This window comes from Pyxicephalus adspersus, chromosome 11, assembly GCF_032062135.1.
Source record: "Pyxicephalus adspersus chromosome 11, UCB_Pads_2.0, whole genome shotgun sequence".
Lineage (NCBI taxonomy): Eukaryota > Metazoa > Chordata > Amphibia > Anura > Pyxicephalidae > Pyxicephalus > Pyxicephalus adspersus.
In genome coordinates this window covers 33,326,962-33,399,050 of record NC_092868.1, presented here as the reverse complement: position 1 = coordinate 33,399,050, position 72,089 = coordinate 33,326,962, and the positions used below count along the sequence as shown (strand labels likewise).

General features: G+C 36.9%; 1 protein-coding gene across 2 annotated transcripts; it reads right to left on the bottom strand.

The window, feature by feature from the left end:
- Nucleotides 1-23,825: 23,825 nt before the first annotated feature.
- POU2AF1 (POU class 2 homeobox associating factor 1) lies at nucleotides 23,826-57,802 on the bottom strand. 2 transcript variants are annotated; one of them, XM_072425810.1, is made up of 5 exons: nucleotides 57,433-57,802; nucleotides 29,489-29,613; nucleotides 28,327-28,369; nucleotides 27,040-27,320; nucleotides 23,826-26,247 (listed from the first exon to the last, which is right to left on the bottom strand). In XM_072425810.1, the coding sequence occupies exons 1-5, from the start codon at nucleotides 57,458-57,460 to the stop codon at nucleotides 25,939-25,941; spliced, it is 786 nt and encodes a 261-aa protein (XP_072281911.1). In that variant the 5' UTR covers nucleotides 57,461-57,802; the 3' UTR covers nucleotides 23,826-25,938. The 2 variants fall into 2 exon arrangements, with proteins under 2 accessions (XP_072281911.1, XP_072281910.1); XM_072425809.1 differs by having other exon boundaries at nucleotides 27,040-27,323; nucleotides 57,433-57,800.
- Between the last annotated feature and the right edge of the window lie 14,287 nt (nucleotides 57,803-72,089).

The following is a 72,089-nucleotide window of genomic DNA, read 5'->3' as shown; positions in this document are numbered from 1 at the left end:
GTGATGAAGAGCATTACTTTCTCCTACCCTGTCTAGTAAGATTGTAATTGCTAGAGGCGAAGATCATGTTCATGTTCAGAGTCAATTTGAACTGATTTTTTACTTAGCTTAAACAATAATGAAAACAAAGTGAAAATGAGCCTGAGAAGTAATGTGAATTCTTTAAAAAATCCAACATCTGCAGTTTCCCTAATCTATATCTGAGATCCATTTCACCAGACATCTGCTTTTCTGATTAATTTATTCCTTGCTTATCTGCTAATCTGTCTGTTGTTTAATCTTCAAACTCATTAAATCATTTTATTACTTTGTACTATAAAAATACGTCAGCCAGCAATGCAAAAATATTTATCACAGTGCTAAAATGTGGTAAGTGTGCTAAATTGGATCTGCCACTTCCTCTCTCAGTCTGCTGTACAGGGACTAGGAGGAGGCTAGTTTAGGACTAAAGCTGCGTACACACTTCCAATTTTTATCGTTCAAAATGAACGACGAACGAACGACGAACGATCGATTGGGCAAAAATCGTTCGTAAAAAAGTAACCAACGACGCCGACGAACGAGGAAAGTCGTTGGAAATGAACGACCGGACCGGCGGATCGGATTGGACGACGATCGTTGACCATCGTTCGTGTGTACGATCGTTCATTGATCGTCCATGGTCTGAGCATGCGTGATGAACGAACGTTCCTGCGGTGCACGTAACTTCCTGTATCGTTCAAACGATCGCATCTATTGTGTGTACAATATCTACGAACGATCGTGTCGTTATCTGTATGTACAGGATCGGTGCTATACGATCGTTCGCAGATATCGTGCAGGATCGTTCGTCGTTCGTTTACCAACGATAATAATTGGAAGTGTGTACGTAGCTTAATTCAGATACATAACAAGTTCCTCTTAGGTACTTACTGATACAGCTTTACTATAAGCATTATTATCGTCTTACACTTTAAAGAGAAGATACATTCTTAAGAAGACTCTAAGCTGGAGGGAGAGGTCAAATGTTTCCCATTGGTATGAAAGATGCCATCTATTCAAGCTGGAACAAGCACCATTAAATAGATTTGGGACCTTTGACACCACCACCTGTCACATACACATTCAATAGTGTTTTATTAGTTTTTTTTACAACAGTTTACACCTTTATCTGTGTAACACCAGTTAACACCTGTCTGAAACTTCATGGTATGGGTATTTTCTATAATTTACAAACCTTCCATCATCTCCAACATCTGCCTCTGTACATTTATTAGTTTAATGCTGTTTGAATTCATGTAACTGAGTGACCCTTGCATATATAATCATTAGACTATGTTCCAAAAAAAATTTAGACTAAAAGATAGAAATCAATTATTATTACATCTCTCGCCCCTAATGTTGCTGTGTTAAAAAATGTTTGCTGAGGAATCATTGGGATTTGGCATGGGTGTCTCCAATGCCAGGCATTCTGGGCACATATCTTGCATCACCTGTTGGGTGTCCCCGGTACCAATGTAGTGACTGTCTACCATTGCAGAAACCAGCAAGCCAGGAGATGTAAACCAAGGGCCAAAGATTTGTGTAAGAAGGGGGGAATGTGCTTGTACAGAGTGGAGAATGTAAGTTATGTTCCCTGACCCCTGCACTCTCACATTACATTCCTTAACCCTACATACTGTGTGTTACACATAAACCTCACTATTCTATTCGACAGCTATTCGACTGAATAGTGGGATATTGTTCAGGTGATCGAATGCCAAATTCGAAAACCATTAAAGTCAATAGTGGGAAAATTCGGGTTATTTTTAGGGACTGTGAAGAACTGCAAGAGCTTTTTACTAGTTGTATGTGTTTTTGGATAGAGTTTCTCCTGTATAATAATTATAATAATAGATCTATTCCAGGTTTGCTTTAATAAATGAGTAATGAGTTACATCATCAATGAATGCCCAATGTCCATAGAGAATCCTGGTGGGCCCAGAAGAGTCTACAGCAAATATGGTGGCTTCTAAGGATTCAGCAAAGACAGATACCTGGAATGGAAAAAGAAAAAGGTAGCTGTGTCCCATAATGGGCAAGTATGTTGTGCAATATTGGTTAATGGCAAATTCCCACCCACAACAATAAGTTTAAAAGTAAACTATTGACTGGTATGAAGAGTGGGCATGTAGATGAGCTTGGAAGCTAGGAAGTTCTCATAGGGAAAAACTTCAACATTTCTTGGTAGTGTTGGGCCTTTCCTACCCCCTGCCCCCCTTCATACATGCCTGTTGGCTGAATATGAAGATGAGATGTCTCAATAGCCAATAAGAATATTAAGTAGTTTGGGAGGGATTGACAACCTGTAGCACAACCAGGTAAAAGAGACGCTTTACCTGACCAGAACAACCCAGCATTTGGGTAGACAAGGAATAATTTATATTGGCTATTTTTTTTTAAACTTTTTTTTAAACTTTTTTATGGCAGGCCACCAGTTTTCCTAAACATCTTCCAATATTAAAAAGGATCACTTTTATGGCAGAAAAAACTTATGGTGGGGGATGACTCAGGATTACAGGTAAATAATGCAGCAACTTGTTATATTTACTTGCAATGCCAAACTGGAGCTCTGCTTTAATGCTATTTGAATTTCAAGCTTTCCTACATTGTAAAAGATTGGGGTAATCAAGCTGCCGTTTTATCCTGTACAGATATGGACTGACCGTGTTCATGGAACTCGATAGATATAGAATTATATATTAGTAGAGTCTGCAGAGAGAGCAACGACTAATCTTGTCTCTGGATTATTTCTAGCCATACCCTGCCTAAGGTGAAGTTCTCTAAAGAATTTCCACCTTTTCAAGGTTTATTCTACAGATATTAATGTACAAGAATAACAGACTTTTTTTTGTTTAAAAAAAAAAAAAGATGTGTTCCCAGATAATCAGAGCTCACTCCCGGGTAAATGTTCCTGTTGCTGATGGAAAAAGCAGAACATGTCATTTTTATCAATTATGCTTAAAAACTTGAAAGCAAAGGTGATTAGGTTAAATGAGAGCATGGTCATGTTACAAGAGTTTTATAGCCTTATAGTGCTTCAAGATACCAGAGTGTTGTGCAATTTACCAGAGGCATTCCCTATGGCTCAGTCATGTCAGCTATGATGGAACAGCTATGTTTCGTTTGTAGTCTGGCAAATGGCCTGCTACAACACTGTGCTGTCCATCAATACATTTTTATATCCAGAATATATTCTAAAACATTTGTTTTATATATTGGTTTAGATCAGCAGTATCTCAGAATACAGAACACAAAGTATCTGTACATGTGTCTGTTATACAGCAACATGATATGAAAATAAAACAAGTATGTGTTGTCAGGGAAAGCTTTTGTCTTACGCGAGGTTAATATTAGGTGACTGTCCATCATCATTAACACTTCATATTTGTTTAAACAAATCGAGATGACGACAATTCGGCACCTTTTACCCTAAAAATACAGCTTTTACCTTATGAATAAAACATTACCTTGAATAACTTCAGTTATCCAATTTTTCCATAGTTTGAAAAGAAACCATCCATTAACACTTAGTATATTGTTGATGAATTTTATTATTACATTATTCTTCAATTCCCATACCAGTTGCATACGTATTGTTCCGAGATTTCAGTAAGGCCTAATTTCGGGTGGAACATATAAACAAAGACCTAAATATAATACTATTATTTGTTGAGATTTATGTTCTCTAAGATGATGTGTAAAGCTTACAATCTTTTGATAAACTACACTCTGATAGATAAAATATTAAAAAATTTGTAAATGCAAGCAGTGTAAGTACCTGGATATGACCTCACATTAACCTTGTACAGCTGGAATAAGAAAAAGAAAATGAGGGAAAGGATACAGAATAAATATTATCAGTTCATATACTGAGAAGAGGCATGCTGATAGGAGGAGAAAATGGAGATTAGCTCATCACTGTGCTGCTTCCCTTTCACTGTCCAGTTACAGGCTGCAGAGGGTCCAGGATAGGCTTAGAGGATATATGTTGAATGGTTCTGATGATCAGAATGAGAAGATCCAGTGGCAGAAAAAAGTAATGTATAGTGATCTCTGTATTGAAGTTAAATTTTGCATTAACATCTTTTTTTTCATACTTTTTTGTCTTGATATTGTGCTTTAAGGTAAAGTGTGTCTTGTGAGAATGTAAAAAGTACCCCATGCAAAGAAATACATTAATATTTAATACTTTATACTCAGTATCACATATAAAGCAATGTGGAGACCTCTGCAAAGCATTTGCACTTTATGTTGAAGTGATAACATGGGTCTGTAAAGGAGGTTTTCAGAAATACAAAATGTCTTCAGATCAGATTTTGTTGATTCTGGGAAAATTGGAACATAAAATCAACCTACAGCAACAAGGTTTATAGTAACTGATAACTGATTGAGAACAGAGCTACAAAAGTATAGGAGGAGAAGTTTTGCACATTATATTATAGGAATTAGGAATCCCTAGTAAACTGAAAATGGTAATTGAGATTACAAAAAAGTACAATAAAATTTTAAGGACAAAGATGTAAGAAACATTGCAGTCAAAGATAGACCAAGGCAGAGAGATGTCAAGTTATGCATACTATATAATATACAGCAGAACAAAACTTGTGATACTCAGTCTTCTTCTTTCCTCACTTAGATGATCTTCAGCCATCTGGATTGGCTGGTCTGGAATTATGTAACTCCGGTGCAGGCGTGTGGGAGTTCATTCATTCCCGACACACGTGGGAAAAATCGAGATTGATGGATATCCTGAATGCTGACACTGCACATGTGCAGCTCAGTTTTTTTCCAGAAACCTGGAGTGATCAGACAGATAACAGGGATTATTGCAGAAGAGACATTGACTATCCCTTTCTGCAATAATGACCTGCCTGATCATGGATTCTTAAAAGTGAAACTTTAGTTCCACTTTAAGGATGAAATTAGGTAAAAAAACACTCAAGATAATGGAAGACAACACAATAGACCTATTTTATTAAAGCTTAACAAATATGGAGAGATATACTATAATTGGATAACCATGGGATAACCAGTAATGTGAATATTTAGAGTTTGTTTATTACAGAACTTAAAGCTAAAGCAAACAGTGAAATTACTTCCAGAATAAAACGATAAACTGTTACATTACAATACCATTTTAAAATCCAATTTGATGCCTAAAATCTGAAATAAAATAATAATATATAAAACCAAAATTAAATCAGCATCAAATGTCCTTCTGAAACATGATGTTAACAAAAGTTGATGGAAAATGGAAACAAGGAGTTGAGAAACGGTTATCATGCCAGGGATTCAGTGCTGTGCACCACCGCAGTATCCCACACAGCCTGTTTTGTCCAGCAATGTCACTTGAAACAGCAAAAAAAATAAAGACATAGCAGCAGCCCCTGCTTCCCTTTAGCTGTGCAGCCTGATTTTTATCGGCATCCCCAGCACACACTCTGAGGCTGTGCACAGCTGAAGGGAATTTTAGAGGCTGATTGGTTCCTGACTTTATCCTGCGCTGCCATTGGCTGCTGGGACTTTATAGCCTCCCTGCTCCCAGTCACCAGTGCCTTTTGTAGTGTTAAGCAAGGCTGACTTGCTGCTGGTGTGTATTTGGTTGATTTACTGTTGCTGGATTGTGTCTGATCCTGTGAATTTGTGCTGCCTGGGCCAATCTTTTGGGTGTTACCCAAACTCTGCTTGTGTTTTGCCCTTGTGTACCTGGTCTGGTGGACAGATTACCTGTGAATGGCCTGGCTCTGTATTCTGGACTTGGCTGTGTTGGAATCTTGGTACTCCATATCTGAGGGCTCCTGGTCCTCTGCCAGCCCTTCCCCAGGCACCATCCCTCGTGCAGTAAGTCCTGGGGGCAACCGTGTGCTGGGAAATGCAACTAGTTGCCCGAGGCTGAGCAGGGGCTTACTATAGGTGAAGAGTTTGGTGTTAGATTGGGGGACTGGTGTGTGGTGAGTACTGTTGCTGGACCAGTGCCTTAGACAAGGGGTGGTAAATAAAAATATATTATCATATATTATTAATATTTTGTATGTATAAAACATTGACATATTATGCAGCTTTTTACAAAGTCCATTGTTATATCACTAACTGTCCCAGAAATGGACAATCTAAGGTCCCTACTATAGTCACATGTCTTTAACACATTAACATACAAGCACCTTGCAGATAATGTCCTGGCCAGGATTCCAACCTGAACCCTAGTGCTGCAAAGGCCAGAGAGCTAACTGTGCCATTCGTCCTATAGAACAATAAGTGAGAATGGGTTATAAGGAACAGCAAATGAATAAAGAAAGGCCAAAATGCTATAAAAAGTACAATACAATGGACAGATCATGTAAAGAGAATGGAAAGATTTTTAGGTGACGACTCTTTTTGGGGATTGTTCCTTCAGTTTATTGTAGATTACCTCTTTCAAACAATTTATGTTCTTGTCAAAAATGTGCACACCACTGCCCTCTAAATAATCACCCTGTTCATCACCCCCTACCTATATGTATTGCCATTCTAACATCCTTAACCAAAATTTTAACAATAATTCAAGCCTTCAACCATGTCACAAAAACACCTGCCTCCTATATGATATAATTGTGGTTTGATTATGCAAACTAGAATATTGTGGTTTCACAAACTTTCACACTTTCCATTTTGTTTATGGGCAATCAGCATCTGCTTTGACACATTTGATGACACCATGATAATTGGAATTGATGACACCATGGTGATTAGTCACTGAGTGATTCATGTGGCTATAAGTACCAAGATATGTTCCTAACACGCATTCAGAATGAGTAAGCCACTTGGATGAGTCAGGTAACACTTTAGGCATTACAGGACAAGTTTAGCTAAATGTAGTAGCTACAGAATTTACACAGCCTGAAAACATATCATGTATTGGGAGGGAAATGTATACAGAATATGCTGAGTAAGATTTGAAATTTCTCAGACTTAGAAGCTGGGAAAGAAATCAGAGAGATGGGGAAGAATGAGATGTAGAAATAGAGGCCCCACATTCTGCAGAAGGCCAATGGACTGCATAGACGTTGCTTTTTAACACAACTTGTTCTGAAAATAATGCTATGTCTATCCCAGGTGTTGCATGATAAGTTCAATATTCACTTCCTCTGCCAGCCATTGTGGTCCTCCAGCCAGCTTGTATAACCTGTAGTGCTGTAAAAAGGAACTAATAATGCAAGTCTTCTGCACACCCACAAGTGTAAACAATTAAACTTGCATTCATTGTTTCACATCCTGTGAAAGCTAGAGCAGGATATCTTCATGAGTTGTGTCTACTTCCAATGTCTACATCCACCAAAGCCAATCACCTAAGAGTTCATAGTGGTTACGTCAAGTGGCAACTATAGAAAGAAAATTTTGAGAAGGTTGCAGGCTGTGTTCAAAAAATGTTCTTAAATCCAATGGTTGCCTATACCCTTAACCCTGTTTTTTTCCATATTCATACTTCTATCCTGTTAATAAATGATTCTACTATTACATTATTATTTTTGGAAATACTTTTCCATTTCTTCTTTTGACCCCAACCCTGTTACATAGCATAATGACCCATATTTAATAAGCAAAATATCTTGTGTCTGATTAGGAATTGATAAATGTCCAATAACATCTCGATATCAACAGAAAACTGACGTCAAATGGTATGATATGGGCCCCTGGTAAAATGTTCTCATTCAGCTTTGCTGGCAAGGAATAGATATGACGTGTTTTAGCATGTTAGATCTAAGACACATTCATTCCACAGACCTGCAACACACAAGGATTAACACACAGTCATTCTAATACATTATAAATTTTAATACATATGACAAGTAGAAAGAGAAGAAAGGATGGGCTTTACGGCAAGCGTTTTTTATAAATCAAATAAACATAATTTTAATGAATAAAATGTTGTCCTAAATCTAACATAGATCAACTGAACTATGTCACTATACTAAACAGAGGTCTCCTATACACTCTTAGTACATGTTTTTCCCATGTTAGAGAATGCACGTGGAATTAAAGGAGTACATAACAAAGATGATCTCATATGGTAACGTGTGGTAACGATCTGTTGAGGCCATATTTGTGACCTATAAGTAAATAAAATGAACAGTTCTCCCAATCCTTATTCCCATACTTTATTGAAACAAAAGACATAAAATATCTTATAAGTAAAACTGATGGTAAAGGCATCAGATTGTACCAGTCATAATGTTTGTGGATTATATTGTTCCTAATTTTATTCTGGGACTGAGATGTAAAATCTGGTACTGGGATCTCTGCTGACATATGAGTTTCTTAACCACCTGGTGATTAGCCCGAACCTGGTTTGGGGTAAGAAAACTTGCTACAATCGTTTACCCCGAACCAGGTGCGGGATAGTTAAAAATAAGAACAAGCGTTACAGTGCAATCTGATTGTCATACAATTTTATAATTTTATATCTACTGTACAGTTACATTACTGTACACACTATTTTTTTTTTTTTGGAATGTTTTATAAATTTTTTTTTTTAAAGTTTATTATTAAATTTATTCAATTTTGGACATATTTCGGTGAGTTATGCCTAAGAATTATAGCCTACAATCTAAAATAAATTTCCATGCAAAAAATGTAACACTTTTTTCACAGAAGTATGGAAATAATTAGAATATTCAGGGTTCACATACGCGTCCTTCAACGATTCCTGATGATGTCAGTGCATACGCCTGTCAACGGGGGTCGTAGCGGGAAATTCAAATATTTTGTATTGGATTCAATACAAAGTCCTGTATCCAATCCAATACAAAGTAATACAAAATATATTTATGTGGTTTTGTCTATAGGTATGTGGCGTTGGACTCTGTTTTAAAATTTACCACACTAGGGAGGTGTTTTAGAAAAATATATTACTATACAGTATACCGAATTATCGCATTTTCAGTATTTTTATTTATTTATGCATTCTTGTTTAAGCTGATTTTTGTGTTTTTTATTTAATTTTATTATGATGGTGATTGTGATGTTTCAAACTTTATTATATTCATGATATCTACTAGACCCTTGTTCGGACATATTTCTGTAAGTTACAGGTCTACAATTTAAAAAATTTACTTTATGAAAAACAGTGTACCGCTTTTGGTACAGAAATCCAGACATCAGTGAAATGCCCAGGAGGTTAATGAATTACATATGCCATATATCTTACCCAACGCAATGAGTGTTCCATATTGTGAGGTTAAAGTGACATGGTGAATTTATATATCAGAGGAGAACATAGGCGGTGCTTTAAACACATTGTAGTGTGATACTTATTTCAAAAAAAAAATTTGCTGCCTGGACCAGGAGATATACCTTATATGGACTGAAATTTGAGCCACTTGATTAGAATAATTCTAGGCACTGTAGGAATTCTTCACTTATTCTGAATTATACAAATATTCTTTTTTTCCCATGTATTGAATATTGATATTTATATTTATTATATATTTGATTATTGTATTCATATATGGGGATAATAGTTGGGAAAATTGTTTAATTTACTTGAATATAAACCTACTTTTCGAGTTGACTCGAAAATAAACCTGGGGCACAAAATGTATCAATCACTGTTAACATTCAAAAGAGTAATCAATACAAATGACAAAAAATGAATATGAATAATTACATCTATGGTATTTAATTTTTAAAACATTTTTTTAAAAGGGAAAAAAATAATACGAGCTCAGTTTGTTTATCTTTTTCCTCTTTATACAGGTTAAAGTACTTTGTAATTTTGGGTATAAGTGGTCACTCGGAGTTAGTTATGATGGGTCACTTCCTCCTAAATGATCTTTGTTTGCTCCTAAATTATCTCCATTGTTAATTGCTAGAAGATGGGGCTGTGTCCTCATGTAAAAGGTTAGAAATTCTAATAATGTCTCAGGTGGTAGGTGTTTGGTATACACGTTACAATATACATGAGGACACACCACTATTTAGTGGCCTGAGTAAAAAATTAGATTGATTGTCTAATGGCATTTGCAGGTGAAAAAGAATCTTGGTTTATACTCAGATATCCCGTAAGTTTACTTAAAGGGCACAGATATACGTAGGAAATATCTGCACGTGCTGAGCACTATTTATTAATTAATTTTAGATTTATAATAATTCTTTATTTGGGTACTAGTACTAGTTAGTACTAGTACTAATTTTTCTTCCACTGTGAATGTTGATATATCTAGTCATATGCCAGTACTATTTGAAACTGAAATAAGAACATGTACTGTGTGTTTCAAATATTTCAGCATTTGTAAGTACTAAAGATCACCTTTCATCTGTTCTGCCAGTTGTGAGACTGATCTGAATATGACTAATCTGTGTTTAGTGATTAAGAATATTATATTATCTGCTGGCCCTGCTTCACTCCGTTTTAAATGTCTCTTTATTTGTTTTTTTAAATCATCATTAAAATGTTTTACACACAATATACAGATCTCTGCAGTCCAACACACCAGGTTTACCAGACTAGGCAGGAGCAATGCCATGTAAAATGGTTGCCCCAACTTTGTTGACACCAGCCCCATATACTTTACAGTTTTTCTAAATGAATCCAACTCACGTTTTTTCACATGGATTGTCAAAAGGCAATTTGTCACATTCTAGGGATAAAAGAAGTACTAAAACCAGGGAGGAGATAATACAGAACTGACATGATGGAATACAATAATGCCTATCCGGTTCATGAAGGCTAGAAATTCAGGTGTCATGGACATGTATGATACATATAGACAAACACTCTTGCCCACCTTCTCATAATATTTATAGAATTTGACCTAAATACTGACTAGCCACAGTTTTCACAAAATACCATGTGTTAAAAAAACTACATTAAAGCAGAATCAGAGATTTTAAAGAATAAGGATGAAAACCATGGCTGAAATAGAGAGTTGGCTCAGTGACAAGCACTTTTACTTTGGGGCACTAAGTTCCAGGATTGAATTTCATCCAGGACATCATTACAATATAGTTTGTACTTTCTCCCCATGTTGTTTTTCCCTGGGCATTTCAGTTTTCCCCCACAATCCAAAAATAGATTAATTTGCTTCCCTTTTAAAAATAGTCCCTACACTTCATTGAAGACATATGACTATGGTAGGGACATTAGATTGTGAGTCATCTTGAGGGACAGCTAGTGACTCTGGACTTTGTAAAGTAAAATTACATGTCAGTGCTGTATAAATGCTAGCTAATAATAATAATATTCAAAATATTTAAAAAAAATTCTAACAATAAAGGGCTTGATTTCAGACAATCCAATATAGGCCAACACTATGAGAATGGCAGGACTACCAGGGGTGTCACGGCTATCCACTGTCTGTCGCAGCCTGTAAAACATTCCTCTGTGTACTAAAAGACTCCAGACTGGTAGCACAATTTTATTTGTGATTTATTATTTCACCAATTCTGTTTTACAGATGGCACTCCAAGGCACTGTGTACAATACAATATTTAATTAATATCTACATTAACCTATCAAGCAGATAAGATACCTGTTCCCTTCAGGCAAGCTAACTATGTATCCTGACATTTGTAGTGTTGCCAAATAAAACTGTAATTGGAATACATATGTACAACATTCATTTGTAAAGCAGTTAATACCTTGCAAATATTTTGCTTGAAAGAATTGTATAATGGTTTTATAAATGGATATGCTTTTTGGCCCTGCATTACTTTGATTTTTGGAAGCTTGTTTTATATGAGTTTGGACAGTCCCGTCTATTATAGAAGAGTCATGGAGCTGTGCAATCTCATACATTGCTTTGGAGTAGAGATGTTTTTAAAAAAATGGTGTTATGAACGAGGTGTGGACCCACTGTGCCGCTGGCCAGGTAAACTCTAGAGGGGCGTAACTAAGCAGCCACCCGGTCTTCACTAGAGCCTCTGATGGTGAGGATAGGCTTGGGCTGCGGGGTAGCTACCAGGTGCCACTCCAGAACAATCCCCAGGCCAGAATCACTAAACACAGGGTAATGCAGGTAAGCCAGAGATTGCTCAGGCAACTTCCTGTGGTAGGAAGTGCCTTTAAATACCTGCAGGGCATCAGCCATAGGCTGAAGGGAACAGAGGGCGTGTGTGTGTTACCTCAGAGACACACCCACACCAGAGCAAGTCTCAGCATGAAAGAAATACTGACATGGAAGACAGGTAGTGGATTACCTGAGAGATAGGACCCTGTGCCCGTGCCTGCGATTAGGAGCAGCGGCGCCGCCACGGCCTGCAGTGCTAACAAATGGTTTTCTTGGTCTCTTATCTAATCTGATTTTTAATGCCAACTACAACTGCAGTTGAATGTAAACTATTGGCCCCCTTTTCATCCCCCATCCAGTCAATAGGGAAAAAATTCTGGTTTATATTCTGGTCTCTGGAATGTTGGTTGATTAGCCAAATGTAACCTGAAAGAAGAAATACACATTTGTGCAGAAATAAAAGCAGGGAAACTTTGTGGTCATGGCGAGGAGCATATCATGCAGAATCCAGGGCAACAGGAGTGACACCAATTTTGCAACTTAGGGTTCAGTGGAAATTACCTAATTTTTACATTTAAAAATAGAATTATGGTAAAAGTAGGCAAGTACACACGTTACAGTAATATACAACTAAACAGAGTAAACTTAGTCTGCAGAATTTGACCGCTTTCATGTAGAGCAGGGGTGTCAAACTCTGGCTCGGGGGTCCTTTTTTTTGGCCTCCAAAGGAATCCTAAATATGAACTACAGCTGTCCCACCACTGCATTGAAATAGCGCCACTACAATTCCTGGCATCACTCACCTCTATAGACCAGCGGGCTCTCTGCATTGGATTGTTTTAAAGACGCAAATAATGCCAGGAATTTTAGTAGCGGCGCTATTTCAATGAAGAGGAAGTTTCAGTAGAGGGCCACTCATAAGATTTAGCTCCACATTGGCCGCGTCTGGCATTTCCAGCACTCCCCCCTTAGCTGTACTTTTCCTTGCTACTCCAAGGCATGGACTTGAATAGTTGAATTTTCATAGAAGAATGTTGGTATTATTATTGTTAGCCTGTGCAAAAAGGTTATCATTGAAATTTAACTCAGAAGGCTACAAATAGAGAAAGAGGCATAAGAGTTTTTCTTAAATTTGAAGCAAAACCTTTTTGTTTCCATATGAAAAGGGTTTATATCTAATGGGAAGGAAAAATTTCTTCAATTTTTTTCAATAAATTTCAAGGTTGGCCCGCAACTGTGTCTAAGTTTTTAAGTTTGCCCTCTGTGTATTTGAGTTTGACACCCCTGATGGAGATTTTTGGTAAAAATTGTTCTTCTGGAAAAAATTCTACTAATAGGATAATTGTAATGCTGGTAGAATATTCTACAAGTAGAATACATTTACCAGCAGTAAAATTCTTCTTGATTCTTCTTGAATGTTTTCAGCATCAGATCAGATTAAAACTCTGAACACCAGGCACTTTAACCCTAACCCTTAACCTTACCCCAGGCACAGATCACTATACCTATCAATGACAGGTAAAGTGTAAAGGTCACCTAATCCAGCAAGCAAAACATTCTTTCAATTGCTCTAAGTGTTGAATCCAACCTTTGAACCTTGTAGATGTTAAGCTTTATTCATTTTGGGTCAAATGACCCAATGTTTGAGTCATATTTGTCACAGACTAAAAGCCAAACACAAAACCCATACAGAGTTAATGATCACAAGTAGAGATGAGCGAATCAAAGCTGACGAAGGGGAATTCGATCCGAATTTCAGGAAAAATTAGATTCGCAACAAATGCGAATTTCCTTGCGATTCGTGGTAACGAATTGCAATTTTTCCTAAAATGGCAGCTACACGTGTGTAGACATGGGGCAAGGAACTCTGGGAAGTCGGGATGACCCATAATGCCATGCATGCAACCAATCAGCAGCCAGCCCTGTGATGTCACAGCCCTATAAATAGCCTCAACCATCTTGGACATTTTACAGCGTTCTGAGTGCAGGGAGAGACGTCTGAAGGCGCTAGGGAGAGTGATAGCAAAAACCTCATTGTGAGAAAAAAAACCCACAAAAACGATTTATAAGTGCAGGGAAAGGATAGAGAGGAATCATTTCACAGCATCTTAATGCAGGGAGAGACGTCAGAAGGCGCTAGGGACCGTGCTAGAAAAGTGATTTATAAGTGCAGGGAAAGATTATTTGGGGATCCAAATAGCCAATATACAGCTCTGTCATTCCAGCAATTTGTTCTTGTTATTGGGGTGCAAGTGCTATGTTGAAAAGCCTTTAGTGGCTTATATCTGTGGAAAAAGAAAAATATATACTCATTTCACTTCTGCAGTTATATGTGGTGAAAGCATTTAGTGGCCTATTTCAGTACAAAAAGAAAAATATATTCACTTCTGCAGTTCAATGTGCTAAAAGCATTTTGTGAGGTATTTGAGTACAAAAAGAAAAATATATACGCAGTTCACTGTTGCAGTTATTTTTGGTGAAAGCGTTTAGTGGCCTATTTCAGTACAAAAAGAAAATATATTCTTAGTTCACTTCTGCAGTTATATGTGGTGAAAGCGTTCAGTGACGTATTTGAGTACAAAAAGAAAAATATATACGTAGTTCACTGTTGCAGTTATTTGTGGTAAAAGCGTTTAGTGGCCTTTTTCTGTACAAAAAGAAAAATGTATTCGTCGCTTTTAGGGGTGTTTTAATTTGCTTTTAATTTATTTAGTTCAGCTAAAAGTATGTCAGACAGAGAAGTGCCAGGCCATGCACAGAGGAGTGGCAGAGGCCTAAATGTTTCTGGCGCAGGCAGAGGTCGCAGCAGAGTAAGGGGGCGTGTCGGCAGGAGTCGCAGGGAGAGTCCTGAGCTCCCCTTGTCATCTAGCGGTCGTGTCTTGACCAGCAACCCAACAGTTCTTGATTGGTTAACTTGGTCATCTACTTTATCCCAAGTGACATCAGACACCCCCAGCCAACAGTCGGTGGGTTCGTCAGACACAATCCTTAGTTGGCATAGCCTGGGAGCAGGCCCTGTCAGCCTGGGAGTCAGCAGGGTGGCAGCAGTGGGAGGTCAGGAGCCAAACGTGCCCGGGGTAGACCATCTGCTCATGCTGCCGCTACCTCTAGACTCTGTCGTTGTGCCACTCTGTGGCCTACTCATGCTGCTGCCACCTCCACACTCTGTCATTGTGCCACTCTGTGGCCTACTCATGCTGCTGCCACCTCCACACTCTGTCATTGTGCCACTCTGTGGCCTCCTGATGCTGCTGCCACCTCCACACTGTCGTTGTTTCATTCTGTGGCCTCCTGATGCTGCCGCCACCTGCAGAGTCTGTCATTGGGCCACTCTGTGGTCATCTCATGCTGCTTCTACCTCATCACTATGTCATTGTGCCACTCTGTGGCCTCCTGATGCTGTCGCCACCTCCACATTATGTCATTCTGCCACTCTGTGGCCTACTCATGCTGCCGCCACCTCCAGTCTCTGTCATTGTGCCACTCTGTGGCCTACTCATGCTGCTGCCACTGGCACACTCTGTCATTGTGCCACTCTGTAGCCTCCTGATGCTGTCGCCAACTCCAGACTCTGTCATTGTGCCACCCTGTGGCCTCCTCCTGCTGCTGCTGCCGCAACCTCCAGACTCTGTCATTGTGCCACTCTGTGGCCTCCTGATGCTGCTGCCAGCTCCACACCCTGTCATTGTGTCACTCTGTGGTCCCCTCATGCTGCTTCCACTTCACCACTATGTCATTGTGCCACTCTGTGGACTTCTCAAGCTGTTCTCCCACCCTCCCCACTTTTTTGCCTTTTGGCCTGAATGACATCACTATTTATTTGACCCTTCTTCTGATCTGTCAGACAGAAGCAAAAAAGAGACGCACAATGGATCCTGTCTGTGTAGTAGCTGTAAGGCCTGTATGGTCCCATCAGAATTGCCTTATAATTTGGTAGCCAAAAGCAGGAGTGAGTACAAAACACAGAAGACATGCAAATATTCTATTCACGTGTCATCTCTGTTTTGGATCCACTCCTGTTTTTTTTGGCATTAGCAATGCTGATGGATTATTGAGCAAATGCTGACCGAGTGAGGGCATATGCTCCACAGACAGGATCCGTTTTTTTGTGGGTTATTGTTCTGACGGATCAGAGAAAGGACAAAATAATCAATGACGTCAACACAAACTTACTGCTGACACCATCTCCACTCTGTTGGGGGGTTCTACTTGTATAAGCAGTTAATAGAACAGGTTCTGTAGACATCTTTGTGGAATCAGCTGACAAGGGTGTAAAAGGAGTGCGCTTCTTCTTGACGCTAACATGGACCTGTAAGGGTTAGTTCATACTTGAGTTATATGGTCAGTTTTGGCCCCATGACTGCCCAAATAAGTGAAGTGTGCAGTGATTCTAATAGCGACGCCTGTCATACTGACTCACAGTATTATTTCACTACCACAGCAGACTCCCTATGCGTGTTACTGCAAGGCACAGTGTTCTACACCACTATCAAGGCTCTCTGCAGGCTGGAAATAGATGTTTTTTAATGCGATTCACCGCAAATAAATTTGTATCGAAGCGAACCGGCCAAACAATTTTTTGAGAAATTCGCTCATCTCTAATCACAAGTATGACAAAGCATACAGATTTCAGTCGTCAGGAATATTTAAATTACAGTTTCAGAAAATGTATAATCTTATTTATACTCTGAAAGCAGGCCTGGAGCAATCTATGGGCGGAGGGCCTCATGACAGGGGGAGTATGGAAGACGGAGTATGAAGAAGGTTAAAAGGTCATGGAAAAGGGGGACAGGTGGATGTGGAAGTGAAAAGGACAATGAGGCAAAAAAAAAAAAATGGGTCAGAAGTTCAGAGGAATGGTTGGAGAGTGAGTAGGTGGAGGCACGTGTACAGGATGACTAAGAGGAGGTTAAAAGTTTAAAAATAAAAAAAAATAAAAAAAATGAATGAATGAAATGATGGAATAAATTATGCTAATGAAAGAAAATGCGGGAAAATCAGGGAGCAGGATTGGAGGGGAGTTTTTAAGGGGTGGAGAGATTAAGGGGTTAAAAGGAAGGTTTTCTGATGGGGAGAGCAGAAATTCTTTTAAAATCGATTGCTGTGGGACTGCATTCCCACCCTCCCTCCCTAGGTTTGGACGGTTGGGGGGTTATTGTCACAGCAGCTCAGTCTGGACAGGTTTATGTGGTTCGGGTCCATGGAAGGTAGAGGTGGGGTAATGGAAATGTAGAGGGGATGGGGACACGGTAAAATGGTGTTGGGACAGTAAGGGTGGCCTCGCATGACACTCGGTTGTTGTGGAGGCTAATTTGGAATATGGGAACCCGCTAACTGTCCCCGAGGCGGGGTATGAGCGCCTGGGGGCCTGGTGTGGATGCGGAGACAGCTGGAGTACTATAAGAAAATTGATACCTTTCATGGATCTGTTTAAAGAGTTGTTCCGGTTTTATGCTAAAATATTGTTGTTAATGTATTTGTGAACATGGTTAATAAAAGGGGGCTGCTGTGGCCAATTTTTCCACCAAAATAATTGTGTTATGTTTTGTGTTATTGGATGGGAGCAATTGGGGGTGGTGGATTAATTGGGTATGGCAGAGGGAGGCTTCTCATGCTGTACCCTGGTCATGCTGTATTGTGGGGTAAACACCATTTTACAGTGATATCTTACATACATACAGCCACTGCACTCTGTACAGACATGGGCATAGATACCCAAAAACATTCTGTACTTCAATAATTATATAAACATAAGTTAAATACTATACAATCAAAATACATAAAGACAGAATATCTCCTGGTTCAGTAAAGCTATAAATACAACACTGGTATTAAATAAATATAATATTGGACATGTTACTAGTGGGTATTCCTTGTTTCTTTTTCCCTTTTTTATTTTTACATAATATACATTGCTTAGCTTAGGAAACTTTTAGTTTGAATTTAAGTGAAGCCAAAGATCATAGAGTTCTCTATATAAAACAAGAAATCTGACATTCCCCAGTGGGAATCAGTTACTGCCATTGAAAACATGGACCTGGAATATTTGAGGGAATGTCTGATTTCCTGTTTTAAAATTAGAGACCATAGAGCCATAGCAGCTAAGTAAACGGCACAAATATTTATTAGTTTATCTGGCACACAGACAGGAGCAATATTTTATTCTATGCAAATGTTGTGGTTTCTGTAACAATCTTACAGTGTCCAGGTAGTTTTCCATGGAACAAATTGCAGGGGAGGGTGGGTGTTCTCATATTTATCCCAGACAATTCTAACTGCATAAAATGTAGCTTGGTCACCATATAGCATATGTGAATACAGACTGTTCAGTAATATTGTTTTCAATATAGGTAAATGAGAAAGGCATTCTAAGGCTATTCAGTACAATGTACTGGCCTAACTTATTTTATTTTTCTTTCTGTGATCAAAAAACATATTGTAATTTACCTAATTTGAGGATTCTGCCACTACAGTTTTCAACCTTAATAAATAATCCTGAACTGTTTTTTTTATAACCAATATACAGTATTAGGGAAAAAAATACAAAACTTGAAAGTTGTACTTTGTTTTTTTTTAAAAAAGTTCAGTGTCCTATTTTAGATAACTTTGAATCCCCTGTATCTCATGCCTCAAAAATAAAGACTCGATGTGTTGAGATTTCATAATGGGCTGTCACTGGACAATACTGCAACATTTAACTTGATAGTCAGGTTTTGCTTCATTTCACTATTTTATATTAATTTGCTTTATCATTACTGAAGATAATCTAACACTGGAAAACAATGATCTCTATAGTTAACGTAAAGTATGGAAATATAATTTTAGGCATAACAAAAAGCAAATACAAGGCAAAATAAAATAAATGGGTTTGGTCGGAATCACTAGACAACGTTACATCTCATTATCATTACAGCTCATAATCATGTTTGTCAATTAATTACACATTTACATATTTATTTTGCAAGGATCACAGTGGTGGTTGGTGAAGTAGGAAATGAGTTAAAAAGTTTTTTATTGTTCCCATAAATAAGCATTTATTATCAGTATAGTAGAAGGAATGGATTTTATTTATGCATCATTATGCACCATGCAGAAATTCATCCTCAAAGCTCACATCTAAACTCCCCTGGCTCCCAGGACATTTGCTTTGTGTTCATTTTAGAAAGCAGAGAGCAAGAATACCTGTTAAATCATTGCTGGGATTTATAGGGTCCTCATTTGCATTTTTAGGATTCTAATTTTTAAAAATACAATTGGTGGTAAAGAACATATGGAATAACTAATATGCTTGACACTGTCCATGTCTCTCTATGTAATGTACAGCGCTGCATAATATGTTGGCACTATATAAATACTGTTTATCAAAAATAAAAATGTCTCTGAAAATATCATGCAGTCTCTCAGATTAAACATTACAAAGTTTATGGGGTGAAATTAATTTAATATCCCCAGGGTGCTGATCCAACATAAACTGTTTTATATTTTAAACAAGTTCTACCAGTATACCTGCTTTTATGTCATGTTCTTATATCAAATTATCACGGGATTATTCTCCAAAAACAATGCTGAGAAAGATCGTAAAAGGGGAAATCCAAATGTAATCTTGCAGGTGTGGCATTCAGGTTCTGGGCATCGTCCCAGTTCTGCTAATTTATATTAGTCTGTTTTTGGACAAAAACTATACACAGTTCTCAAATGACTCTTTTTTTAATTCTATGTCAGGGAATGTAAAAAAAGACAACTTTTCCATCTGTTTCAAAAGTCTACAAATCATAATGATGTAATAATTCTGTAAACACTTTAACTCAGTCACCCCATTGTTCAATTAAAGTATAAATAATAAAAATGTAAACTTTCAGGTTCACAAGTTGCAAATGCTTCAGGGATAGTTACTTTTTCCCAGCAAAATTGCTTTACCTCTAGCTTGTTGGGTAGGGACCATCAGAAGTCAGAGGTCAGAACTTTCCAAGTCTCCAAATTTCCATTGACTTAAAATATATTTAGCTCTAAGATTTGAGTCAGTCTAATGTGTTTTTGACCAGAAACCATCCTACTAAAGATATGGCAGTGTCATGGCCCTGATAGATGGTTGGATCTAGAAGAATAAAGAAAGCTTTCTTCTTGAATTATCCTATATTTGACTTTTTTTGCCTTCCCCACTTCTAAGCAGGTTACCGGTCCTTGAAACCATAACCAAAATAAGATGCAACATCTATGCTATGCATCATGGGGATTGTGTTCTAATTAGAATGGCCCTAATTTAATAAAACTCTCCAAGGCTGCAGAGGATACACTTTTATCAGTGAAGCTGGATAATCCAGCAAACCTGGAATGGATTTCCTATTTGTTAGCAAATGTTTTCAGTTTGCTGGATTACCCAGATTCACTGATGAAAGTGTATCTTCTCTAGCCTTGGATAGCTTTAATAAATCAGGCCCATTTCATTGCTTCTGCTATACACATAGCAATATGCAGAGTATAAAAAAGTTTAATTCTAGCAGTATTTTCAGTGTGGGTTTCATTTCCCAGATTTTCTTTTCAGTAAGAGCTTTACCAATTTGTTAACTGTCATTGGTATTAATGTTCCATAGAAAGATTCTCACAATATAGCTGTGAATATCTGCAGTTTTTGTGGATTTGTTATTAGTACTTTGGTTGTATATTTAAGCTCCCTGGCGGTATTCCCGAGTGTGGCTCAGGGTTAATTTTTAGTACCAAAAGTGGAAACCACGAGCCACAGTCAGGATCGAATTGCCAGGGAGTTTTTAAGTCGTACTTAAAGCCCCCTTAGCCCACAGCATCTTCCAGCGGTGTCGATGGCATCCTCCAGCGTTGCCCGGCATATGCGTCCCCGGCGTGTGAATGTTGGGGACACGAGGCCAAGAGATGCAGATGCCGGCCGGGAAGTGCGAGCATAAAGCTAGAGGGCAGGACCAGGTGGGAAATTTTAAATAATCAGTATTTTTAAATGTACTATTTTGACATTTAAAAACACTTATTATTCAGACCGCCAGGGAGATTAAGATTCTCCTTACCCAGTCACCAGGTGTTGATGGACATTTTATTCCTGATATATTTTAGCATTTGATATATGACATCACATATGAGATCACATGATATATTTTAGCATTTGTTTGGAATAACTACAGAATGTTGGTGCATGACTTTATAGGTTATTGCAACACAAACAAAATTTACATAAAGATCGATTATAGATATTATTACAACAGATTTTCTTCATTTTCCAGTTAGATTCAGCTAGACAAATTGTGCGTGAAAACCGTGTGAATTTTTTGTGCAAGTTATAAATAGAACCCATAATTCTATTAAATAATGTACCTTATAGGACTTTGTGCAAATATTTTATGGGGTCAGTAGTTTAGTTACACAAAGCCCTATGGGGTGTGCACTGCATAATGTGGTGTTTAGGTATAATAAAGGTTACTTGCTATCTTCGTTAAATATCCACAGACATCTGGGTTAGATCGCACCTAGTTTATTGCTGATAACGATCATTGTTGCTATACGAGCACACATTCACTGCATTTCCGTAGGCCTAAGGTGTTGGCTGGCCAACATTCAAAAACTGACAGTCGCATTTGTCTTTTTGCATTTTTTTTATATAAACAAACGCATTTTCTTCTGTATTTTTTCTTTCATTAGAAAATGAACCTGATACTGGTCAGATGCATGTTAAATATTTTTAGATTATTATTTATTTGCAATACAACAGTAGTGATGGAAGAATTGTGATATTAGCTATTTTTAAAAAGAAAAAATAATACTACTATGATAAAATGATGTAAGCTGCCTCCTTTGATAAAAGAGTTTTCCTTGTCATTTGCAGATTTCCCATGGTGGAGTGCTGTTATCATTTTACAAAATCCACAAATGTGACTGGGTGTTCAAACCCAACTGCAACCAATTTTTTATTTTAGTTTTGAATGTCATGCAGAAGGAGCATATCTCCATTGTACTTTATATCACATGCCTGTGCCCACTTAGGTTGATTTACTAAAGGATTTTAGGCTGTTCATTTAGCAAAGCGAATTTCTGGAAGGGGAAGTTTACTTAGTTTAGTGAATGCAAAGAAGCTCTGTTGATTTCAGTGATCAAGTCATATGCAAGCAAAAATCTGGTTTGTTTTATACATTTCGTTGCATGTGATTGGGTATTATTTGCAAAGTGAATTTTTACCATAATCTCTAATATATATTTTCTGTATTTATAGAAACTGTTCATTAACTGAAACTAAAACCAAGGCAGTGACCACATCTAAAGACTGGTAAGCAGCAAAATATTAAGATTTTGTTTTTAGTAAAGTTATTGATTGTCAGCCAGTAGGCCACTAAACATTACTACTAGTGATGGTTCCAGCATATCAGCATGTGTACCCGTTCACATGGCAAACACAGCTGTGCCCATTCAAAGATCTTTGGAATTTAGCTTTTTTCTAAGTGGTTGCCCCTAAACAATGAGAAGGTCATTCTAAATAATTTCCAGCAAAACTTGGGGTGGGACTTTGACCAAGCTTAAGGGATATATTTAAAAAGCAGTGGATATGACATTACAGTGATTGATTCACCACCAGTGAATGGTGAAAATCACATTCATTGTTTTAGAAATTTTCCACTAAGGGCATGTTCAGACCTGTAGTGTCATGACCTGGGAACAAGCTCGGAGTCCAATAGCTGTTTCAACTAGTGTAAATATTCTGGGTTCAGTACACAGGCAGCTGCGGAGCAAGAAAGGAGCATAGTCAGGAAAAAAGCCTGGGTATCTGGGTAAATTATGTTAACAGGAATGAGCAATAGAAGTAGTCAGTAATTCCATAGCCAAAGGTCAATACACAAGCAAGTAGCAGATAAGGCGATGCAGAGGGGTGTTGTAAAAAAAGAAGAGGGGGAACTGTAATAGTGAAGACTATTGATGGTGAGTAAGCAGAGAGAGCCAATACGGGGGTCCCGAAAAAAGTGAGGGCATGGCGTGCCCATGCGTGCCTTGCCCACTACATACCTGGCAATGCAGCAGTAGTAGCAAAAGTAAGGCAAAACAAAGGCAGGAGCACAATAATCTAGCAAACAGGAAATTCATGTCGGGGCTTAAAAAGGAAGTCAGGGGGAGGAGCAAGGAGTTCAGCGTTCACGATAATACAGCATATCAGGGAAGGTAGACTGTGGAAACAGGCATGACGCTATCCAGCGCTTCAGGTAGCTTATTGGGTAGAGCTACCGCCAGACACAGAAGCAGGTCGTACTGAGTACCTCATTGCGGCCCCATTCATTCTCCATTGGCCTGCTGTGGGTGGACACAACATTTATTGTCTACCCTGAGGCAGCAGGTCACAGACATGAGGAAGTCGTAACCATGTCACAACCTCACCACCAGTCTACACAAAGCCTAAACATTTTGTCCCATAAATTCAAAAGCAAATATTTAAATGTCATACCATAGTTGCCAACTCTGATGAATAGTATTACCAAAAAAAGAACCATAAACATGTAAATTATGAGTATAGTTAGATAATAAATATTGTGGTGATTCATGTGCAAACCTAAAATCTTTTACAGTATCAGGAAAATGTTCACCTTTACAGTTGCATTAAACTTTGTGGAAATGTACAATCATTTTTAAAGACTTGTTTGTCTATCTGTTTGCATTAAAGGTACGTTCCCTTGAAAATAGTTCCCATAAATATGTGTGCCTAACCTTAGGTAATCTATGTGTGTACAGTCCTGACACAAATATGCTTGTTGTAACTTGCTTTCATGAAATCTGAATAAAACATTTCTGCTGCATTGCCAAAGACCAACAACCTGGTGAGTGAGATTCAACTTGGAACCGTAGTAAATTTAATATTGGAAGGACAACAAAATGAAAAAAAAAATACAATGCAATAAATAAACCTTTGTATCACAAAAAAAGTATACATTGCATGTGAGGTACAGTATATGCAAACTTATTATGTATTACTTTTATCCCAAATAACTAAACCCAATAACATGCAGCTTATCAGTTCTTAAATGTGCTGGCTGCATTTGTTTCCATTTTTAGGCTAAGTACATTTTCATAAAGAACCAGGAAATCCATTGTTTTTCTCTTTTCCTGTACAAAAGATTGAAATGTATCTTTCTTTTTGGCTAACTTCTGTAAAATAGCAATTGTCCTGCCTCCCAGACAAAGAGATGGGGACATGTATGTAGACAGGGGTCAGTAAGGCTAGTTGGTTGTTGTGGTGACGCAACATCAAGACCGTCTCAATGACATGTCCCTTGGCTACTAGAGAGAAAGATTACCTTGAGGCTCCATTGTTTCTCTGCCTGGGTGCCATCATTTTTGGGAAACGTGTTGCTATGTGTTTCTCCTGATTTTTTTCATGCATGCCCTGGAGCAGGGGTGTCAAGCTCTGGCCCGCAGGCCGAATCTGGATTGCAATCTGCATTAAAATAGCACCGCTACTACAATTCCCAGCATCACTCTGCATATGTGTGGCCCTGCATTGGACTGTTTTATAGACGCAGCAAATTGTAGAAGCGGTGCTGTTTCAGTGAAGAGGGAGTTCCAGCCACTTATAACATTAAGCCGCCCATTGGGCTGTTTTCTTGATGCAGGGAATTGTAGTAGCGGTGCTATTTAAATTTCAAGTTTGGCCCTCGACTTTGTATACATTTTTTATTTTGGCCCACTGTGTATTTGAGTTTGACACCCCTGCCCTAGAGGGAGCCTCACACTTGTTGGAACAGCCTAATTACAATATTATCATGTTCTCACAACATTTAGAATGCCTGGTTATGTGTGTGTTTTGCCAAAGGGTCTCATTAAGGGGTGCTGGTTTCAAATTGAAAATGCAACTTTTGAGAAGAAAATGATGCAGCACACTGCAAAACGGGTTAATAGGGTCTCTGAACTTATTATGTGTATTTTTTTTTAAAGTTAACAAGATTTTGCTGACTTGCACTTAAAACTTGATTTCAACCTTTGAATGCAGAAAGCACTAATTGTTATTCTTCAAATATCTGATCTAACAAATCAAATTAAATACAAAGGAATCTTTTATATGACATTTCAAAGCTTTCCCTTATTTCCATTTTAGGCTAGATTAACAGCCAAGATACATTTTAATTTTGTGTGTGTATTCAAAGCATCTGTGATCGGTGATTATGTGCTGGGCTGTGTATACTTATGTCGCCTTGCAAGTCATACATTACACACACCTGACCCCTGCACTCTAAACAAAACACATTGCTGATTCCTGCACTCTATACACTCCTAACCACTGCACGGGTTGCATATTATTGTTATTATTATTGTTATTATTAATAAACAGGATTTATATAGCCCCAACATATTACGCAGCGCTGTACATTAAATAGGGGTTGCAAATGACAGACTAATACAGACGGTGATACAGGAGGAGAGGACCCTGCCCCGAAGAGCTTACAAATCTAGTATATACCTGACTATTGCACTCAAGGTGTTACATACTCCTGAAATCTGTACATTACACAGTTCTGACCTCTATACTCTGTACATACCACATCGCTGACCCTTGTACTTTGTATGTAAAACATTTCTGACCCCTGCACTCTGTACTCCAGGCTGCGTATTACCGACCCCTGACCTCAGTGCCTTATACACTAGGCTGTTCACTGAACTGGAGTTACATTTTTAATCAATTTTAATTGCTCTGCTTTGTACGGTATACTTCTGACCGAAGTGTTTATTATCCTAATTTTTGTCATTAACTATTTTATTTAACAAGTGGAAAGTGGAAACTGCCCAATGGTCATGGCAAGTGTTCTTTTGGGTGAATGGTGCTTCAAGTAATAGATTGTAAAATATTTTCTTTCTGTTATCCTAAAAGGAATTAGATTAGCAAATATCAAACCAAAAGCAATTTAATACAGACAAATAATATCAATGAAGATAATAATTAAAGCCCTTCAATAGACAGGGTATGATTAAGAACATATGAGTCACTCCCTTCTTCCCCATGTAATAATTTTTCAATAGACACATTGTTGATGGCTTGCCTCGAGTCATTCAGTTCTTCTGGCACAGGATCTGGTAAAGAAATCGGTATTGGGACAAACTGTGGGCTTTGGATTGTGGTTGTTTGGTAGGGTATAGAATGAGTTGCTGTTGGCAGGGTTGGAATTGGCTGGGCCCATGGGAAGTAAGTCAGTGGCGTCTGCTGATCGGCATATTCTAACTGAGTAGCAACACAAGTGCTGTTTCGTGTCTGCAAAGGAAACATATTTTATAATCAAACCAATAGTAAGAAAAAACACAAAATAAACAACATACCTAAAATTGTCATTTTTCATAATATACTAAATCTGAACTAGATAACTAGAATTTTTCCATTGTTTGTGCTATAGGTCACCGCTGAAAAAATTGGAATGATAAAATAACATTGTACTCAAAGAACTATTTAAAGTGTAGTAAATATATAAAAAATTAGTTGTCTCCAATTGTCTCCTATTTCTATTTTCTATACCAAGAAGACAGGTTACCACTGACCATGGTAGTCTCAGGGTGATGAGAAAAAAGAAAATGGTGGAACCTCTGTTATATACATTTTACAAAGTAGAATAAAATATATTTTGTAGAGCACAATAAATCTTTTTAGGTAGCTGTTGGATACAACAGGATCTTGAGAAGTGTCTTGAGCATCCAGTTTGGAAGAATAAAGACCACTGCACCAAAACTTTTTAATTTATCATTAAATCCTAAATCTTTAAAGATGTGTTTATAAGGTTTTGTGGAACCCTCATTCATCAGGACTTTAGCTGTTGTTTAAAATATAGGTGAGTTTTGTGAACTTTGGATCATTCAGAAGTGAAGTGGCATTTTCCTTCTGAAGCAAAAGTTCACTGAAATCTTAGTTATTTTTGTACCAGAACAGATTCTTGGCAGCCTGACAGCCTACCAATGTAAACAACCAGCAGGTGTTTCTATGCTAAGTTATACACACAACTATATTCACAAACCTATTTCCCAGGATTTTAGAGATATCTGATAACATACTTACTGTAAAATTTGTTAGAAGAGGCTGTGAAGTGTATGTTAATACAGAAGGTGGACCAACCACAGTGTAACTTTGACACATTGGCTGAACATACATATCAGTTGTATAAGGACAGCTAACACTTTCATGTGAAATGTACTCTGGACATGTTGTCCATTGTGTTAAAGGCTGAAAAGAAGGTGGTTGTGAAATCAGTCCAGTGTACAAGATGCTTTCATCATGGATTGGCAATGCTGTTGTTGTAGCATCCAGATCAACATAGGATACATCGGTGGAGCTTGAGACTGCTAGTAAACATAAAAAAAAAATACTTTTAAAGTAATGAAAATTTCAACAACAAATTAAAATTTAAACCCAAAATTCAAATATTCTTGACACACATATATCTATCCCAAACATCCAGTAATTCTTAACTGTTTAAAATGTGAGCGTCAGCACCTAATCTCTTTAGTATTGGAGCCACTATATTAATACAAGCTAAAAAGAAACTTCTTCTTCCTGTTACTCGACCCAACCTCCAATTACACCATCAATCTAATCCCAGAAATCAGAAAGAGTGGTGGACTGGATATGATTATCTAAAGCTCCTAATAGGCTCAGGTGAAGGAGAACCAAGACCTGCTATCACATGTGCTGTAGTGCTTTACCACATTCATTTGTTCAAAATAATTTTTTTTCAAAATTAATTAGTGGTCCCATGGACCGCTAAAATTCCTGGCTCCTGAGCATGCATGCGCAGGGAGCCAGGTGTCAATCAAAGAGGGAGAAACCTCCCCCATAGTGACGTAATAACAAGATAACCCAGCCCACTCTCCCATCACAGATCCGAGCCTGCAAAGGGAGAGTGGGAGGGTTATTTCCAGGGACACAGCCCACCATTTCCCTAAACCTGGGGACTGTACAGGGGACATGGTCCACGGCTCTGGTCAGTGCGTCCCTCCAGTGGGGTCCTTCTCCTGACCCCGCTTGGGGGTGCACCGGCCAGAGCCATGGACCACCAGTGGTCCACAGACCACAGGTTGGCGACCGTTGTTGTAGAGTTATAATTCACTTAGCTAAGTACACATCAATAAAATATTCTAAAACCATTCAATAATGTTATCAGTCACTCATAGCAGCCACATTGTCACTTCTGAACCATCACTTTAGGGCTAATATTAGTCCTATTGTAATTAGGTTCTAATTAGATAAATTTGTTAGTGCTGTCCCATATAGATATCCCCAGTAACATTCTGATTTAGCATTGAAAAGCATGTGAAAAAAAACACATTCTGTGTGTTTATAAATTACCTACTGGTGTGTAGGATGGATATGTCTGAAAAGTTGATGGCACCTAAAAACATACATTATAGATTAATGGAAACAATATTTTCATAACATACTGAAATGAACTTAATTAAAAAAGAGAGTTTGATTAAACAAATGTTAATCCAAAACAAAGTATCAAAAGTCTAAAATCCATGGTTGCCTACATGAAAATTTCTAGGGGGAGAAATTGTCTAGTAGGACAACCTTGTATGTATTTTCTTATTGTACTCATCCCCTCTCAATCCCCTACCTTAGATTCCCTATAACCAGGAGCATCACATTATGATCAGTTCTCCTCAGTTCCCCACCAGTTAATCACTTTGTTGTGACAGCAGTAGCAAGTATGAAATTGGTTTTTAATTGGTAGCCAGCAACTACCAATCAGAAGCCAGGGTGGGGACAATGAATAGAGCCCTGATGTTAAGAGCAAATGACTAGCTGCTGGTCGGAGAAAAGATTTGTATATATATCACAACTTCTGTTTACTTATATGTATTTAGATGTTCATGTTAGAGATGTTCATGTTTAATCCTCATAAGTATAGTACAGGTCACACTCTCTATTGTGTCATACACAAGTATTTACATGGGGAGCTTTACAAAATACAATTTCTCTGGCTGCTGTATTGGCATCTTTATGTAACTAATGCTAATTAGGAATGAATGGACTTAATTTTACAACTAACAAAACTATATGAACAGTAGTTTTTTTGAGGAACTCAATCAGAACCATAAAAAATCCCATTGTTATCTACAACTTATAATACTTATTTAAGGCCTATAGCACATAATAACCACTCCAAAGCACACCTTATTTCTGCCTTTCTGATTAATTTCAAAGCATTTATTCAATGCTAAAATATCCTAATTTTTGGCAAAGTGAAAGTTCTAAATTCCATTCCATAGAGTGATCATATTCATGGAGCTTTTATGTTGCTCTCTATAAGGAAATTTTTTACATTATCTGGCCATATGCAAACATTTTCTGTGTTTGTAAAGTTTATGGTTGTATGACTCTGGTGTAGCCACATTGTTATACTGTCACATCCTTTGTTTTTGAAATTGTCACCCTTTCCTGGTTTCTAACATGAAAATATTGTCTATATTATCTATAAAGCATTACATTACATCATATACTATAATACCTGGGTAGTGTTAGTTCCACTGGCACTGCCTCTTTTTCTTTTCAAAAGTTCTTTGACTGGTTCCTTTACACGTACTCCAAGGTACGGCCTGGTCTGATTATTCTGATGATGTTCTGAAGTCACAGCTGTAAAATGAATGTAGCAATCAACCCATGGCACCAATATCACAAAGCAGAATCTGTTTAGTTACTGATTCTCTCTCCTTATTGAAACTCCATATGGCCTCATGTAAAGAAAGCAGGAAAGAAATGTGTGTGGGGTGAATCGCAGGGTGCATAGTTAGATGCTTTATCAATAATGTTGTTTTCCTAAGGAATAGATATTGGCCCTGATTCATAAACCTCCAATGAATCTGGTCTAGGATTGAAGATTGATAAATATTACCAATTGATTTTTAAGAAAACCATTCCAAGGTTGCTGGATTACCCATGTTCAGCCATGATAATGTATTTTCTCCAGTCCCGGAGAACTCTGATAAATCAGGGTCACTGCCCCTGATTTAATAAAGCTGTCCAAGACTGGAGAATATACTGGAGAAACAGGTATGTATAATATATTGTGTGTTTGCAGGCTTAAAAGGGGCAGAAGACCGGTAAAAAAAACAGTTGCAGTATGTTTGCATGCAGTTACATTTGTGTTGTGGTGATTTGCAGCAACCACATTGAGCTGCTGTCCAGTTCGGTTGCTTTGAAGTTGCATTGGAGCTAGAGGACTGGGCCATAATTCCTTGTAATGCAACTGACCAAACTGCAAGCATACCTAACCACACAAAAAAGGATTTTCAAATGACATGGTTGACTCAAAAACCTCTCTTGGGTGCATTTAGGATCTCCCAGGAGTGCTGTTACACCAAATGTCCGAAAGAGCGGTTATTTTAAACTTTTAATTTTTATATGGTTCATCAGAAGTAATTGAACGCAGGCTAAAGCAACAACTTTTACAGAAGTCCTATGCTTCTCCAATTATTAGTTTGTATTTTTTTCTGTAAAATATGCAAGTATATCAGGAATGTTTCTGTAACCACAGTTACTTATGTAAACACACATATCAGCAGATATGTAAAAGAACAGGAAAGGAATTGGTATGTCTTTGAAGTTAGGTGTGGGAGAGGAACAAAGTATTTGCTCTACAGTAAAAGTAACATATGAACATTTGTGGTTACAGAAAAAGTAGTTTAGTAATAAAATGCACACCTATTTTTAAAGTGTCGGTAAATCAGTTTTCATTACCACACCTACTTGTATGCCATACAGTGTAATTCTAGAAAAAAAAATCTGTTTATGGTATAAAGTATGAAATCTTTAAGTCAGATTATATGGTATTTTATGCATGGCCAGTGGAGCCTATTTAAAGTGCAAATGAAGCCAAAAACTTTCACTTTCAGTTTTGGATTAGAACCCATGGGGCACCATGATTGTTTAAGATGGTACAAAGTATTTCTATTTTATTCTTGTTCTTTCTTTAAGATGTAATCCTTAAGAAGTCCAGTTAACACATCAGCTAGTGGAGTATTAGTAAAAAGTTAGTAAGCAAGGTCATATTTCTACATCATTCTACCCTTGTGACACCCGTATGGTGTCTCTAGCAAAAGCTCCATCCCTTGGACCATGTGATCATTTTAGTAAAAACTTTGACTAGAATGCATTTTTTGGGTTGCGTATGTGGTGCACTTTTTATTCTGTAGTGATAAATAGGTCACCAATACACCAACAAATACTTTTTACAACTTATTTTAACAAAATTTAGCAACAAAGCTTTAACCATTGTTCCAAGGCCAAAAAGGGTTCCTCTACTTTAAGCAACAAAAAAGGTTGTTCCCCTGGGCTTTGCTGTAATGGGGACAACTGAAAAGCTGTCAAACATCCAAAGTAGTCACTAAATTAATCCCAGGTATTTGTAAAATGTAATATAATTAACACTAACGGCATAAATAGAGAATAAAAATATTTTAGATAGATGGATGATCTATGAGATGCATTGAAAAGTCTAATAAAGTGTTTAAAGCTTTTTTCTACTGAACGTGTTTTTGACAAAATGTTATTTTAGGACCAACTTAATAATGAAAAAAGGAATTGACCTGGGTCAAGTATCCAGTATTTAGGTCTAGCATTCCCTTCAAATGACTTGATATGAGGGATTATATACCATATAATCACCCTGCACAATGATTAATATATATCACTATATACTGCACAGTATTCAACTATAAGAGTTCTATAGCAAGTCCTGACTGGTGCAGGTAAAGGACATATGGAGAATGTGTCATCAACACATTTAGGAACTTGTTGCAGAATTTTTATAAACAACCACATAAAAATGCAATGTATTGTGTACAATGGGGAGTTGTGCAGCACCCAATTTTTTGGCAAACCTGATGAACAAGTTTCTAATGCACAGGTACAACATGGCTATGAAATTTCACTATTTGAAGTAAAGTCTAATTTTTAGTTTTTAAAATAACAAAGACTAGCTGGTTTAGCTAGGAAAATGTTGACAGTTTTATATATTTTAAGGAACAAAGAGTTTAAACTACCTAGGCCATTGGCTACAGGGTAAGAAAAGTCGGAATTCCAATCAATGTACCATGTTCCAGTCAATACAGGTACAATTCAGCTTTTGCACCAGTGTATCTAATATTGGACCACATCATTTTTTTATATTTCAACTATAGGTTTATTTCTTTAGAAAAAAACATTTCTTTTACATAAGTTACAGAGTTAATAAGAAAACAACATATACATTGGTGACATTAAGGTTGATTTACTAAGAAAGTTTAGCAGAGAATATCCAGTCACAAGGAACTTTTAATTTTTTTTGGTCTTTTTTATGGAATAATAAAAAAAGAAACCAAAATACTTTTTATATGTATAGCGGTACAAAGCATTATAAAAATATTTACAAATAAATAAATACGTTTTTAATTTTCCAAACTGCACATTTCTTTAAGCAGTAATAAAAAACAAAAAACAAAATAGTTATGGGCAAAATATTGAAAAAAAAGGTTACTTTGTGCTAATTATGGTTAAGTATGGCTAATATAGGGTACGGGTAATAAGGAGAGCGGTAGGAAGACATTTTATAACAAAAAACCTTTATCTTGACCACTCTTTTTTTTATTAATCTGCAGATAAAAAGAGTGGATAAATGGATACACAAGTAACAATATATTTTCAGTACATTTGTATCTTTATATCACCTATGAAAATTGTGTGTAACCACATGTCAGACCTCCTTTTGTGACTTGAAAATACAAAAGTGAAAGCAACAAGTGGTTATTATTTCTAAAAATCACACAACTTTACTCATCAGAGTTCATTTTTAAAGTCAATAACTTTTCTATTAGTTTTGACAAGGATGCAAACTATCTTTAATACAGTTTTCAGCTTGGAGAGTAACTTCAAAAAATAACTTTGTACATCTGTATATATAATTACTTTTTTAATACATTTTTACATATCTTTTTAAAGCATAAATGGAAATAACTAGTTTGCATTATATTAGATATCTGGCCAGAAAGCCATTGCAATTGTCAGATTATTTAGACCATGTCTGTGACATTTGTGTGTGACTTTGTTTTGTACAATTTTACATGTATAGTTACATTCTAATAGCAACTGCAGCAAAAATGTTTTATTTTAAAAAAATATGTGTAGTCAATATATCTTTAACACAGACATATAAATATATAGGTGATGGTAAAAGTTTATTGGGATCTAACACATCATTAAGTAATTTCAAAAATGGTTCCTGTGACTTTTGCATGAGTTGTGACTGTGTGTAATGATTTTTCAGCCTTTTCTGAACAACTGAAATTCACATTGCTTTTCCTTTCCAATAAAACACGGGTTGATTGGCACATAGAAGCCGCTTACTACAACAGACATTCTAGTTTGTGTAACACATAAAAAATAATGTAGTACTAATTGCAATAATTGTTTTCTTTGGTGCCAGCAATGAACAATTCTCCAAAGTGTTATTTTGTTTGAAAACAAATGATGTTGTTCAGTGTGGTTGACATGCAATAGGCTCCTAGACGTCAACACCATCAAATGCATAAAGAAAGGAACCAGTACATACGTACAACAGTTTTTTAAAACATACTGATATTTTAATGAGAACATTAGGATTGGATAATTTGGTGTAATTGATTAGTGATTAGCTCATTTACAAGAAGTAAAATTGTTGTACTGATGTCAGTCTTGTGTATTGGGGCCCCTTATGGCTCACAAAACAAGTTTTTGATGTGGCTGAAATTTCCTTTTGGATTGATTCTGCATGAATCACAGATAAGGCAATTTTTTTCTTCTCATTCCTGCGCTCTAGAGAGATAAGTTTAAACTATATTGTCCTTATTGCCCCTTGTTTTCTATAAATGACATGCAGTTGTCAGTGTATAGATTCCTTTATTATGCTTTCTGCTTCCAGACGCCACATTCTTTAAACCATTTTTCTCTTATCTGCAATCTGTTACCCTGATAACATTGTACTTGTGAATGAGTCATAAAATATCAAGACTGTTTAATAAAACATAACATTTACAATGTACTTATAGACAAACACAACATTGTCATTAACAAAGTTTAATGGTACCACAATTACTTCTTTTCATTTTCTTCTCTCTGGCTGTAGTTTTGTTGAACCTTAAGTTATTGAATAAATGTATCTAGTGATTAAAAATGTAGGGTTTGTCACGCAACACGTCTGCTCTATTCATTAACATGATTAAGTAGCAAGCACATTAATAGTTCTGCATGGAACTGTTCTTCCAAAATCACAAAAGTTTGCATTACTGTTGTATTGTAACTGATGGGCATGTTAACACACTTCTTACTAATTGTGTATTTAACATAGAGCTGAATATATTGCTGAAAGCAACATTAGAGCCAAGGATACTTATAGCTATTCTGATTCATCTGGATGCAGAGTATTGACTTCTAAAATCTATATGCATACATGGGTCAATGATGTTTTTAGTTGTATGAAATAGTGGAATTCTATCTACCAATATAGAAGGGGCCACCAATTTATGAGGCCTTTTCCCCCAATTCCCCAAAAGAAATAGTTTTAGCAGAGGTTCTCCAAGACATGAACATTTTTTCAAGGTTTCCAGCACAGGCTGCTCTATACACTGTGTTGTACACTACATAGTCCTAAATGCACTGCAAATGCTATGTTGCATATTACAATGACACCCACTCCTAGCATAGGTTATGGCTGTGTTTAGGAAATAAGAATGTATTTGCCATACATATCAGTGAAAAGTATTAAGATAATGTACCAAGGGAAAATCTTATGCTTTTATGGTTTTCATGTTTTATGTCTATCTGTTGTAGAATATAATTTTTATGGCATCACCTTAAATCTAGGACTATCCTGCGAACAATTAACCTGAGAGGGAGAATTCAGTATGAACATTGTGCTTACAATGGCACATTATTTACATCCAACACCAGAAGTTCCAATAACTGCATGAAAATACATTCTGCAAACAAAACCAAAGAGAAGTAATTTTACATTTTGAGAGAACAACGACAATGAATGTATGTTAGAGAATAGAAGAAGAAAACAAAGAAATTTTTAGGACAAACTGAGAATAAACACCTCTGCAATGCTGTAAGTATGAGCAATTGGGACATTTTGCTTGTCTGTGTCATCTGCAGAGCAAGGGTAATCAATAGGAAAACCCCTTCAGAATAGAAGTTCCCATAGTAATGGATCAAATTCTGTGATCTTAATAATTGTTAATATTTTATTTGACTCAATATGTGTAATTAACTGTGAACTAATATTTTCTCCTAAAGCTTCCAAAAGCATGTTCAACACAGAGATGTTCAACACCACTGGTGGTCCACGAGAAAACTTTGGTGGTCCGTGGCTCTGGCCGGTGCACCCTCGAGCATGGAGAAGGACCCCTCTGGGGGGGCGGATTGGCCAGAGCTGGGGACCATGTCCCCATACAGTTTCCAGGTGTGTGGAAGTGGGCGGACTGTGTCCCTGGACTCCCCCTTTGAGTAACACCCTGCTTCCTGCGCATGCAGGGTCTGAAGCTGGTGATTTTTGTGGTCCGTGGGACCGAAAAGGTTGGCGACCACTGGCCTAAAGGCTGCCTGCCCAGTTTCTTTAAGTAGTAGTTACAGAATACTCAAGGTTAACAAACAAAGGATATGCAGTAGTATTATCCTAAATAGAAACTTTATTGGCTATGGCTGAATTTTACACTTAATAGCGGACATAATATTTCTACATCTACAAAAGTGAGAGAAAAAGTTCACAATGCTTTCTTCGAAGCTCTGTTTAACCAGTTTAGAGATGACATTTGAGTTCACTCCAGGGTTTGGGTTTGTGGTAAATTTTAGGTGTTTCTCATGAGCTAATGTCAGTGTTTACAAAAAGCGTCCCTCCAAGCACTTCCATAGTAATAGCCAGCTACCCAAAAGTTAGTTCTCGTATCAAACACTTTGGGAAAGACAGTTTTCAGGGATAATAATGTTCCTACCTAATAACCAATTGGTATGATATCCACTATCTACATTATAAATCATTCTGGTTTCTTAATTCGGGCAGCATTTTGATTGGGTAGTGGTTGTTAAGAAAGTATCAACAAAACACCAACCAGTTGGGACACATTGGGACAAAGATGTTTGTTGAGGGTGTACCAAACCTCACTTGTATTTTCCCCAAACTGCCTTTAATAAGTAATGTTATAATGCAGTAGTAGTACTTTTCTAAGCAACTCACTGCGGTCAAATCTGATGCTGGATGGAACACTAATAATTTTTTATTAAAAATTATACATTTTAAATAAGTTAGGGCAATTTCTTGTAAAAAGGGTAAAGTCAGGTATTAAAGAATTTTTCAAAAATACATTTAGACATTTATATTTTATTAAATGCTTTGTGCAGATATTTCAGTGCAAAAGTGGCCAGAACATTCCATTGAACTGGGGCGGTTTATCCTTTGTTTAAATGTTTTTTATCACATCCACCAAATAGTTATGGTGAAAGAATTAGATAGGAATGTTATCATTTATATAAAAGGTATCTTTACAGTAAATTGTACAGGTGATTTGTCAATTAAAGATAATATTTCTACTGGACATTGCATTCACTCAACTGAAAGAGCAATGAACAAATATTTACTGTTCCCCTGTACAGTCCTTGAAATGTTTCAGTGTTTGCTCTGTCCTAAAGAATGTGAATATATAAAAAAAATAGGCAATTCATAAAAGGTGAGCAAACAAGCAGAAAAGTGGATAGAAAATATCCGTTCTATAATAAATTTCTTGAAAAATATTTTGTTGTTCCATCGTATATACTGTAGATGAATGTCTAAATCATATAAAATCATATCCATTAAAATATTTCTGTGTTTGCCATTGTTTTTAAATGTCTGATAAACAAATCTACAGACTAAAAGATTGTACTAAATGACACTGTTCATATGATATTGCTTTGTTGATACTAGAGGAAAGGTCTACCAACCCATGTTTGTTTTAACACCCTACAATATTCAAAGCAGTTTATAGAAATCAGTCCTTATTCATGTGCTCACCTATTTCAATGAACAATCTTGTAATGGAGTTGAATTTTAAGAATGTTCTTGGCTAACAAAGCTGCATGAGAACTTTTCTGTCATCTGATTGGTCCTCAGGATGTATAAAACCTCTAAAATAGTTCAAAACAAATTTTTATAGCCTTCATTGAATTTGTAGAGCTATGTGGAACAACCTATTATTTTCTTTTTAGTTTTTTTGGTGCGGTGTCCATGTATGTTTGGTTTGCTTCTCTTCAAATCTTTGACCATCAGTATATGGACTACACATTGATGGAAAAAACATTGAACAGTTAAAGCATTAAACAACCTGCCTAATATCTTGTTCTTCATCCTTGTACTGCAACAACAGCTCTTACCTGTTGAGGCATGGACTCCACAAGACATTTAAAGGTGTCCGGTAGTATCTGGGATCAAGATGTCCATAGCAGATACTTCAAGTCCATTTGCCACAACTGGTCTGTCATCTTCCCTATGCACCTGCCCATCCACAACCCATCAGATATTTTGGACACCTTGCTTTCAGGTTGGAGGATGACTTGCAAACAGGCCATGTGAACATTTGGAATTGGCTCTGACAACTAAATGGAAAGAACTGACCAGATACCAAGATACATGGTGCCACATGTATAGAGATATCTAACAGGCTGACCAGGAAATCTCCTAAATAAGAAATAATCTTTTTCCCATCACTATCATCCATATGGCTTGCAGTATGGATTGGAACCTTTGGAGAGTACCTTTGGAAAGCTACTCTGCAATAGTATATTTCATTTTTGAATTTTATGTATTACCATATGGATGGGATGTACAGGAAGTATTGTAATGCATGTAAGAGATCACTTCCACAAAGCATAGGAAATGTGCTGGAGCAGTGTGAACAGAAATGTGAGAAACTAAAAACCACAATATGAACACCTGCCTGTTTCAACAACGAGTAGTATTGACACGTACTACAATTGTATACCTTGTTAGTTATTTTATTTAATTTTTTTTAAAACTATACATTTGGTATATATTAACTCATATACATCTCAGTTTTCAGGAAATATAAAACAAATAGGTTCTAAATGTATATTTAATAAAGTTGTACACTCTGAAAGAAATACAAATTCGATTTTAAAGATACCTCCACCAGGTTGATACATTTAAAATATTTTATTCTAGCCTTGTTTTTCCAAAGTTAGGGCACTGTCATGATAACTTATTAGAATGGTGCATTTGCAGTATGTATTATTGCAATGTTTCTCAACCCAGGTTCTTTCAGAAGTTGCTAGGGATCTTTGAGCAATGAGAAATTTGTGCCTCTTAGGTCAAATAATATTGACAGCAATGATCTACTTTAGTATCTGTAAGAGTGACACTCTGGCCAGCAATGTAGGAGGCATTCCTTCCATTGACCACCAGACTAATACACCATGATTTGGGCATGTCATACATAAGGGCAGGGATTCCCTCAGGAAGTATTAGACAAAATAATTAGTAATCCAAATTTTAACTGATGTAGAAAAAATAGTAAAGCTCAATGAAGGTCTTTTTCCTAAATCAGGTGTTACAACAGCAGACAAGGGAAGGAAATTTCAGAGTGCTAATTAATGAACGCACTGGGTCTAACTGGCTGATACTGAACTGTAGAATCATGTTCATGTATGACTGCTGTAAGAGAAAAGTTAAGACTATGAGAATGATGTTTATTGGTACTATTTGAGTGAATAGACATCACTATGACTTCAGTTGGGCATTGAGTAATGCAGCTAATACTCATAAAGCATACTGTTGTAATTTATTATATGTAAACTGACCTGAAGCATGTTCACAATGTTTTTGGATAGCAAATCAGCTGATTACCAACAGTTACTGCACTCCATTCTGTTTCCTTTCATCAATCTGCACCATACTTTCTCACCCTATTCAATAACCACTTGGCGGTATATATATGAAGTGAGGACCCCAAATGCACACCATTCCAGCTCTTACACCTCTTAGGGCTCTGGAGAAGATGGGAGTCCTGGGCAATTGCCTAGTTTTCCCGACCCTAAATATGAACAGTATGTTATTGTGTCTCAATGTTGCACACTTAGCAAAACACAATTGTCTACCAGTGAAAATATAAAAATAGCAAATGTTGAAAAGACTTATGGGGAATCAGAGTGAGGATAGGCGATATTTGGTCTGTAAAATACCCCCTTGCACAGCTTAAGAGAAAAGGTGCAAGTATCAGAGGATAATGATAAGGCAAAAGTGTTCCCTATTTAAAAAAAAAATTTATACAAAAAAAAGGGCAAAATATATTTGAAATCCGTGTTATGCATTTTGGGTAGCACTCAAGGGCAGGTTTTTACTAAACCCCCAAAATGACATTGATATTATACCCATATTGCTTTAGATTACCAATATTGCAATATAATGTTACAGAAATACTGATATTTATATATAGCAGTGTATATACATATATAATATATATTTGCCAGACATGATTATACAAATGAATCTAATTGAAGCTTTTTGTGTTTTTAGTAATATAGCACACAGTGATAAATGTTGGGAATTCTCCATCCAGCTGTTGAGTGCAATGATGACAGGCAGATGGCAGCATGTGATTATCAGGATTCTTGCAGTCTTATACCATGAGTATTTCCTGTACATAAGAACATGCAGATGTGACAAAACTGAGAACAGAAAAATTGAGTTGCATCTAGGATAGGGTTAGCACCCAAAGTGTATATACCAAAAGGCCTCAGGGACCACTATTAATTCAACTAATACCATTAGTACAACTATCTTAAAACTAAACTGCTACCTCTACTTATTAAATATTATTGCAAGCAGTAGGAGTAGCAATTCTAGTAGTCATTAACCTAAGTGTAGTATTTTTAAGGACTTGGTTTAGAACATTCTACTGAGCACCGTGGTAACTTTGCAGGGATGATTTAGTACAATATTTGAAAAAGTTTATATCACATAGTGAATGTTAGAAAGATAAAGCTTGCTTTAATGCAATCATCCAATAAAAAAAACATGTTTTTTTTCACTTCTGCACATGGTTAGGGTTTTATATGAATACATCTTAATGTTCTGGGATAAATGAAAGAGAGGGACACCTTTAGCACAACATATATGAGTAAAGGGCAGACCCCTTCTCTGTCCTAATTATGTTAGACATAAAGAATGAAAACAGAAAAAAATGTATAGATTTAGCCAGGAATGTTTTTTTATCATTTATATCACTTAAATAATAAATAAATATATTTAATAATAAAAATAATAAATAAAAAAATATTAGATAGAAATAATAGATTTAGGTGGGTACAACTTTAACCTCCATCACACTTAGTCAAAAAATGTTTGACAAACCTGGAAGTTTTTTGAACCTGGACAGATTTGCCCATCACCATTTGACATTCAGACTTCAATTTATTAATCATTAGCTAACAATCTAAATGTATCATTTCAGTAAGTAAGAACTAAACTGGTTGATCAATATTATTAAATAAATATGTAGTGTTCTGCCCAGTATAATTTCCACAGCAGGTTCCAATGTGTTCTCTAGACTGGGTATATATTCAAACATTTCTACCAATGGGCATGAATTGGATTAAGGGAAACGTATTACTTTGACCCATGGCTGTATTTTTGCAAAATAAACAATGGCCTAGTATGGCTTTAAGGGGTAGTACACAGGTTCTCTTGTATTATGTAGCTAACTGTCAGTAAAACAAATGTCTATGTATAATGAAATGTTCTAAACCAGACATTTTCAACCAGGGTTCCGTAGAACCCCATGAATCTTCCAGGGGTTGCTAGAGGTTTCTATACTATGGTTGGTTGTCCTCCTTATTTTAAAATGCATTGTTGTGGGGCCAACCTCACTTCATAGAGGCAGCTGCATGACTCCAATGATGTTTTTAGGTATATATAAAAGTGGTATTCTAGCTACGACTGTAAGAGGGACATCCTTTTCATAGGCCACCAAATTTGAAAGCATTGGTTCCCACAGACCCTAATAAATTGGGGGTCCCTGAAAATGATTTTAAGGGTTCAACAGGGGTAAAAAGTTTGAGACAGGCTGTTCTAAACTAGCACTTTAACCATCAGTCCAGGACAGTTATATATCCTCATTGTTCCTTGGTTGGTGGAATCCTGAGCTGTATACTTTTACCGAGATAAGAGGGTATAGACCAGGACAGCGTATCTGGCCAGTTTGGGATGGCAAAAAGGCAATATATTTAAACGGGGATCCTAACAAGCTTCAAAAACCTAGTAGTCTGTAAAGTGAGGAAGTTAGTGACTATGGTTTTTCCAGTAGGATTGCACATTAGATCACAGGCCCATAATTATAAGTTAGTAAATAAGAAGAAGAATTATAAGAAAGAAATAAAGTCACAGATATACTGTAGATATGCAGTAACACAGGCATTGTACTATCTGCCTCTATTGTAAAGTATTTGTAAATATAGCACTTTTGATGGTTTGGAATGGAGGGTGGGCAACTATAAAAAGATAAAAAGTTTTATGTCTTTGGTGCAGCTTTAAGTGAGAACAAGGCTTTTGCAATTTACTGTAAGGTATGACAGCTGGACATGTACTGCTGCTGGTGTATGGTCTCAGACAAGAAATACCGATGCTAACAGTTAGTACTTTTACACAACAGATGTTCCAACATGTTTTTGTTGCAGCATAACATCTGGAGAAGTGTAGTTTGCTTAAACCAACCCAAGAATTAGAATTAACTAGCATGTACAGCTGAAAGCCACGTGTACAAAAAAGAAAGGCTCAACTTTCCGATGGGCAGCAAGAAAAATTTTTGCTCACCTGCAGAGCTTCAACAGCTACTGATAATTGGCAATTTCGTCCCTGCATCACTAATAAGCCATAGGCTAGGAGAAGATAAGACTTAGGCTGTACATATCTCAAAATGGATGGACAGACAAAAGAGCTTCCATATACATATTTCATTTCAGTTGTTTGGAATAGGGATGATCTCATGGGGAATTTGCCCATTCTAGCTTACTGAAATTGTATGCGAGAATGGCTGGTGTAAATTCGTCGATCGAGCTTGAATTTAAAAAAAAATTTAAAAAAAGTTTGCGGGCTGCGCTGATCAATGAATGCAGCTTTCCTCAGCCAATCAGGGAGCACTAAAGGTTTTGAATGGGGATACTTGTCCCCATTTAACCTCTAGTGCCGGGGATCTCAAATAGGATTCCCTGAGCTGCAAGAATGATTGCAGCTCTTTGAATCCACTGCGATAGAGGCATTCTCCCTCATTCCTAGTTTGGAATTAAGCTTTAAAATAATTCTTAAAAAAATGAAAAAGGTTTTATTTTAGCTCACGTTCCAGCTTCTTGTAGTCTGACTGTGAATGTGACCAGTATTTTTGTATACCAGCATGGTGTACAGGGATAAAAAAACGAAAGTGTCAAGTTTTAGGGATTGACTGTTAACTATTGACTGAAATGTGTTGGATGTCAACTTTTGATAGAAAAAAAAATATATTATCCAAAAAATCAATCTCTAGAGCTTGGCAATCCTAAACTTTTTCTTCTTACAAATTGACTCCCGGAAATCCTATTGGGGTTCCACTGGGCAATAGAGCGATGCCAGACTATAAAAATTATTCTATTCCATTAGAAATACCATCAACCTTTGAGTTCAATCCTTCACCACCCTAACTCAGGTACACAACATCAGACAGAATTCTGGATAATTATACAATCCAGTAGGCTGGAAACGACCCCAGTGTTGGAGCTGGAGTCCATAAGTGTTTTTTTTTCTATTGTGTGATTTATAAAACATATATTAAAAGAATTTTCTCAAAAAAATGGTCCCGTTTAGTCTGTTTATGAGTGTCATTGGGTGATGGTATAATTATGATGCTGCTTATAACTTTGGGGGCCTGTGGAAGCTTCTGCTTGCATTTGTTCACACAGCTGAGAAAGGATTGGCAAATAAGAATAAAGTGCAAGTGTTTCTGAATACATACAGCAGACTTTCTTGACCATTTAAATATAGTGGAACTTTTGAAATAACTTTCAGGTCTTCAGGGAACCCACGCTATAAATATTATATCTACAGCCGTAAATTAGAAAGGTAACAAGAATACACTGGTGGCCAGTGGGAAGAATGTTACTCTTACCAAAAAAAGATAATTGGTGTCACCTAAACTGAACTGAGAGGTACAAATTCCTCATTGGTCAAGCAACCTTTAGCAACATCTGGAGAAACCCTGGGGTTCTATGGCACCCTCCTTGACAAACACTGTGCTAGTGTTCGAGGGTGGTGAATATGCCATATTGTTTGTTCTCTCAAAGGTCTGTTAGTTTCTGCCTTCTTGGAATTGCCTTTTTATATGTGGCAGTTCTGGATGTTTTAGATCCACAGCTCTCATGTGAAACATTATGAGCTCCCATGATGCTTAAATATTACTTGGATACTTGAAACACCTGGGCAGGGTCCTAGTTCCTCTGAAACTAAAATCCAAAACTGATATGTGCTCAATCTGTTCCGGATCTTCTTCTTTTGATAAATACATGATGAATTTAGGCACAGATTTCTCTGGTATTTCTATATTTACTGTAGACCTACCACATGCAGTTTCATTTCTAGTACTGTAATTTTTCCTTGACTACAGTTCGGTTTCAGGATAGTTTCATCTTATGAATAACAGGTTCTCCCAAACTCTTGTTGGACCTATGACTGGGCCACATACGTTACTTTCATGTCTCAGCTTTGTGTCTTTTTTCTTTTTATATTTAATCTCTGAAAACACTACATCAGGCTTGGAGTTGGATGTTTAAAAACAGAAAAATAAAATATATTTAATACATTCCTTATAAAGTTAGTTATATCTTTATTCCAGTATTATTTATTGTTTGTTGTTCCAACGTATCTAATAATGAAATGTGTGGTAAATGACTAAAACATGCATTGAAGAGGGTTTATCTTGTTCTCTCACTGCATAAATACAGCTATGGTCCTGTAGGGACAGGAGTGCCTAGGCACTTCTTTTCTAGGAAAAACTGAAGACAGAAAAAATACATTTTAAACACTCGATAACTAGACTAGATAAAATTACTATTTCCCTTTACAAAATTGCAAATGCTTATTTTTTTAGTTCTAAAGATGACACTTTTGACCTACCAATAAAGACAGCCATATCTTCATATCAATTTAAAAGGAATACTTTATCAGTAGCTAAGCTTTCAGTGTCTGGAGAATACCGCTATTTATATTCGGTTAAGATTTTTCAGTTACCTAAATCCTAAAACTAGCTTTGCCTGTAACCCCAAAATTCTTCTTAGCCATAACACCCTGAAATCTTGAATCAACTTCCCCTGTAACTGCAACTGTAACACTAATTCTTTCTGTAACCCCATCCCAAAAGTGAATTCCCACTGTATACCCAACCCTTACACTCACCCTCCCTGTAACCTAAACACTATCTAGTTCCAACCTTTGTAAAAAGTAATGGAGATCAGATAACAGTTACCCACTGACTTCTATTACGGATGTTGATCACCATTAATAAAAGAAGAATACCTGCAAAAGCATTGATCAGTATGTTGGAAACAGTGACCATTGATTATTATTGGTTATAATTACTAATTGTGGCTTATGGTATTTTTGAAACTGATTGTTAATTAGTCTGATCACCATTTCATAAACATAATAAACAGAAAACTAAAACGCAGGTGACAATATTATCTACAATGTTCATGCATCTAAAAGATACTGATGCTAGGAGTTCAATACCTGAACATCTGAATCCTCTAAATATATCACATTACATATAAGAAAAGATGTATGCATAATTTTTAAGGAGACTTCCCCACAGGTCGCAATTTCTTTAATACACGTTCTCAAAAAGGGAGCTTTGGACTGACTCCAATATCTGGGACTTATGATCCTGGCTGCAAGGAATATGAAGAGTACTGAGTCATGTTTTTTGGATAAACATGTAAAAAGATCAGGTAACTGTAAATATCCTTATCAAAGTTTGTTTTAAAAATACTTTTATGTGTGTATGTGCTCATGGGGGAAACCATATTTGCTCGTTACATAACTAAGCATTATTTACTGTTGATCGTGTTATCTCATTAGGTTCTGTCTGATTAAACACAATAGACTCTTTGTAGTCTCTGTAGTTCCTGGTAATGTAAGAGTATCTGGTAACCAAAAACCATAACACCTTTCTTTTAGCTACAAATTATATGACTGAGCTCCTTCATTCATGATAAGGAAGTGGTTATTTTTCTCAGGAATATGATTTTAATCTCCAATTGTTCCCAAATGGCCTGAACAAGGTGTATGTAAACCCTAACAATGACATCTTCCCTCATCACCTACTCTATATCATTAACAGTGCAATATACAGTATTTGTTTAGTAAATTAAAAAATAATCTTGTCATACTCCTTGTAAACTGCTAACGTCCTATGCAGATTATTATTAGTTGTGTTGTTCTTGGCTACCTCTAAGGACTACAGAACCATGCATCCCTATGTTATGGAGAATAGAGTAGAAGAGGGATAGCCCTACCTTGTTTCTGCTTAAGCAAAAATGAACATTGTTGTAGATCAGGAAGTGTGTTTCTGGCAGAATCACAAGGATTTTTCAGCTACAATAAATAACAATTTTGGTATTGGGTTTAGATGCGCTTTGATGAAAAGTGTAACATAAGATAGTAGGTCAAATTTAGCAATCCAGTCAACGGCATGGTGCAGAGGATGGATATGTAAATAATCCACTGGCATTATACTTTAATGCCCCCCAACTTAACCTCATCAAGCAATTGTCTTCCTCCACAGAGCATTGATACCCCTTCTGCCTCTGAAGAGCACCAATGTCACTTTCCTCTGCAAAGCACTAGTGTCCCATTTCAACCAAGAAATATTTGGGTGTTCTTTTCAACTATACAGAGTACCTACGTACTTCCTCTCACCCCACTAAGCACAAATTCCTTTCTTCCCCATTGAGGCATAGTTTTTCTCCTTTAAAAATGTTGCCTATAACTTTTTTCTCCCACTGACTACTTTATATGGCCATTTTTTATCACTTGTTAATCACCAATGCATTTTGTTTCTCCCATAGACCACAGAAGCCATCCATTTTTTCTTGTATTTGTTTTGGGTTTACCTGCACTTTAAGTTCAGTTATTTAGAAACAATGGTAATCACAGCACACTGTAATATTTAGATGCTAACATCCTGCCAACAGGTGTTGTTGAAGGGGATATTTTATAGCAGTAGACTTGCTCTAGGTACGTGCCCACAGACACCTACAGACAAACACCTCCATATTACTACATAGATGAATTAGAAGGTTTGGGCAAATTTAAATCTAGTCAAGTGTAAAATTCCCTTTTCAAAGTAATCTGTGTTCTTTATACAAATAACATTTTTTGAAAAACACCTGCAAATATTGAGCAACTTCAAAGTCTGCAACAGCCGTCTTTTTTCGTTTTTTTTCTTCAGAAAATATAAAATATCTTGGGGGTTATTCATAGGCACTACAATGCATGTTTCAAAAATGCCCCAAAATGAAGTAGGTAAGAGCCATACAAGTGCTAAAGAATCATTGTCCAAGATGACCGTTTGCGATTGTCATGAGTGAAAACACCATATAGAAAACTGCCGTACCAGATCACTACACAACGGACCGCTTACAAGGACAGTTGTATTCCCTGCAGCAGGGTGCCTCTTGCCTATCTTTACAGCAATAGTTTCTAAATCTGTCACCCAAAACCATCACAAAAGATAGTTTTGAGTGACAGTTATTGGGAGCCTGTACAAAGTTTTACTAATCGTCACCTGCCAATAAAACTGAAAGTAAATACAAACACAATCAAATGCATGGTGCTTTCTTAGCTGAAAATGGTAAACTGGTTTCCAAGATCAAACTTTGTTTAACTTTATAGCATATTCATTAAAAAAAAAAAAAAAACATTACAACTTAATTTTTAATTTTAATACATTTTCTTTACATTTTTCATGTTGTGCTCAACTTATCTTTCTGCTGTTCTCAGGAGCTGAGCTTTCATTTTTTAGTATAAAGAATATGAGTGTTCAGAAAAAAGATCAATATCTTCAAAAAGACTGTATTTTTAATGAAATGTGTAGGTGTGGAAAGTTTCACAAATAGGCGGTATGGCTTCCTGGGAAGCTACAGAGATGCTTGACTTATCGGCAGGTACTGAACCAGAAAATGCACTGTGTTAGAACAAATAAGTCATGTATAGAGTTCAGATATTTCCTCAGTGGTCATCTTGAGCATCACCTATACAGATGCATGAAGAGATTGATTAGCGACAGATTAGTCTTTAACAGAAGACGTTCCATTAAACATGATTTTAGGTTGAAAAAATGTTTTTTACTGATATTTTGTCTTTCCCAGTCCTCTTTCCCCTTTCATCAACATTCTACTGAAACTATTAAAATATTTCCATATTTATTACATACCTTATTTTAGACTCAGCAACATCATTTCAGGGTCTCTGTGCATTACTGCAGTACAGGTAAATCATGGCTGGTTGGAGGTGCCAGTGGTGCTGTACGTAGCATTAATTTCTGAATATGGGCTATGGTGATTTTGAGCTGCCATGTGTGAAAGAACTAAATAACATAAACAAAGAGTGGACCAGGGTATCAGAAACAGTAGGGTTGGGAAGGAAATGCCTAGATGTTGCCTAATGTTCTCCAGCCAAAATATTAGGTAGGCTTCATCTGACTTTCCACACATTCTAATGCACAGCAGCTACATTAAAATGTGGGGCAGTACGGGTATAAATTGAGGCGATGCCAGCACAGAAAGTAATAAGACACTCTTAAAAGACTAAAGGCATATGGCATTTAAGGATTGAGGGAACTGTGCTTTCCTGTATGCGCAACCCAGCAATTTTTGACAGTTAACCAGTGCAATCGGGCAGGTAAGATGGAATATTACATCTGTGGAACATCATCTGTGGAACTTTAGTGTACAATATAATGTATATTGGTTTGCATATATCAGGGGTAGGTAAACTTTTATTTCAGGGGTGGGCGGGAGTACCCGCCCTAATGAGTCCCACCCTGATGGCTCCGCCCACCACCAGGGAACGCCTCCTGAAGTGAAATTTCTTCTCCTCCATATGCATTGTTGAGGAGAGGGATTTCCCTTCATGGAGCTTTCCCTATTTACTGCGCCAGCGGTATATCAACGCTGGCGGCAGTAAATAGGGGAGCAACAGCAAGGAGGCAGCTCCGGTAGTTCCTAGTGGTATGAAAAGTAGTTCTTTTTTTACAACTGGGTTTTTTGCAACTGAATAATTCATCAGCTGGTATGTTTGGTCGGCAAACTCCGGCCTTTAGGCCAGATACGGCCTAGCCGTTAGTTCGTTTCAGCCTAACGCCCCCTGGCCAATCTGGCCTAATGCCGGCCGGCCCTGGAGCCGCGGGTTGCCGGCTGGATATGCCAGGGGGCATTAGGCCGGAACGAACTACTGGCTAGGCCGAGCAGGGATCCCCATCCCCTGGTCTGTCTTATAGGTGGCCTGTGGCTCTGGCCGGTGCATGGGTCAGGAGAAGGTCCATGTGCCCCAAATGTATCGCAGGCTCAGGGCGATGGACGGGTTGTGTCTCTGGATACAACCCACCCACTCTCCCATCGCAGACTCAGACCTGTGATTGGAGAGTGAACGAGTTCTGGCATCATAGCGTCACTCTGGGGTAAGTTGCTTCCCCTTTGAGAGACGCAGCTCCCCGCGCATGCGGGGTCCAGAGTCCTCACATTTAGTGGTTACTGCCCTAGAGGTCTCAATATGTCAAATGTTAACTTTCATGACAAAACAATTAGAAAAAAGATTAAACAATTGAGGCTTGTTTGCAAGAGCTGCCAGGGAACAGCCTCTTCTCTCTACAAACATGGCAGCATGGGTTAGAATTAAAAAATTCCACCCAAGCAAACTACACAACTTCAGGTACAATGACATTTTGAGAGTGGAAAGTAGAGATGTTTGGTCATTATGCACATCGTCAAAGTATATCAGCACAAACACCTCATGCCAACTGTCAACTATGGTGGAGGAGAGTTGATTATTTGAGTTTGATTTGCAGCCAACAATCTTGTAGTCAGTGGTCCTAATTTATTAAAGCTCTCCAAGGCTGGATAGGATACAGTTTCATCAGTAAAGCTGGGTAACCCAGGAAACCTGGAATAGATTTCTTAAAAGTCATTTGCTATTTGTCACAAAATGTTTTTTTTCCTGGACCAGATCTATTCCAGGTTTGCTGGATCATCCAGCTTCATTGATGAAAGCGTATCCTCTCCAGCCTTGGAGAGCTTTAATAAATCAGACCCAATGAGTCATCTATGAACTCTTTCAAAGAGTCAATTGTAAGGTCATCTGTGGGACAAAGCATTTTGTTATTTGCATAACTCCTTTCAAGAACCTGTCCACTGGTTCCATTAGTGCTGAGGGTTCTTGAGAAGAGTATTGTGGCAGGTCATTGGAATAATTTCAGTAAGCTATGTGCAGCACCATTCTTCCACCAGCCATGAGTTACTAATGTACTGTATATAGTGTCCAGCTGTTCCCATTGACCGTAAATTGTAAAGCACATTACCATGAGGAATGCTGTCCGCTATTTACATTACCAACTTGGCTCCAACCATGTACATTAGTTAGTGAAATGCATGATCTGGTGACATTGTCTCTTTAAACTAACTACTGATTGTACAATTCCCTTTAGATATATCAGCTAAATGGTCATTCCTGACAGGTCAAGCCCTGCATACATTGTTCAAGTAGGCCTTTGCATTATATATAGTAAATTTTACGTATTTATTATAATGGGAGTGGTTTAGGTTGTAGCAAAGCAAATTTTTACCTTGCAAATGATTCACTTAGCTTGATGAATGTGATGACAGTTCACTGTGCAAAGAATCCCCAAACAGGTGATAGAGTTCACTTACCAAGACTACCCAAACACAGAAAGATTTTTGTTTGTACATAATTGGATGGTTGAAGTCACTTAGCTTCACTAAGCTTGGTGACATATCCCTTCCAAAGGGATAATTCCTTTTGCTAAGTGAACAACCTATAATCTTTGAGTAAATCAACCCCAATGTTTGTTATCAGCTTTGAACCACAAATGGACTTAGATTACAGTAAAAGTCAATTGGTACTTGATATAGTTAAAGAAACAAAAATAAAGAAAATGTTGACTCATGAACAACACTGGTTTATCGGTGACTCATACATGCGGAGGAAATAGTGTGGGTGTCACATATATTAGATATCCTTCTCTGAAAATTTCTTCCAATCTTACCAGTGTATGCTCATCTGATTTCCTCCTATAAGACATGAAATCAGAGAGCTAGTTCCTCTATCACTATGAATCAATGAAAAGGAAATATGCCCAACCCTTAAGCAAGACAAAGGCCTTGCACATTCATGGTGAGAATACTGAAATCACTGGACTACTTGAGGTTTCTAAGCCTCTTTATCCTTAGAGGTGTAGATAACAATATCCACTCAAAGTGTTTGAGTTGTGTATATTTTTTAGATAATCCTGTACTGAAATTTACATATTTGCACAATGCAGTATACTATGGGACTTTGGGTTAAAGAATTTACCATTGCTCACTTAGGCAGAAAGCCAAACAAAAAGGCTTACTTAAGCAATATGTCCCATAGGTCAGAGATTCCACAATCTTGCCAAATAAACCAACTAAACCAGGAGGACACCTGGTACTCACAGGCAGCAAGGGGTTGCAGTTTCAGAGTCTTCCCTCCAAACAACATGGAGCTGCTGTAGCCTTACAACTAAACCAGGAGGACACCTGGTACTCACAGGCAGCAAGGGGTTGCAGTTTCAGAGTCTTCCCTCCAAACAACATGGAGCTGCTGTAGCCTTACTCCTTATTTCTACACATTATACATTCCAAACTGAGCCAAACTGCTCTTGACTACTCCGGACATACCTGTTTGGACATTCTAAAAACCTGGCCTGTTAGAATTAAAATACTCACCCAGATGCTTACCTTCTATCCCAAAGTCCAGGTCCTGTAAGAAGCTAACCAAGCAGTGGTGATTGGTCGTAAAACACAATTTTTGATGCCTTAAGTATTAAATAACCTGTTTTTAAAGGAACAACAATATATCTGCCACTAAGGACCCACCCTTGAATTCCTGTACATATTTTAAATACTGCAAACATATTGCTTTATATGCCTTAATCACTGTCAGATAATCTCTGATAACAGCATATGTTCATCTCTAGAAACAACATTTTATTACAATTGCACATCCAGTAGAAACATTGGAGACAGTAGCAGGTGCAGGTGTATCAACAGCATCGGAAAAAAGCACTGTACTTTCCGAAATGTTGCAGCAAGTTATCAGCAGTATTAATCATCCATTGACTGACATGTCATCAGCAGGAAAACATGTTCATCTAAACAGTTGCAGCAAGATGATGATTCTGAAACAGTTTGTTTTTCAGTTCTTCAGTTCTTCAGTAGACCTACCATAACCTCATCTTCTAAATACCCTACCATGGCTTATAGTAACTCCTTACAAACATTTTTGCACTCACATTAAAGTAGATAGTAGTGTGATTTTCTTACCTGACTATGCTGCATTGATTCCCAGTGATCAACCATGAATGAGCTTCCCGTCTCCCCAGGGTTTTGCCCAGTTGTAGTTGTAATTCCTGATAGTAGGGACAATGGCAGACATTTTTTTTGCAGGGGGGGGTTAGGTTTCGGTGCTGGTACTAGAGATAAAAGTGGGGGGGGGGGGACTAAATCCCAAATTCTAAAACTCAAGTTAAAAGAAAAAAGCTAAAAGCAGACACCTCATATAGTCGGAAAATAATAGTAAATACCCTGAAGTAACATTTCTATCATGTATCATACTAAAACTACTATTATGTCAGCCAGTAAGACTGTATATTACAGATACACAGCGCATCACACGGACATGAACATATTTAACATAGAATCATTGCACGAAATGTTGGGTATGGTGAATAAGCTTCTAAGCCGTCTTATGTTACAGTAGGTAAAGATACACTGCAGTCCTCACACCCACAAAACAATCTTAAATTCCTGTACCACGTTTAACACCCTCACAGGACATTATCTTTAGGAAATGGGATAAATGTGAAAAAATTTATGATTAAATTTGTAATAATGGTCATTTCTTTTTACTTTCTTTGTAAGAGTGCTAACACTACATTATTGAGAGCGTTATTCAAACCAGCAACTGTTGAAACAATGAACTCATTGATCAAGACTATGTAACACACAACATAATGCATGATGCTACAGTACAGTAGCCAGGGATTGGGGTGATTCAGGGAGAAAAGAAGGGGACATGGGGAAAAGAAATTGGAGGAGGAGCATTAGAAAGGGAGAGGAAGCAAGAGATAGAAAGCTAGAGAAAGAGAAAGTGTGAAAAAGCAGGGGATGAAGAGTGGGAGAGAGAAAGGGAGGGAGTGTGAGCATCAAGTGTTCTAACAAGTGTCTCAAAGCAGTCCAAGAGACCGAGTAACAGTGCTACTACATGAAAGTATTTAAGTTATTTTCCTATAGCTAACAAGTGTTCCATCATCTCTAAGGTACTTGTCATATAGTTTTTCATTGACTTAGTCTGGCACAGCAGTTTATTTATGAATCCTCTGTGGTGGTTTTGCAATTGACAATAAGTGTGAACAGCAATGAGGGCATGAAAAACATATAGCATATGTGCTTTAGTACCAAAACCAACCCTGGTGGGGCCCCCTGCTTTCAAATAAACCAGGCAATCACATGGTTCGTGCGGTTGTAGTCATAGTCCAAGTACAAGTTTACCTTCATTTGCGTCATACTGACCCATAGCAATGCTGTTGCTGTTTTTAGAAATGGTAAAAGATAAAATGTAAGTAAACATTACATATGGAGAATTTTATCTTTACATAACAATACTAAGGACATCCGACATACAGACGACTCCTAGATACCAACGGGAATTCCATGCTCACTCGTGTGCAGGACGGATGCTGGATGGGGGGGGGGGAGCGGTTTCAACATAATATTTTAATTAAAAAAAAAAAAAAGAAATAGATATACCAAAATGCATCCTAAATAACAACTGGCAAGTAGGAGTTCATCCTATAATAGATAGCAAACCTCCACATAAAACCGTGTGTAGATCCTAATGGGTCTTTAAGATGGTAAATTGAAATTTAGAACTGTTATTTCAGAGAGGAAAAATTCTACACTTTTTACAGTATGAACCCCTGCTTCTTCAGGATATTGGAGGTCTGGGAGAAAGCTCCAAAATCAGCCAATATTGTATGAAAGATGGTGTTTGGCATATTGATGTGGCTGGTATTCTTGAAGTTGCATTTTGTTCCCAGGACACCTCAATATATTCTTTATCCTTTTAATCTGTGCCTTCTTTACCTATTCTACTGTTTCCTAATCATTACCCCCCAAGTGTCATACAATTGCCAGATATTTGAGGGGCAGGTTTGGCAGGTACAATCTTGCCTCTTACCTCCAAACAGAGAAAAACGTAGAACAATCAAATTGGTCCTGATGAAAAATAAGCCAACATTGGCAACAAGTTTTTTTCCAGATTGACTCTTTTAGGACACAGGAGCATTGGTGTTTCAATTACAATCTCATAGAAGTCTACTACCATCATGCTTCCACAATTCCTTAAAGGACCACCAAAAAAACATGAATTTACAGTCTTTAAATATACATAGATTGTATTACAACATTGTTATGGATGATTTACAGTATGTTATTAATTTATATGTGTTAAAAAAGGCTCCACTTAGTAGTATACACAGTCCTAACCCAGGACCAGAAATAGTTATATGACCTAATACTAGGTTTTTGAATTGGAGTAAACTGAGAGTTCAAAAAATTGCCATGCAAACACAGGCGATTCATGTAAACTATAGCCAGATATTCTTGTAGAGACCAAATTCATGACCCCAGGGCTGCCACCCAAGAATACTAATCATTTGGCTCCTATGTTTCAAAGATTGTCTGAAAAAGACTTCCTGGAAATTCAATTAATTTATGAGCACTTATTCAAATCACAAAGTAGAAACTTCTTTACCTTTAATAATGTATTGTATTGCTTTATGTTTACAAAGAATATTGCATTTTAGCAGTTACAACAGCAACACATTCATATACCATTGATCTTATCAATAGGAAGTTTAAGTACTAAACATTTGTGACTTCAACATTTTATGTTCATAGAGATGGAAAAACAGGTTCATTTATTTATTTTAACTGCCTGTCTGCAGATTATGCAGCCAATGACATTCTATGTTATTTAAAATTATTAAAAGTAAGAGAGAAGCATTAGTATGGTCACATTTGAATTATGCAGTTCAGCTTTAGATGCCAGTTCACCAAAATAGTCCAGGATCTGGACAGAGAATTGAATTTTAATTCGGAAAAGAATAAAAGACTTAATGTAAAATGACAAACTGAACTGAATCTACACGTGAATCTCTAAGTATGAATGAATGAATGAATATTTATTTAATATATATAAATAGCCAATAAAGAAAAGTAAACGTTACTTTCTTTATACCCCAGCTTCCAGTATTTGCCGCCTGACAGAAGTAAGAACCCTGAATAACAAAGAAAACCCCAGGGCAGAAGTGGTAATCCTTTTAATCTTTACTAGTATTCCAGAAGAAGACCTATTGACAGCAAAGTCACCTAGTTGAGCTAACCCATAACTGTGTAACATGGTGAGTATTTTAAAACTTTTTTAATTTAGATGTTTTGTTTTACATGGGGTGGGTGGGTTGGCATCCCTTCCATATGAAAGAAAAGAGGTTTCATCTTCTGCCATGGAAATGGTCCCTTGTGGTAAAAGCTATGGAAATGTTCATTAGTCTTTCAAAGGAATTCATTTTATAAGACACAGGGCTGCGATCATAAAGTCATAGAATCTAAAAGTTTATCTTCAAATCCAAAGCTGCAAGGGGCCAAATTTATTAAACCCCAATAATATAAAAAAAGGGTACAGATGATTGGATACAGCATTCAAAGTGTGGTGGATGTCTAAAAAAAGTGGTGGCAAACACTGACATCCACAGAAATTGTTGAGGAATCAAAAATATCAAATAATTAATTAAAAACCATTAATTTACTAACTGAAAATAATAAATGCGTAAATACTATTGAAACTGGTAAAAGTTTTGTCTTCTCTTGAAAGTTTCTCATTTATCAAGGTCATTGTGTGTCTATTAGTTGTTAGTCACATTCAAGCAAATTCATTTTGAAATGGCGAAGACGTTTTGCAACATTTCCAATGTGCTTCATCAGCCTTCGGTCTCGTAAAGCAAACTTAGAGACTGATGAACGTTATCTGGAAATGATAGACGTCTGCCTGTTTCTGGCTTTTTGAGTCACTGGACCATATTTCATTTTAAAAAATGCCCAACCAATAGGGTTCTTCCTTTTATCTTGAATAATGAAAACAGTTGGAAAGAGTTTGAAAACTCAAAAACCTTAATTCAGAATACCCCAAAGTAACTGGTATTTACATTTATGAACAACAACCTAACATTTAAATGTTTTTTATGGCACAATGCTTATAAAATGTGTTCTCCTCTCTAGGCTTAACTTTCTAAAGTTTGTGGGTGTATATTGGCACTTTTGCCAATAAAGAAAAAAAAAAGCCTTAGTTCATGATGACTATCACCATAGATTTCATACACTGCTGCTCACAGTGTTAACTCAATACCTTTGTACATTCTTCCTTCTTGTTCTACCAGCACAGGTTTACAGGGGTACAGGTTTTCTGATTATTTGCTATATTTTCTAGGGAAATGCTCATTTTTTACCTGCACCTTATCAGAACAGAAGGCAGCATTATCTGGTTGTTCAAAAAGCATGTACACAATAAACATACGTGTGTTTTGCTGGAAAATTTTATGGATCACAGCCGCTACGTGTATTTGCAAACTTTGGCCTTATACAAGTTTTAGCACAATTTATTTTAGTATTCTTTTGGCACTTCACAAACATGATAAAATAATATCTACTTTTCACTCTATTTCCTCTATTCCCCTGCACCATACAGAGACACACATTGGCGCAAATAAAAATGGCGGTATCTTTTTTAGATCTTCATAAAAAATCATAAAATATCATCTGATTATATTCAAGAAATGTACAATTCCACCAATAAGCTGACTTATGTCCAATAATTCCAGAATAATACTACCAATCATTATTACTATGCCAATATTTTGACTCTAGTGGCAGTTTAAATGTTCACAATTTTATAGAGCTGTAAAAAATGACATACACAGAATTGAGAATGTTATAAGTGACTTAATAATTCATTGATTTTGGAGACACCCAGTTGTTTTTATTTCAATTATTATTACAAAAATACATGCAAATGCAGGTATTTTTTTTGCACTGTCATTTCAATTATTGCATATAAGATTTGCATATTTTCATAAATACAGTTTGTAATATGCTCAAGATTTAGCTTTCAAATTTACAATTACATTATCAGCATATTGCACTGCAGAGTAATGAGTATTAAATTTACATATCTTTTCAAGCCTATTGGTTGCCAACCACTATTCTGTGGTTATTAGGCTGTCACTTGATCTGATCTAGTTTTCCATCATTAAAAATCATTACATAATTAAGGAAGCTAAAAAATGTTATGTTCTACTTTGTAAATAAGGTGACAAACAGGCAGGTAAAAGCAATACCTTCTGTAAATAAATCTTAAAGAAGCGACACAAGGCTTATTATGGGGGTCTATATATAAAATAGTGGATTTGACATTCATTGAAACATTCCCTGGTGGAGAATCAATTAAAGCCAATGAAACACATGGGCCCACTCACTGCTTTATATATGGATGCCCTGGAGTCAATGAATCAAGTCGTCAGTCTGATGACTATACCAATAATTATCACAAATTATCAATAAATTATCCTGTCAATTAAAAATATTATCATAGAATATATACAGTCAGTATTGTTAATAATGAGACCTTAAGTCACATTGGTGAGAATTTGGTTGTCAGTTCTGGTTCTGGAGACCAAAATCTCATCATCCCCAATATATTATTTAACCATAAGTGTGGTCCTGACTTGAACATCACATAACTTTCATTATTACTCTGTGCTGCAAAAATATAAAGATGGTAATGCGTATTTATTGCCATTGTTATTTAGTTTTATTTATATAATTTAAACTTTTCAGTTTGTATAAAACAGTGATTATATTTTACAAAATTACCAAAATCTTATGCCATTAAATCTCCTAAATGTTCCATCTATAGCAGGTAGTTAGACCTCATCAGTCTTTATCATTTTACATATAATATTTAATGTTTATTCAATCATAAAACAATAGCAAACTTACTTTTTTGCCAGTGCATGTTCTGTGACATCAGGCTAGAGTTTTTCTTCTTTGAAGTAGACAGTTTGACAGTTAGAAGGCTCTTAGTATGGAAATTTTTTTGCCTTTGAAAGCAGGATGACAATTGAGAGAGTTTGTCTTCATCAGAGTTTTATAAGCCGAAGTGCCCGGTTTTCTGATGACATCATCACATGACCACAAGTAATGTGTCAAACAAAACACACATGAAAGGAAGCTAACTTCATTTTTAGATCAACTAACATGTGCAGGATAGTGCAACATCAGAAAAAATATTTTGAAGTTAGCAATTTGTTCTTCAACTGGCCCATAAAAAATTCACTTGGCAATCTAATTCAACTACTGAAGTAGTTACTTGTATTTTACAATACTTCACAGGTCCTATTTATGAAAAAAATTACACTGATTTTGAATATAAATTGTTTATGTAAACTATACAACCGTTATTAAAGTATATTCAGTCAACATATTTTTTGTTTTGCCTGTTATAATAAGGTGAAGTCCCTAAGGAAAGACAAGGAAACACCTGCAAGCTCTTCAAGCATCACTGATCCTCAGAAAGTCTTTCTCTTACTTCATATGAAGTTACTGTTCTCATATGTTGGTGAAAAGAAACCTAATTTAGAAGTGAAACATTTTTTATGTTATGGTTTACAGGATTTTTGTAAGATGTTTGAAAACCGAAAAAGATTATATGAGTGTGGTGATGCAGTTCCAAAGTCCACTGTGCTGTACATTTATGGCGGGGTATATGCAATGGTGAGTTCAATATACTGTGGGTCCTAGGCTACATTTAGCTTAGTAGCTGCAATTCAATCAAATGAAAAGGGTTGGCTTGCACAGACATTTGTGTTTTGCTTCTGTGATAAGTTTTGTGAAGTATTTTTGCAGGATTAGGAACAAAACTTTAAATAAGATCCAATGCAGCAGTATAACCTTTGCAGAGTGCTCATGGGGATATAGACTTGCAAACCTGAAACTGACCTGTTAAAGGCAATGAAATGGGAAATGTTCAATCATATGGTTTAAACATATGTGCCTGGTACCTAAACTTTATGAACTTAGCATCTCTGTGGTATTCTACTTTATAAGCTATGGAAGATCCATGAGTGCATATGGTGGAACAAGGACATTTCTTTTGTGGAGCTCTTTCCTTTGTTGCAGATCCTGTATTGTAAGGTTGCAGCTAGCACATCCAGGTTTATTTACAGTATCATTAAAGGTCAACTCAGACCCATGGTTGACTGCAGTGTTCTGCCGGTCATACAAAGCTGCACACAACTGCAGTAGATGATGGTGCAGTTGCAGAAAGTGACCTGGAGAAGAAGGATCACAGCTCAGTTTTCTGCTCCCAGGTGCACAGCGGCAGTTAGTTATGTGCCCAAGAATGCCCATCCATATAGTTTTCCACAGTAAGGGCCTTAACACTTTTACAAGGGGGAAAGGGCTCAAAATTTCCACTTTATCAGGCCTTGAAAAGACCACAGGTAAAGTATTCTGGACTAGACCTGAAGGATCAAAAAAAGATTTGAAGAACAAATACTGCGATCTTGAAGACAGCCTGCACCAGTTACTAGTTTGGCAGACAAATTAAATAGCATGGCATGGCCATAATACAATTTCAGTAATGCAATTCATCTTTAGAAAAGAAAGCACAAAAACATTTGCCACAGTTATAAATTCTTTAAAGTAATCTTAAATGCACTTCTGCCACAGTTTAAAGTTTTTGAAATTCTATTCTCTGTAATCTGTATCTGTGAGACTTTATTAAGGGAGCAATTTGTCCTGGCCTATGTAATTGAAGAAACTTTTATCACAGTAAATGAGACATTAGTGACCACTAATACAAAAGGACTTTTTAGTCATTATTAGTTAATATTAGTCTTACGTTTTTTTGTTAGAGGCCATGTGTTGGCAAAATAACGACAAATGCAGGTAATTTTGTAAAGACAATTGATATGCGTTTATCTGTCACTTGGTCTCTTGTGTTTCCAGCACTGGAATCCACCGAGCTTACTGCTCTTCATCGGTATCATTCCATTTAACCTTATTGACTAATGGAGCCTTTTTTACTTAACTTGTGAATTCTTCTGGACAGGTATTAGTTCTTTCATTTGTTTGAAGACAATGGATAAATGTATGTAGTTTCAATAGATTTTCATGTAACTAGAGACACCATTGTCAATATCAAAGTACAAAATTGATCTAAAACCACATTCAAGGTTTACCATGGGCTATACAAAAAATATTAATACACATTCCTTTATGAGTGTAGTAATATGTGATAGGTGAACCTTCCCTTGTTATTTTGACCACATACATTGCACGCAAAGTCATTGAAGGCAAACTTTGCTTTTACAGTCTTCCCATTTTTAAGGCTAATAGGCAAAGTACTGGTAAATAACGTAATTAAGAGCATAGACATTGCCATATACCAATGCCAAAAAATTACTATCTGCAGGGAAAGCTATTGGGAAAATGTTGAAAATTCCCAGATTCTTTAAATTACATGTACTGTGAATGTGTTATAATTGTATATGTTGCATTTGTTTGTTTTTTTTTTAAATAAAAAATGGTCCAAAGTTCCCACTATAATTGAAACAACACTCCTCTGCAGGCAATGAACCTGGCTCACCAAGAAATGGGGTGAAAAGGACAGCATGTAAAGGCCTCTTCTATTCAAATAAGCTCCATAAGAGCCTGCTTGGCCAAGAAAAGGGGACCCTTCAAAAAGCAGCAGGAATGAGTAGAGGGTTTTTTTCTTAAATTAAAAATAATTATGCTGACACCACAATAAATATGTAAAAATACACATACAGACACATATACCCATATGTAGCCAGGTTCCAACCACCTTTCTAACCCTCCGAATCCACCTTAAAAAGAATGATACCCAAACTTATCTAACCTTGTCAAATCACCAACATGAATCTGAAGTGACAAAAAATGAAAATCCATGTATAGCAGTTACCCAAAATACATAGATAATCAGTGTAATCCAGAAAACCTAAAATGGATGTGGTCTAGGACAGAAAACATTTGCCAACTAATAACAAATGATTTTAGGAAATCCAATCTGGATTATCCTCATATGATAGTCTATCTTCTCCAGTCTTGGAGAGCTTTAAAAAAAAAGATCCATTATGTATAAAGACTCACTAGATACTTTATAAGGTACATCTTGCCAATATTGCATTGTGTAGTGTTGGGCCCCTTTTCAAATTCTGTACTTCTGTGGTGGAATAATTTCTTGGGGAATTTTTTCATTATGACATATTAGCCTTTAGGCTGTTGCTGAGGATTTGTTATGCAGTCATGATCTTCCCAAAAATACTGTTTTTATCAAGATCCGGTGACTGTGGAGGCCATTTGAGTACAGTGAACTCATTGGCATGGTAAAGAAACCAGTCTGAGATGATTTGAGCCTTGTGACATTGCACATTATCCTTCTAGGCATAGCCAACATCAGATAGGTCCACTGTGGTCATAAAGGAATGGACATGACCAACAACATCAGTCTGAGAAAATTAAACAATGCTGAGTTGGTGTTAAGAGGTGCACAGTGTGCCAAGAAAATATCCCAAACACCAGCAAAACCACCAGCTTGAACAATTGATACAAAGCAAGATAAATCTTTGATTTCCTGTTGCTGATACCATATTGTTGATGGAACATGTTTCCAATCTTCTCTTGCCTAATTTTCTTGAACCTATGCAAATTAAAGCAGCGAGTGTCTATTTTTTGACATGTCTAGTTTAGGGTTTAATCTCTGGCTGCTGTAGAGCATCTGCTCCAAGTTTTGATGTGTAGTGCATTCAGAAAGGTTCTTCTACATACCACAGTTGTAGCCAGTGCTAATTGGAGTTACTGTTTTATTTTTATCAGCTCAATCAGTCTAGCTATTCTATCCCAACCCCTGGCATCAATAAGGCATTTGCCCAGTTTCTGAAATATTCAAACCAGACTTCCTGCTACCAACAAGAAACTTCAAATCACTTTTATTCAATATTATCATGCTTTGTCATCTTGGAAATATCTTGGGCCCTCCCACTCCTTCCATGACACTCCAGGCCTGAATCCCAAATAAAATGCAATGTTGCAGCAATACAAATAGTGACAGCCTTATCCAGGCCTTTAAATCCCCTTACCAGGAGAAACTGAGATTGCTGCCCGTGTTTATTAGTCAACAAAAAACAGAACAACAATCTTCTTTGCAGTACACTGCAATAATGCCTGGAGCTAACGAGGTAAAGGAGCAAGCAGAAAGGCAGCATGACTAGGTGCTAGGTGGAGAGTGGTAAGGAAAAGGTTAAGTAAAAAAAAAGGGTTTGCCAAAGGGGGTAGGTAAAATAGGTGGGATTGGTTAAATTTCAAGGAGGAGGAGTGTGAAAGCAGTGAAAAGAGAGTGAGACAGAAAGTGGGGGGTCAGTTAGTTGATACAATAAAGGAAAAAAGTTTCCATGACTCCCACCCCCCTTTAATGAAGATGGAGATTCATATTTTAAAAGGCGATTCAGGATGGGTGGTTGAGGTCCTTGGAAAGCAGCATTAGGAGTGTGGTAAAAGGTGGAAGAGTCATCTTGGTGTGGCATTTCCTTAATGTAAAGTTAATGGTGTATGGTTTTAAGTGATACAAGAGGGCTCCAAGTAAGGTATTGTTCGCGAGCCAGTGGTAGTACAGTGCGGCTGGAAGCAATCCCATATGGGTGGTGCACCCCTCCCCTCACACAACAGGAAAATGACATTGGTGGGTGAAGCATTACCCTTGAAGACCTGCAACCAGGACAGGTTTCAGTAGGGATGTTTGTTACATATTGTTTTTATATAGTCATACTGTATGTTTAGTATATAAATATTTATTATGACTGTATTGGTTGTTATGATATGGTTATACTATTTATTAAATTTGCTTTTAATTGTTGAGAGTGTTATATAAATGTAAATTGCTGTGATGAATGTGTCGATTATTTAGGGGAAGGTAAAAAGTAAGGGTGGGGAATGGTGGTTGTTAGTAGGAAAGAAGGGGTTATTAGGAGATAAGCGAACATCCTAGGTACTTGAGTCTCACCAGCCACCTGCTGCTTTGCACAGGGTGAGCTAAATAGGCTTTTTTGTCTTAGAAAGATATGGGGCCTGGAATTTGGAGTCCCCCCTACCCTGCTCTTGCAGATTACCAGTAAAACAAGCCTGACAGAAACCTGCAGATTCCCTGCGGACAGAAAAAAATATATTAAAAAACTTTTAATATAAAATCTTCCAACTATAAAAAAAAAAATAAAACTGCTTGAAGCTTTTAAAGTTTCTATATAAATAAAAGATTGCTTTAACACTTTTAAAATTGCCCTCAAACAAAAAAAACATAGAATGTGTGTAAGGCTTGGAACAATTGGAGAACTCCACCAAGAAATGATTACATCTAAACTGACATGGAAATCCTTTTTTAAACCTTGGGGAGATTTGTACCTGTGGCCAGCTCAAATAAATAAAAGGACCACCTTTGATTTACTAAAGGAATTTGTCATTGAAACAGATAATTTGCTTAGGTTTGTAAATGCTGTGAATTTATTTTGAAAAGACTATCCAATCAAATGGAAGAAAAATATACATATATTATTTATCTCATTTATGTAATTAACTAAGCTAAGTGAAATATATCTTGCAAGGAGATAATGCACTTTGCTGTGTGAACAGCCTATATCTCGCTAGCCTCATGTGTTGCAAGCTTTAGGCACGTTTTTGGTAGCATATATCATGTGTTATACAATATGTGGCTCTCCAGACGACATATTTAGCAGATGAAATTATTCTGCATATGCATTGGTAGAAATTATTATACATGTCAGGTTAACAATACAGGTCTGTGTGTAAAAGAATATTGTTTCTTACTAAGAACTCAGCATGTATTCAGAACCAACAGTCCATTACTATAAATTCATTTAATGAACACCATCATTCAACAAATGAATCACACTCAATACATAACAGTTAGATATTTTAACATGTGAAATGTCAATAGGTAATTAGAGCATAAAATAAAAATGTTATGCAACAGACTTCATTTAGGTGCAATAAAAGTCATCAAATTAAAGGAAAGGGGTTTATCTGAATAAACACTACCGAGAAATATGCAATTCAGAAATGGTATTGAGAAGATTATACATAAAACAATGTACATTTGTTTTACTTCAGTTCATTTTATTGCTACTTTCAATAAATATAATTAAAGTAAATAGCATTAGGTATTGGACATACTACCGGCAATACAAAACCAATGTAACTTATTTTGTGTTAAAGCTCTATATTTTAGAAGAGTTACTGCTCGGATAACCAAAGCTCTGGTGTAATTTGTTGTTCCCACAGGGGGAAAATGATAGATTTTAAATATATTTTTTAATATGGTCTAATCCTAACTAAACTATTCAGCCCTAAATAACTCTATAAAACAACAAACTGATGTGGTATATGGAATTTTGTTGCTCTTCATAGGTGGTTACATATGTGTTACCATCCTTAAAAACTATGCATCAAAGTAGATCTATAGATTCATATTTAAACAAAAAGTAAGTGTAAGTCTGTACTTCAAGTTTTCCCTTCAATCCCCCAGAAAGGTGTTACAATCCTGCCAGTAAAGTCCATCTTATACACCTTCATGTGATGGAGAGACAATGCTGCTTCACTGCTTCTATATCCACAGCAGCATTGACATCCTTGTGTTGCATCCATTTTCTGTTGTATTTTCACTGCTGACGTTTCCTGTAGATTGACAATCAGCAGCTAGACACACCTGACTTTTTTGTACATCAAAGAGCAACTCGATTTAGGACACCTTTAGACTGTCCCATATGTTGTAAGCTTTTCTGCTGTTGATATTATTTTTCTTCAAAGTAAAATGAAAGGATTATTTACTATGCCTCCCAGAGATACAAACTAAAAAGGTGAAAGATGAAATGTAAATAGGTAAACAACACATGGACAGTCTGCGGAGTATCATTCATTAGCATTGCAGTGTGAAAAGTCATCCTTGGAGAGCTTTATTAAATCAGGCCCATAGTGTCTGATTGTACTCATGGTAGATAGTGGAGGGGTGAGGGAGAATCTACAAATGAATTACATAGCCATGGCATTTTAGTGGTTTAGTGGCTACAAATAAATACTGTTGTATTTATTTGTAGCCAGATTGCAGAGATAAAAAGGTTTCATTGGGTGCTTTTGGGTTTCTGGGGGTTGTAGGATTTGACTATAGAGCTTCTCACAATTGAAAATACATCAAAAATATATAATAATATAAACATACACACTCCTGTGTCCATGCTCCAAACCCACAGATCTGCTGCTAATATAGTGGATGCTTGTGCTTAAATGCAATTAGGGAATGATGAAAATTAGGGATGGCCGTATCACACTTCACTTATCTCAATACTTCCCTTTTGTGTACAGGCTTTAAACCAGAGTATCTCTATGATATCTCCTTCAGACAAATAGTTCACACTCATAGGTATCAGGACTTACGCCCAAAGCTAAAGTGTCAGAGGTGCTCTTCAGAATAAAGCTGTAAATACAATTTTTATAAAAGGAGTCATCAGTCCAGAAAACATCTCTAAACACTTATGGGTCTGATAATTTTGTTTTGGAAGTAAACCTGTGAGGTGATACAGATGTGTTTCTAAATCTGACCCACAGCTGGGGTTTTGTTTTAAACATCTAAGAACTGAGGAGCTGGTTGATCACAGGCAGAGCCACCATCAGAACTTTCTGGACCCTATACAAGGTAAACTTCCTGTGTCCCTCTCTCATATCTAAAACTTTCAGCACTGCAAAAGCCAAGGGACCTGGTACAAAAGTAATCCTTGTCCCCCACGTTGATGGCCCTGGTCACAGGTAACAGGAGCCTGTAACTCTATAACCCCTGATGGATCACAGCACTATTAAAAAAAAAGCCTTTTGTTTAAAAATCATTTTAGTATGATAAATCATGCTTCCACTTACAAAGGTATGAAGGGGTGAGGGACCTGTTCTGCACCCCTTTTAGCACTGTGTATTTATGTGACCCCCAGGAGATTCAGGTAAAGATATGCAATGAATAATGTTTTACCTTTGTAAAGGTAGCTATTTGTCTTTAATTTTACTAAACAAGGTTGTTTTCCAGGCAATTAGATATACTCTCATTTGTATTTTATTGTAATATTAGGTTTCCTGTGCTAACCAAGGAGTCAAAAATAGGCTGACAACAAACACTGGGGAACAATATTGAACAATTTTTTTGTTGACTTCAATTTTTAAGCTTATTTACACTAAAAAAGGTATGCTGATTCTGAAAGTGCAGTTAGAATTTGTCTATCAGGTCAGGTTTTTTCTTCTACCTCCTATATTAATACAATTACTGTAGCGTGGATTTGTATAGGCTATTCATTTACACGCAAGACAGTGTGATCAGAGGTTGTGCGCTGCTCTACGTAATGAATGAGCAAAATTTTATTTTTCTACTTACACACTTATTTCCTTTCTGTCAGATCATGTCTGGCTCTGCTGTTTCTCGTCGTAAGTGCCTAAACAACCCTGATTCATTTTGTTATATCTGTGGCAGTTTCACCATTCCCAGTCAAAGGGCGAACATCAGCACATTTGTAGAGCAAGCCTATTTGGCATATTTTAAAGATAAACTTGGTGATCAAGATAAGTTTTGGGCCCCTCATAAGGTGTACAAACAGTGTGTCCAGGGTTTACAGATGTGAGTAAAAAACAGAAATTGTCCAGAAACTCTTGAAGACCTACAAAATGCTTGGTTGCAATATGAGCATCAAGGTGAATTTTCTGCATAGCCATCTTTCTAACTTCCCGGAAAACCTTTGCGCAGTCAGTGATGAACAAGGTGAACGATTCCACCAAGATTTGAAGGTCATGGAAGACTCAACAGAAAATGTGTTCTCAGTGTAATAAAGTGTATGCCAACAATTAAGTACCAAATAGTGGTGGTCAGATAATTCTAATCTAAGTATTTTCTGACCTAGTACTGTCTGGGTAATCTGAGCTCAAATTCTGAGTTTACATATTCTAACAGATATATAGTCTGCTGCCCAGATTGGCTGAGCCCTACTATACCTGTAAATGACAGGATCTATTTGTCAGTGTACACAACTATTTATGCAAAAACCTTTCTACGCCAAAGCAGTCATTAGTATAACAAGTTCTTAAACATTCCAACTGGATTTTGATGCAACTCCGAAACAAACCTTTTCTATTACCCTCACTTCTAGTATCAAAGCACATTTACCATGTTAAAAAAAACCAGAGGAAAAAAAGAAATTTTATGGTCCCGTATTTAAAGTGGTTTTGAAACATACAGATGCAACATCTTTGCATCTTTGACTGGTCTTATCAGTTTTTATTCAATTAGGAGTCCCAAAAGGTGCACATCATGATTTCATGACTCAGATCATCAGATGGGATTTGGGTGGACCACAGGACAGATAACAGCTCCCAATCAGATTTGCTTGTTAATTTGTGCGCATGGAATACCTTGTGTATCAACTCTTCCGATCAAAGACTGAAAGGCCCACTTCCATTTGTAATAGAAGAATGGGACCGCTGGTAAAGCGACAATGACAGCTTGTGTCTACTATATACAGGTAGTCCCCGGGTTACATACAAGATAGGTTTGTTCTTAAGATGAATTTTTATGTAAGTTGAAACAGGTACATTATTTTAATAAATGCAATTAGGACATATGTTTGTCTCAGCATATTATTAGGCAGTGTGGTATCGGTTACTGTATAAAACTCTCACAGTGAGTTAATTACAAACAAAGCAAAAAAAAAAAAAAACTTTATGAAGCCTTGACATCCATTACCTTCTGGAGCATGCTGTACTTTGATATGCAAATAGAAACAACTGCAGAGTTTGTCTTGGTCATTAAAGAGTTACAAGAGCTTTAAGAAGAGTTCAGTCTCAGCTCTTTAGCAAAAGATTTCTTCTGCAAGTCATGCAAACTGCCCCCTTCAAGTCTCTGTCCTGAGGGAAGTCCTTTCATATCTAGGAGTCCTCTGTATGTCCAATGTCCTTAACCCAGGGACTACCTGCATAGTGTAAAAAATGTTACATTTACCTAATACTACACGAGTTTAAATAAATATGTTCCCCTAAATGCAATCACAAAAAACGGACTACAAATTTCATAAACAATTGTTAGATTTTTTAAAACCCTAATATTGTCCCACTTTGTAATAATAAAGAATATATGCAAAACTCTTACATAACATTGAGTCATCATGTCACATCCACTTGCTTTTAACACCTACTCTGCATGACTGGTAAGTATTATAGTGCAAAGCTAGAGTTCTGGTTCAGGAAATTGTTACAAGATATTTCAGTGAAGGTAGCAAATAATATTTCCGTATTTATGATCTTCTAGATCTGTTAAAAATTTGCTGCATGTCAAAGAAATAAGTGGTCAGCACTCTGCTATCTACTTTGATAAATTATCTATGTGACAAATAAAAATGCACAAGCTTCACTGGTTTAACATCTACCTTCATGGTCATATACGAGGTAATGATACATAAATGCAAATTAGTTCCAGTCTGGGAACAGAAAACTGATTGTACATATACAGGGTTTACTAAAGTGTAACTGAAGACAAAACAGAGATCAACTGAGACATCAGAACCACTAAGTATGATGACTCTAATCTATGATAGTTCTAATGTAGTGTAAAAGAGGGACTATTCTTCAATGGTCAAATAGTCAAATTAATATAAAGAATTGGTATTAATATCTTAGAAAATTATTTTTTGGTGCCTTTTTCCCACTCACCCAACCTCATTTCTTGAATGGGTATCAAAATGGTGGGTATCATAAAAATTTTAATCCAAGGGATATTTTACTTTTTTCCAGCTCCAATAAAAAAATGTATGCAGTTAGCCTTTAATACAAGAAATCATTTTTACTGTTGTCTCACTGTGGAAACTTTCATTGACTTCCTTTCCTAGGTGGAAGTCACTTCCTTGTCACCAGACATGTCTTCCTAACTCAGACACTGAAAGCCATTTAGATTTAAGCTAGGTCTAACACTTCCCTAATTTTGCTTTTAGTTTAAGAACTTTTATACAGGTGAAACCAAGCAAGTAAACTAACTAAACTCAGAGACCTGTGCAGATCCTAAAAAGCTGGACCAAAAACAAATATTCAGACTACATTTAATAACATAGAGGTTTTCGAAACACAAAGTCATCTTTATTGGTCAAGAACCTGGCCTTCTGTATTCCCTTTACCTAACTATTGGTCAAAAAGGTCTTTTGTGTGGCTATGTGGCATGAAAATGTACTTTAAAATTGCCCAAGTCTTGCTAAAATAGACTCTGGCTTCAATATTCACCCCCATTTTGATGGTGCCTCCTGAAGATTCAATGCTCTGTCTGGTTCACACCTATGGGTTCAATGAGACCAGGGCACAGGGCATGTACTAGGTGGGAGAAGGAGGCCTGGGCACTGGGGGTGCCCAAGCTGAAGTTGGGTGTTAACATTATATGACTAACCACAGAGGGGAATATCCATATAGCCAATGATATAAAAAAAAATGAGGATGTATCATGGAACCGCTCTGGAGAATAGTGTGGCGATGGTAATATTATTGTCACGGTCCCTTCCGTGACTGAAGTTAGAGGATCTCTGAGACAAGCTGCATGTGAGATTATCTGACAGTCTCTTTGTTTTTACTTGTTTCTGTGTTGTTGTTTGTAATGACCACTCCCCTTGCATCAGGTGCAGCTGCTGGTCATTACTGCTCCTCCATTTAGTCTGGCCTCACACTTCATGCTATGTGGTTGATATTCACTACTGGGATGAGAATAGCTGGTGTGTTGTCCTATCCAGAGTTCCTGCTTATATATCTGCTATTAACCTCCTTGCAGTTAAGCCCGACCTTCGCTGGGGCAAAAAAAAATTGCAAGGATGGTTAAGCCCGAGATTTTTCACTTACCTGGTCCCCCTGTGCTCATCCAGCGTCGTCCTCCATCGGTCATCGTCCGCCGATCTCTCCAGCGTCGGGTGCCTTCATCGGGTGCCAGCGGGACCGGTATGAAGCCGGCCGGCATCCTGTGATCCGCCGGGCCAGCGGATCACAAGATGCCGGCCGGCGGAACACAAGATGCCGGCCGGCTTCTTACCTGGTCCCGCTGATCGTCCGACGTCCTGCTCGTTCCAGCGCCGGATGATCTCTGCAGGGAGAAGCCGTCCGGCGGAGAAAAAAAAAATCGGACGGCTTCTCCCTGCGTGCGTGATGACGTCGGCGCGTGTGCGGGAAATTCAAACTGAAACTCATTCAAACATTTTGTATTGGATTCAATACAAACTCCTGTATTCAATCCAATACAAAATAATTCAAATAATTACAAAGTATATACCTGGTAAATTCAAACTGTCATTTTGTATTGGATTGGATACAAGCTTGCGTATCCAATCCAATACAAAAAAAAAAAAAAAATAAAAGTAAATAACTTGGAAATTCAAATTTATATTTTGTATTTGATTGGATACAAACTTGCGTATCCAATCCAATACAAAATAATTGTAATAATTACAAAGTATATACCTGGTAAATTCAAACTGTCATTTTTTATTGGATTGTATACAATCTAGAGAATCCAATCCAATACAAAAAAATAAAAAAAAATAAAATAAAAGTAAATAACTTGGAAATTCAAATTCTTATTTTGTATTGGATTGGATACAAACTCCCGTATCCAATCAAATACAAAATAATTCAAAACAAACTCCAATAAATACACAATCAAAGTTTTAAAAATTGCCACACTAGGGAGGTGTTTTAGAATAATACAGTACATTACAATATACAGAGTTATTGCTTTTTCAGTATTTTCAGTATTTATGATTTGTTTACATTGCTGATTTTTATGTTTTTCCTTTAATTTTATTAAAAGTAATTTTTTTTTTTTTACATGATTGTGTGTTTCAAACATTTTTTATATTCATATTATCTACTAGAACCCCTGTTCGGACATATTTCTGTAAGTTACAGGTCTACAATTTAAAAAAATTTTCATGAAAAACAGTGGATCACTTTTGGTACAGAAATCTAGACCTCAGTGTAACGCTTAGGTGGTTAAGATAAGTTGAATTACTTTTGGTGTTTTGTTGTTCTTTTGTTGTTTACTAGGCCTCAGGGAGACACTGGTTCGTTCATAAGGGAAGGAACCAGTAGTCTCAAGCCAGTTACTACTCCTAGGGCTATACAGGGCTAGTAGGGCCTAGGTTCCTGTGTATGAGTATTCCCACCATCAGGGGATACTCATACTGCTAGGAGTTAGGGCTAGGTTAGGGTGTCTGCAAGGGGTGACCATTCCCTTTTCCCTAGCCATTGGAGGCCAAGTCCTGAGTATAACCTTCCTGTTTCCCTCCCCTCCTTGTTATTCGTGACAATTATTACGTGTCGTCATAGATAAGAACTCTCCAGCACCGGGCTGGAAATTCTGACATTTTAGCCAATTTACCAGTCCTTTCCATAAGTCCACTCTGTCTCTGACTTTTCCTACACAATAACTTGTATCTGTTGTAGATGTTCTGAGCCAGCAGCCTGCACTTCAATATCCGTGTGCAGTGTCAACCTATTGGTGAGACCCTGGTCCGCTGGGCTAAGGGAGAGAGACAGCAGTGGCTGGCCACCTACCTAGTCAGTTAGTTTATTACTTAACCCTATGTTATATCACATTTCTTGCTGTCTCTAATAACTCACTTTCTATGTATGGTTCGCCATGGTGATTTCTGGTAATATAGTGCCATTAGTGGTCTCAGCATATTTGGAATGGCACTTTGTAGGGATGATAAATGATTTATAAACATGGTTTTTGGATTTTGTGTTTCTTCTGCCCCCTCTCTAGCTAATTCGTGTAAGAACATTGTTCCTTGCCAGGAAGAGTCTCCCTAGCACAGTCCCCACCCATACCCCCATCCATCCAAGATTCTTGGGGACTTGACCAGAAGAATCACAGCATTCCTTGAACTGGTATTTGATGTGCCATCACTTCAGTATTTGATTTTCCATGCTAAATAAAATCTCAACAACACAAAGTTTTATCAAATTTGGTGAGCAACTAATTGACAAATAATGCCTTCCTCAACCAATTTTTGGTTTGAACCCAAATGTGCTTTTTTATATTTCAAATCCTTTCTACAATTTTCTCTAAACAACTGTCAAATCGATAAAAAAAATGAATCACATAGCATATGGTGAGCTTTTCATTGCTAAGCCATTCAACAGCATCATAAGTTTCATCATCCCTTTATACATTTAGTTTTATTTTTTAGTTGCTACTTGACATTAGTATGGGGGTAAGTCCAACAGCAAGAAGTATAAGGGCCTAAAGGTATAACATACAGTCAGCAATAAAATGTATACTAAGCCAACATACCTTTTTATTTTTGGATAGAGTCGGCAAAGGTTAGAATGTTTTTTACTATCTGGTGCTCTATTTGAGGGCTCCCTACTTCCTGCCCTGTGAATACCAGTTTTTCCAGTAGTTATTATTTCTATTTTGGGCATTATTGGAAAGATTTACATGATTCCCTGGACATACGAGAAGACAAGCTTGATATTCACCTAATTTATTACTTGCCATTTACCTGCTTATT

What these genes read in the sequence shown, in the direction of transcription:
- POU2AF1 (XM_072425809.1), bottom strand. Translation starts at nt 57,460, where the DNA reads ATGTCACAGAACATGCACTGGCAAAAAA. An exon ending in TCCATCCTACACACCAGTAG is followed by an intron (nt 27,324 to 28,326) that starts GTAATTTATAAA and finishes TATGTTTACTAG; the next exon opens with CAGTCTCAAGCTCCACCGAT. An exon ending in CTCTTCTAACAAATTTTACA is followed by an intron (nt 26,248 to 27,039) that starts GTAAGTATGTTA and finishes TTTCCTTTGCAG; the next exon opens with ACACGAAACAGCACTTGTGT.